Source organism: Pygocentrus nattereri, chromosome 29 (genome assembly GCF_015220715.1).
Source record: "Pygocentrus nattereri isolate fPygNat1 chromosome 29, fPygNat1.pri, whole genome shotgun sequence".
Lineage (NCBI taxonomy): Eukaryota > Metazoa > Chordata > Actinopteri > Characiformes > Serrasalmidae > Pygocentrus > Pygocentrus nattereri.
This window is the reverse complement of record NC_051239.1, coordinates 5978136-6049260: the sequence shown is the minus strand read 5'-3', so window position 1 is coordinate 6049260 and position 71125 is coordinate 5978136. Positions and strand designations below refer to the sequence as shown.

Below are 71125 nucleotides of genomic sequence, written 5' to 3'. Positions count from 1 at the left end.
GATTTCTTTCCATGTAAACACTTACTCTGATTTCTTTCCATATAAACTCTTATCCTGATTTCTTTCCATGTAAATTCTTACTCTTATTTCTTTCCATGTAAACTCTTACTCTGATTTCTTTCCGTGTAAACTCTTACTCTGATTTCTTTCCATATAAACTCTTACTCTGATTTCTTTCCATGTAAACTCTTACTCTGATTTCTTTCCATGTAAACACTTACTCTGATTTCTTTCCATATAAACTCTTATCCTGATTTCTTTCCATGTAAATTCTTACTCTTATTTCTTTCCATGTAAACTCTTACTCTGATTTCTTTCCGTGTAAACTCTTACTCTGATTTCTTTCCATATAAACTCTTACTCTGATTTCTTTCCATATAAACTCTTACTCTGATTTCTTTCCATGTAAACTCTTACTCTGATTTCTTTCCATATAATCTCTTATCCTGATTTCTTTCCATGTAAATTATTACTCTTATTTCTTTCCATGTAAACTCTTACTCTGATTTCTTTCCGTGTAAACTCTTACTCTGATTTCTTTCCATATAAACTCTTACTCTGATTTCTTTCCATATAAACTCTTACTCTGATTTCTTTCAATGTAAACTCTCACTCTGATTTCTTTTCATGTAAACTCTTCTCTGATTTCTTTCCATGTAAATTCTTACCTGGATTTCTTTCCACATAAACTCTTACTCTGATTTCTTTCCACATAAACTCTTACTCTGATTTCTTTCCACATAAACTCTTACTCTGATTTCTTTCCATGTAAACTCTTACTCTGGTTTCTTTCCATGTAAACTCTTACTCTGATTTCTTTCCACGTAAACTCTTGCTCTGATTTCTTTCCATGTAAATTCTTACTCTGATTTCTTTCTGTGTAAACTTACTGTGATTTCTTTCCATGTAAACTCTTACTCTGATTTCTTTCCCCGTAAACTCTTGCTCTGATTTCTTTCCCCATAAACTCTTACTCTGATTTCTTTCCATATAAACTTTTACTCTGATTTCTTTCCATGTAAACTCGTACTCTGATTTCTTTCCATGTAAACTCTTACTCTGATTTCTTTCTGTGTAAACTTACTGTGATTTCTTTCCATGTAAACTCTTACTCTGCTTTCTTTCCATGTAAACTCTTACTCTGATTTCTTTCTGTGTAAACTTACTCTGATTTCTTTCCATGTAAACACTTACTCTGGTTTCTCTCCATGTAAATTCTTACCCTGATTTCTTTCCATGTAAACTCTTACTCTGGTTTCTTTCCATGTAAACTCTTACTCTGATTTCTTTCCCTGTAAACTCTTACTCTGATTTCTTTCCATGTAAATTCTTACTCTGATTTCTTTCCATGTAAACTCTTACTCTGGTTTCTTTCCATGTAAACTCTTACTCTGATTTCTTTCTGTGTAAACTTACTGTGATTTCTTTCCATGTAAACTCTTACTCTGATTTCTTTCCATGTAAATTCTTACTCTGATTTCTTTCCATGTAAACTCTTACTCTGATTTCTTTCCATGTAAAGTCTTACTCTGATTTCTTTCCATGTAAAGTCTTACTCTGATTTCTTGCCACGTAAACTCTTACTTTGATTTCTTTCAATGTAAACTCTTACTCTGATTTCTTTCCATGTAAACTCTTACTCTGATTTCTTTCCATGTAAACTCTTAGTCTGATTTCTTTCCTTATAAACTCTTACTCTGATTTCTTTCTATGTAAATTTACTCTGATTTATTTCCCTGTAAATTCTTACTCTGATTTCTTTCCATGTAAATTCTTACTCTGATTTCTTTCCATATAACCTCTTACTCTGATTTCTTTCCCCGTAAACTCTTACTCTGATTTCTTTCCCCATAAACTTTTACTCTGATTTCTTTCCATGTAAACTCTTACTCTGATTTCTTTCTATGTAAATTCTTACTCTGATTTCTTTCCACGTAAAGTCTTACTCTGGTTTCTTTCCATGTAAACTCTTACTCTGATTTCTTTCCACATAAACTCTTACTCTGATTTCTTTCCACGTAAACTCTTGCTCTGATTTCTTTCTGTGTAAACTTACTGTGATTTCTTTCGATGTAAACTCTTACTCTGATTTCTTTCCATGTAAACTCTTTGTGATGGTGCAGTGTATGCCCATCACTGAGATTAATAGGAATGTTGTATGTACCTACCTTGATGTCCTGTGTAGAAGGGGATGAGGGCAAATGGGAGGTAAAGTGGACCGAGGCTTCTTGTCCCTGTTGGGCGGATCCACCTTCAGGGAGGGAAAGGGGCCTCAGTGTTCTAAAGGGGGAAGACCTGCAAAGGAATTAATTAGTTAATTAATGAATACTTACCGGTAATATGTATATAGTAGTCACGACTAGTCAGTAGCTGTTTAGATGGGTATGTATATATGTTTGTGTGTGTATGTAAATTAGTTATTAGTTTAGTCGGGGCGGGGCTTCGACGATAAGAACGCTCGGTGTTGTTTCAGCCAGGTCTTCTCAGCTACCTGTGGGAGGAGTGGTTTAATCCCGGTGTGATGCTATTAGCTGCTTGTAACAGCTAGGGAATAACCTGTGTGGTGAGGATTAGCCTTGCAGCGAAGCCTCAAGTTTATCTTTCGTTTTATTTCTGTTTGATTCAGTTTTTCTTTTGTTTTTGTGTGTAATAAAATAAGCACGTGTGCACTTGAACTTGGAGTCTCGCCTCCTCGTATCCACACCCCACGCCCATAGTGCCAACTTGGCCGTGCGTAAATCCCGGTGTCTCTTCTTTTGGAGGTTGCACCGTTACACTCTTACTTTGATTTCTTTCCATGTAAATTCTTACACTGATTTCTTTCCCTGTAAACTCTTACTCTGATTTCTTTCCCTGTAAACTCTTACTCTGATTTCTTTCCACATAAACTCTTACTCTGATTTCTTTCCATGTAAACTTTTACTCTGATTTCTTTCCCTGTAAACTCTTACTCTGATTTCTTTCCATGTAAACTTTTACTCTGATTTCTTTCCACATAAACTCTTACTCTGATTTCTTTCCACATAAACTCTTACTCTGATTTCTTTCCATATAATCTCTTACTCTGATTTCTTTCCATGTAAACTTTTACTCTGATTTCTTTCCATATAAATTCTTACTCTGATTTCCTTCCACGTAAACTCTTACTCTGATTTCTGTACATGTGCAGAACAGAACGGACAATACGCGAGCAGCGTTACTGTGAGAGGCAGCAAAACACTTTTGGAGCGACACTGAAACCAAATACCTTCTTGATGAAATTAAGGATTTAAATATCCTTCATCTTCTAGATGATGTATGTTCATGTTTTCAGATAAAGAGGTACGATGTTTTTTTTAAAAAAAAGCTGCAGCTTTTTTACGTTATGTATACATCACGTCTTCTGTGAGTTTATTGGCTGATTGTAAAGCATACATCCAATTACTGTCTGATTCATGTAGATCTGAAGATTTCCCATTCTCATCTGATTACGCATTGATGGGATTACTGACTTACAGTTATCGGATTATTAAGTGAATGAAAACGCACAGTGTCTGCAATGCAAACATTTTATTTCGTTTTCTTTGGGTATTTTGACTATTTTGACTGCCCTGCTTGTAATGAATGAACAACAGCTCAGCCTTCAGATTCGTAGGCGTTTTGTTTTGCTGTAGCCTGCAGGGGCATTAAACCCTTTAAACGTCTGGTCCCTATCACCCCCGATGTGAGCAATTCGGAAACAGTTTGGCCACAAGAGCAGGGCACATCACATTAAACCACTCAGAATTACTTGGTTTTCTTCTTAACCCTTTCATTATGCAGATGAATGAGTGGAATTGCCCTTCTTATAAATGTATATAGGATTGGAAAAGGCTGCACTCCTACAGCCCCCAGCTTAATCCCACACAATCATTCCCAGTTTGTATTGGTCAAGGTTTTTATGGAAGGGAGTCCCAGGCTCCTTGCTGAATTTTGAAAATATCTTGTAAGTTGTTTCTTACAGTGCATATTCGGTGACCTTGGTTTCGCCTTGGACCGTGACAGGGCTGGGGAGAGGGGAGGAAGGCTGAATAGCAATCACAGCCACCCAACCGCTGTCTCCACGCGTCCACGGTGTATTACTGGACCAGCTCAGCATTGCAAATGGCCTACACCAGTTGCAACAGCTGCAACAGTCATCTATGCAGAAAAAAAGGATGCATTGAATTTACTTGAGCCGGTCATTTTCTCATATTACATTTGCTTTTCGGTTCAATTACATCGTAACGAAGGGGCTGACGCATTCATTTTCATTCATTTGGAAAGATGAACATGTTTAAATTAAGTAAATTCAATGCAGCACTTTTTCAGTGTTTCTAGTCTGGCTCAGTGCGGTCTGATAGCACTGGACCCACAGAATAACTCATCTGATAAAATCTTAATGGCTAAGAGTGCTGCTGAACAGATGGATTTTCAAGCTGTCATTGACATGAAGTATTGAACAGGAAGTTATCAGCAGTTTGAGGAATGAAGGTCATTCATTCTTTGTAGCATCCAGGCTACAGAGCTTAGTGCACTGGGACGCGTTATTAATAGAGTTTTTAATGCTTTCTCTTCTGTTACTGACACACAGAGGTCAAGCAGATTAACTCAGATGACAGCCAGTGACTGACCCCTCAGTAGACAGTGAAAATGTCACTTAGGACTGCATGTGTGACCATCTAGTCGGGTGAGTGTCAACATCTCACCTGTATCGTAAAGTCGCTCAGCAGCCTTCTTTTGTGTCAGTTTAGTTTTTCAGTTATCCACATTTTAAAATTCATCCTAAATGAAATAAAAGCGCAATTTTTTGAAAAAGATGGATGTGCATTTTTTTATATCTGCATGAATCTGTTCTACATATTGATGTTGGTTTTTTAGCTGTAATAATTGTATAAATTAATGATTAAGATCGTCACTTCGCTTGACTTTGGAGGCACATGTAAAATGGTGTGCAGAAAGTTTACAGCTGCTGAAGTTGCTATAGCGGGTTTGCAAAGTAGCGACAAAGATAACGGAGCATTTTATTATGAAACATATGGACATCATGTCATATCGCTGTCGACGGAAGAAAACCCATCCATCCATCCATCCATTATCTTCCACTTGTCCGGGGTTCGGGTCGCGGGGGCAGCATCCTAAGCAATGAAGCCCAGACCTCCCTTTCCCCAGCCACTTCCGCCAGCTCTCCAAGGGGGATTCCGAGGCGCTCCCAGGCCAGCTGGGCGATATAGTCGCGCCAGCGTGTCCTGGGTCTTCCCCGGGGTCTCCTCCCAGGTGGACTCGCCTGTGACACCTCCCGAGGGAGGCGTCCAGGAGGCATCCTAACCAGATGCCCGAACCACCTCAGCTGGCTCCTCTCGACGTGAAGAAGCAGCGGCTCTACTCCGAGTCCCTCCCGGATGACTGAACTTCTCACCCTATCTCTAAGGGAGAGTCCAGCCACCCTGCGGAGGAAACTCATTTCAGCCGCTTGTATTCGCGATCTTATTCTTTCGGTCATTACCCAAAGCTCATGACCATAGGTGAGGGTGGGAACGTAGATCGACCGGTAAATCGAGAGCCTTGCCTTATGGCTCAGCTCTTTCTTTACCACAACAGACCGGTAAAGAGCCCGCATCACTGCTGACCCAGCACCAATCCGCCTGTCAATCTCCCGCTCCCTTGTACCATCACTCGTGAACAAGACCCCGAGATACTTAAACTCCTCCACTTGAGGCAAGAGCCTATCCCCGACCCAGAGAGGGCTCTCCACCCTTTTCCGCCTGAGAACCATGGTCTCGGATTTAGAGGTACTGATTCTCATCCCAGCCGCTTCACACTCGGCTGCAAACCGATCCAGCGAAAGCTGAAGTTCGCAGCCTGATGTCCCCAATGGGACCACATCATCTGCAAACAGCAGCGATGTGACCCTGAGGTCACCAAACCGGACACCCTCCATCCCTTGACTGCGCCTAGAAATTCTATCCATAAAAATTATGAATAGAATCGGTGACAAAGGGCAGCCCTGACGGAGTCCAACTCTCACTGGGAACGAGTCTGACTTACTGCCGGCTATGCGAACCAAACTCCAGCTTTGTTTGTACAGGGCCTGAATGGCTCGTAGCAAAGAGCCATGTACCCCGTACGCCCGAAGCACCTCCCACAGAATACCCCGGGGAACACAGTCGAATGCCTTCTCCAGATCCACAAAGCACATGTGGACTGGTTGGGCAAACTCCCATGAACCCTCCAGAATCCTGGAGAGGGTGAAGAGTTGGTCCAGTGTTCCACGACCAGGGCGGAACCCGCACTGTTCCTCCTGGATCCGAGGTTCGACTATAAGCCGGACTCTCTTCTCCAGTACCCCTGCATAGACCTTGCCAGGGAGGCTGAGGAGTGTGATTCCCCTGTAGTTGGAACACACCCTCCGGTCCCCTTTTTTAAAAAGAGGCACCACCACCCCAGTCTGCCAATCCAGTGGCACCGCCCCCGATGTCCACGCAATGTTGAAAAGGCGTGTCAGCCAAGACAGCCCCACAACATCCAGAGCCTTGAGGAACTCAGGGCGGATCTCATCCACCCCTGGAGCCTTGCCACCAAGGAGCTTCTTAACTACCTTAGCGACTTCGGCCTCAGTAATGGACAAGCCTATTCCCATGTCCCCAGACTCAGCCTCCTCACTGGAGAACGTGTTGGTGGGATTGAGAAGGTCCTCAAAGTATTCCTTCCACCGCCCAATGACGTCTTCTGTCGAAGTCAGCAGCACACCATCTCCACTATATACAGTGCTAGTGGCACACTGCTTTCCCCTTCTGAGTCGCCTGACGGTTTGCCAGAATCTTTTCGGAGCCGACTTAAAGTCAGTTTCCAAGGCCTCACCAAACTCCTCCCATACACGGGTTTTTGCCTTGGCGACAACTGAAGCCGCAGATCGCTTGGCCTGTCGATACCTGCCAGCTGCCTCTGGTGTCCCACAGGCCAACCATGCCCGGTAGGACTCCTTCTTCAGCTTGACGGCATCTCTCACCTGGGGTGTCCACCACCGGGTTCGAGGATTACCGCCCCGACAGGCACCAACTACCTTACGGCCACAGCTACAGTCAGCCACTTCAGCAATGGAGGAACGGAACATGGCCCATTCTGAGTCAATGTCCCCCACCTCCCCCGATATCTGGTCAAAGTTCTGACGGAGGTGTGAGTTGAAGATCACTCTGACAGGTTCTTCTGCTAGACGTTCCCAGCAAACCCTCACTATGCGTTTGGGCTTGCCTGGTCTGACCGGCATCTTCCCCCACCACCTGATCCAACTCACCACCAGGTGGTGATCAGTTGACAGCTCAGCTCCTCTCTTTACACGAGTGTCCAAAACACATGGCCGCAAGTCCGACGACACGACTACAAAGTCAATCATTGAACTGCGGCCTAGTGTGTCCTGGTGCCATGTGCACTTATGGACATCCTTGTGTTCAAACATGGTGTTCGTGATGGACAAACTGTGGTTTGCGCAGAAGTCCAAAAACTGAACACCACTCGGGTTCAGATCAGAGAGGCCATTCCTCCCAATCACACCCCTCCAGGTCTCACTGTCATTGACCACGTGAGCGTTGAAGTCCCCCAGTAGGACAATAGAGTCTCCAGGAGGAGCACTTTCAAGCACCCTTCCCATGGACTCTAAGAAGGCTGGGTACTCTGAACTGCTGTTCGGTGCATAAGCACAGACAACAGTCAGGACCCGTTCCCCAACCCGAAGGCGTAGGGAAGCTACCCTCTCGTCCACCGGAGAAAACCCCAACATACAGGCACCGAGTCGAGGGGCTATGAGAAAGCCCACACCTGCCCGCCGCCTCTCACCATGGGCAACTCCAGAAAAGAATAAAGTCCAGCCCCTCTCAAGGAGATTGGACCCAGAGCCCAAGCTGTGTGTTGAGGTGAGCCCGACTATATCTAGCCGGTATCTCTCAACCTCGCGCACCAACTCAGGCTCCTTCCCCGCCAGTGAGGTAACGTTCCAAGTTCCAAAAGCCAGTTTCAGCAACCGAGGATCAGAACACCAAGGCCCACGCCTTCGGGCACTGCCCGATCCACAACGCACCAAACCCCTACTACTGCCCCTCCCATTGGTGGTGGGTCGATGGGAGGGGGGACTCATGTAACTCCTTCGGGCTGGGCCCGGCCGGGCACCATGAGTAAATGCCCAGCCACCAGACGCTCGCTGGCGAGCCCCTCCCCCAGGCCTGGCTCCAGGGTGGGGCCCCGGTAACCCTGTTCCGGGCAGGGTACACAAGTCCTGTTTTTGTGTCTTCATAGGGGTTATTATGGATCACACTTTGTCTGACCTGTCACCTAGGACCAGTTTGCCATGGGAGACCCTACCAGGAGCTTTTGCTCCAGACAACATAGCTCCTAAGATCATTCAAGCACGCAAACCCCTCCACCATGATAAGGTGGTGATCCAAGGAGAGGACGGAAGAAAACCTTCTCCAAAATAGTAACTTTACAGGAGAAGGAAAAAACATACGTTACCTTTAATGTAAGTCAATGGAACCAGACATTTTCCCAAGTCATTTTGGTCCGTTTCTGTTGGTCCATTCATCATGAAATTTACACACAACATAAAGGACAACAGGCTTTTTCAAAAGGTTATGTCAAAAACAGAAAAACGACAAAAATTGACATTCAAGGTTTTCTTCTGATAGCAGTGATATGCAAGTGCCTCTAAAGGCCAGATTAAAGACATATGCAATCCTGAGAAAATGATATTTGTTTTGTATGTTTCGAAAGATCACACTTATTACAATTACAGTGACAGTTATTAAAGTTATTACAGTTCATAACAATTCGGACTCTAGAACGAAGCACATGACATTAAACCACTTGGAATTACTTGTTTTTTTCTTACCATTTCGTTATTCAGACAAAGTGGAATTCCCTCTTAAATAGATGTATATAGGATCGGAAAAGACTACACTCCTACAGCACCCTGCTTAATTAAAAATGATATTTATTTTGTATTTGCATTAAAGATTTTTATTGAATTTGTATGTGTGTGAAAGGTAGTTTGGTATGTGTGTGAAAGGTAGTTTAGTATGTGTGTGAAAGGTAGTTTGGTATGTGTGTGAAAGGTAGTTTAGTATGTGTGTGAAAGGTAGTTTGGTGTGTGTGTGTGAAAGGTAGTTTGGTATGTGTGTGAAAGGTAGTTTGGTGTGTGTGTGAAAGGTAGTTTGGTGTCTGTGTGAAAGGTAGTTTGGTATGTGTGTGTGAAAGGTAGTTTGGTATGTGTGTGAAAGGTAGTTTTGGTGTGTGTGAAAGGTAGTTTGGTGTGTGTGTGAAAGGTAGTTTGGTGTGTGTGAAAGGTAGTTTGGTGTGTGTGTGTGTGTGAAAGGTAGTTTGGTGTGTGTGTGTGTGAAAGGTAGTTTGGTATGTGTGTGAAAGGTAGTTTGGTATGTGTGTGAAAGGTAGTTTGGTGTGTGTGTGAAAGGTAGTTTGGTGTGTGTGTGAAAGGTAGTTTGGTATGTGTGTGAAAGGTAGTTTGGTGTGTGTGTGTGAAAGGTAGTTTGGTATGTGTGTGAAAGGTAGTTTGGTATGTGTGTGAAAGGTAGTTTGGTATGTGTGTGAAAGGTAGTTTGGTATGTGTGTGAAAGGTAGTTTAGTATGTGTGTGAAAGGTAGTTTGGTGTGTGTGTGAAAGGTAGTTTGGTATGTGTGTGAAAGGTAGTTGATATGTGTGTGTGAAATGTAGTTTGATGTGTGTGTGTGAACGGTAGTTTGGTATGTGTGTGAAAGCTAGTTTGGTATGTGTGTGAAAGCTAGTTTGGTGTGTGTGTGTGAAAGCTAGTTTGGTGTGTGTGTGATCGGTAGTTTGGTATGTGTGTGAAAGGTAGTTTGGTATGTGTGTGAAAGGTAGTATGGTGTGTGTGTGAAAGGTAGTTTTGATGTGTGTGTGAAAGGTAGTTTGGTGTGTGTGTGAAAGGTAGTTTGGTGTGTGTGTGTGAAAGGTAGTTTGGTATGTGTGTGAAAGGTAGTTTAGTATGTGTGTGAAAGGTAGTTTGATGTGTGTGTGTGAAAGGTAGTTTGGGGTGTGTGTGAAAGGTAGTTTGGTGTGTGTGTGAAAGGTAGTTTGGTATGTGTGTGAAAGGTAGTTTGGTGTGTGTGTGTGAAAGGTAGTTTGGTGTGTGTGTGTGAAAGGTAGTTTGGTGTGTGTGAAAGGTAGTTTGGTATGTGTGTGAAAGGTAGTTTGGTGTGTGTGTGAAAGGTAGTTTGGTGTGTGTGTGTGAAAGGTAGTTTGGTGTGTGTGTGAAAGGTAGTTTGGTGTGTGTGTGAAAGGTAGTTTGGTGTGTGTGTGTGAATGGTAGTTTGGTATGTGTGTGAAAGGTAGTTTGGTATGTGTGTGAAAGGTAGTTTGGTGTGTGTGTGAAAGGTAGTTTGGTATGTGTGTGAAAGGTAGTTTGGTGTGTGTGTGTGAAAGGTAGTTTGGTGTGTGTGTGTGAACGGTAGTTTGATATGTGTGTGAAAGGTAGTTTGGTATGTCTGTGAAAGGTAGTTTGGTGTGTGTGTGTGAAAGGTAGTTTTGTATGTGTGTGAAAGGTAGTTTGGTGTGTGTGTGAAAGGTAGTTTGGTATGTGTGTGAAAGGTAGTTTGGTGTGTGTGTGAAAGGTAGTTTGGTATGTGTGTGAAAGGTAGTTTGGTGTGTGTGTGAAAGGTAGTTTGGTATGTGTGTGAAAGGTCGTTTGGTGTGTGTGTGTGAAAGGTAGTTTGGTGTGTGTGTGTGTGAAAGGTAGTTTGGTGTGTGTGTGTGAAAGGTAGTTTGGTATGTGTGAAAGGTAGTTTGGTATGTGTGTGTGAAAGGTAGTTTGATGTGTGTGTGTGAACGGTAGTTTGGTATGTGTGTGAAAGGTAGTTTGGTATGTGTGTGAAAGCTAGTTTGGTGTGTGTGTGTGAAAGCTAGTTTGGTGTGTGTGTGATCGGTAGTTTGGTATGTGTGTGAAAGGTAGTTTGGTATGTGTGTGAAAGGTAGTTTGGTGTGTGTGTGAAAGGTAGTTTTGATGTGTGTGTGAAAGGTAGTTTGGTGTGTGTTTGAAAGGTAGTTTGGTGTGTGTGTGTGAAAGGTAGTTTGGTATGTGTGTGAAAGGTAGTTTAGTATGTGTGTGAAAGGTAGTTTGATGTGTGTGTGTGAAAGGTAGTTTGGGGTGTGTGTGAAAGGTAGTTTGGTGTGTGTGTGAAAGGTAGTTTGGTATGTGTGTGAAAGGTAGTTTGGTGTGTGTGTGTGAAAGGTAGTTTGGTGTGTGTGTGTGAAAGGTAGTTTGGTGTGTGTGAAAGGTAGTTTGGTATGTGTGTGAAAGGTAGTTTGGTGTGTGTGTGAAAGGTAGTTTGGTGTGTGTGTGTGAAAGGTAGTTTGGTGTGTGTGTGAAAGGTAGTTTGGTATGTGTGTGAAAGGTAGTTTGGTGTGTGTGTGAAAGGTAGTTTGGTATGTGTGTGAAAGGTAGTTTGGTGTGTGTGTGTGAAAGGTAGTTTGGTGTGTGTGTGTGAACGGTAGTTTGATATGTGTGTGAAAGGTAGTTTGGTATGTCTGTGAAAGGTAGTTTGGTGTGTGTGTGTGAAAGGTAGTTTAGTGTGTGTGTGAAAGGTAGTTTGGTATGTGTGTGAAAGGTAGTTTGGTGTGTGTGTGTGTGAAAGGTAGTTTGGTATGTGTTTGAAAGGTAGTTTGGGGTGTGTGTGAAAGGTAGTTTGGTGTGTGTGTGAAAGGTAGTTTGGTATGTGTGTGAAAGGTCGTTTGGTGTGTGTGTGTGAAAGGTAGTTTGGTGTGTGTGTGTGAAAGGTAGTCTGGTGTGTGTGTGTGAATGGTAGTTTGGGGTGTGTGTGAAAGGTAGTTTGGTGTGTGTGTGAAAGGTAGTTTGGTATGTGTGTGAAAGGTAGTTTAGTATGTGTGTGAAAGGTAGTTTGGTGTGTGTGTGTGAAAGGTAGTTTGGTATGTGTGTGAAAGGTAGTTTGGTATGTGTGTGAAAGGTAGTTTGGTATGTGTGTGAAAGGTAGTTTGGTGTCTGTGTGAAAGGTAGTTTGGTATGTGTGTGTGAAAGGTAGTTTGGTATGTGTGTGAAAGGTAGTTTTGGTGTGTGTGAAAGGTAGTTTGGTGTGTGTGTGTGAAAGGTAGTTTGGTGTGTGTGAAAGGTAGTTTGGTGTGTGTGTGTGTGTGTGAAAGGTAGTTTGGTGTGTGTGTGTGAAAGGTAGTTTGGTATGTGTGTGAAAGGTAGTTTGGTATGTGTGTGTGAAAGGTAGTTTGATGTGTGTGTGTGAACGGTAGTTTGGTATGTGTGTGAAAGGTAGTTTGGTATGTGTGTGAAAGCTAGTTTGGTGTGTGTGTGTGAAAGCTAGTTTGGTGTGTGTGTGATCGGTAGTTTGGTATGTGTGTGAAAGGTAGTTTGGTATGTGTGTGAAAGGTAGTTTGGTGTGTGTGTGAAAGGTAGTTTTGATGTGTGTGTGAAAGGTAGTTTGGTGTGTGTGTGAAAGGTAGTTTGGTGTGTGTGTGTGAAAGGTAGTTTGGTATGTGTGTGAAAGGTAGTTTAGTATGTGTGTGAAAGGTAGTTTGATGTGTGTGTGTGAAAGGTAGTTTGGGGTGTGTGTGAAAGGTAGTTTGGTGTGTGTGTGAAAGGTAGTTTGGTATGTGTGTGAAAGGTAGTTTGGTGTGTGTGTGTGAAAGGTAGTTTGGTGTGTGTGTGTGAAAGGTAGTTTGGTGTGTGTGAAAGGTAGTTTGGTGTGTGTGTGTGAAAGGTAGTTTGGTGTGTGTGTGTGAAAGGTAGTTTGGTGTGTGTGTGAAAGGTAGTTTGGTGTGTGTGTGTGTGTGTGAAAGGTAGTTTGGTGTGTGTGTGAAAGGTAGTTTGGTGTGTGTGTGTGAAAGGTAGTTTGGTATGTGTGTGTGTGAAAGGTAGTTTGGTGTGTGTGTGAAAGGTAGTTTGGTGTGTGTGTGTGAAAGGTAGTTTGGTATGTGTGTGTGTGAAAGGTAGTTTGGTGTGTGTGTGTGAAAGGTAGTTTGGTGTGTGTGTGTGAAAGGTAGTTTGGTATGTGTGTGTGTGAAAGGTAGTTTGGTGTGTGTGTGAAAGGTAGTTTGGTATGTGTGTGTGTGAAAGGTAGTTTGGTATGTGTGTGAAAGGTAGTTTGGTATGTGTGTGTGTGAAAGGTAGTTTGGTGTGTGTGTGTGAAAGGTAGTTTGGTATGTGTGTGTGTGAAAGGTAGTTTGGTATGTGTGTGTGTGAAAGGTAGTTTGGTGTGTGTGTGTGAAAGGTAGTTTGGTGTGTGTGTGTGAAAGGTAGTTTGGTGTGTGTGTGTGAAAGGTAGTTTGGTATGTGTGTGTGTGAAAGGTAGTTTGGTATGTGTGTGAAAGGTAGTTTTCCATGTAATTAAGGTAAAATTTCAAATTCATTGTTTCTGTAATGGCATGAGAACCAACTCATTTACATAAATATGCCTATTCAGCCTCAAGCATATTAGCCCCGCCCACTCACACTGAACATAAGGAGCGTTATGAGGAGCGTTTCAATAGAAGACAGCCAATCAGAATCTTAAAGGCGCTGTAACAACAGCAGTTTATTTTAAGGGAAAATAGAGGTTGGAAAATGTTCATGTAAAAATGAATTAGGACTGATTGACTAGGTGGGCAGCACAGTGGTGCAGTGGGTAGTGCTGTCACCTCACAACAAGAAGGGCCTGTCCTCAATTCCCCAGCCTGGGGTGACCAGGGGCCTTTCTGTGTGGAGTTGGCATAAGGTGTAAATGTATATTTCTGCGTGTCTGACCTGCGACTGACTGGCGTAATGTTACTTACCTTCTGCCCAATGACCGCTGGATAGGCACCAGCTTAGAAGATGATTGCATGATTAATTAGGTCCACAGAGGGAAAAAATAAGGTAAAAATAAAATTCAAGTAGAATATGGGCCTTTACATATAATGATTCTGTCATTTTCTTGTCGCAGAGCAAAGAACTATTAGATGGTCTTACATTCCCTTTGTGTCCTAATCAAAACCATCAGAATGGACAACCTATTAGAAAGCAGAGATCCTCACACCTCCATCCGAACGGCTGTCTGGGGTCAGTTTGGTTACAGTTACTCAAACTCTTCGCACCGTGAGGGAGAGAGCACAGCAAACCACCAGATCTTGATGTCTGCATCGTCTGATGGGACTTCTGCGCTTGCATTATTCATCCGTGTTCGACATGTTTTCTCCGCATGAGAGCCCCAGCTAAGTGAATTAAGGTAAACACAAAACCAATATTGCTTTAAAAGATTTACTCTACTACATCAACAACAATAATGCAAATAATATAAGGAGGAAGTATTTTAGCCAGCACCTCATACGCACAGAAACGCAGCTCGAGGGGCTTTACAGAAGATCTACAAATACCTCGAAACATACATGCAGTACATAAGAGGGGCTCTAAAGCGGGTTGTCAGTAGAAGATGGTTTCTGAAGGGTTCTTCAATAAAGGGAATGGTTCTTAATTTGCTCTTTGCTGATGGCAAGTTGACTTTCACCAGCAAAAATGACTGTAGTAATGTGATAATGCATTTATCGTCACAGCCTTAGTGCAGACAAGTCTCAGATCTTTGGAGCATATAACAGACAGCTGCTTCGTCACTCTTCTTATGTTTCCCTCTACAGGATTTAATTTGATGACACTAGATTTAAAAGTAATAGAATTATTTATTTATAAGATCAGTCATGTAGAACGGCCAAATTATCAGAGAGACTCCTGTTCAAGAAAAAAAGCAAATATTCAACCTTCTGAATGTACTAGGCTGCTGTGTTGACCATATGTGGAAAATGAGACGTTATAGAAAAGTTAGTTCGACTTTCACCAGCAAGCTGATTGGCTGAGAAGTGTTCTAACCGTGCTGATATTTCGCCATAACGTCTGAGACTCTGTTGCTAAACAACGACTTTGACAGCTGTAGGAGACGCTTAAGCCATTTGAACGTTTTTACTTCTGACTTTGACACAAACAGAAAACGGACACTTTTAAGACCACATTTGACCGACAGCCGATTTGGTCCGGCTCTGAAGACGAGACGACACTAAATTCCCAAACTGTCGTCACCACTGAGCAGCTTTTCAGTCGGCAGCTGTGACAGAAGAGCAACTAAACAACTTGGAATCAGCCAGAAATGAACCCGACACCATTCGCCAAACTAAACAGGCTGTAAGAAGCTTTACAGACCGGCTGGAACAAAACAACATTAATACTGATCTGGAAAAACTGACCGAACTGAGCTGAACCTGATATTGCGGCAGTCTTATGGCTCAGTCTGATTTGGTCAGACTCTGAAGATCGGCGAATGGTATTGGGTTCATTTCTGGCTGATTCTAGGTTATTCAGCTGTACTTTTGTCACAGCTGCCGACTGAAAAGCTGCTCAGTGGTGACGACAGTTTGGGAATTTAGTGTAAGGAGCTGGAGAGCGAACTGCCGGCTGAGCAGCGAGTGGGCGGAGCTTGCTATTCTGACGTAGCAGCAAGCTGCTTGGTAAGGAACTGAACATTAAAACACATTATACGCCGCGTTCACGGCCCAGTTTATTCATTTCTTACTGTATTTATTTAACTGTTGTATAAAAGCAGCACAACACTGGAGGTCGCGTGTTATCGCCTTCATCTCGTGCCTGCGATCAAATCACAGCCGTGATGTTATTTTGTGATAGCACGCTCCGTCTGGTGTTCTATTGCTTAAGTAGAACCCTCTTTGTACTGGTGCCTTGCTATTGTGCAGTTGTGCATTGTATCATCAAGCTATCAGATTTAGTTGTAAGCATCATCACATAAATGATGTCAGTAACCTGCATTCCCAGCTGATCTAACAGAGGCGGCCAAGAGCGAGACACAATCCCATTATACTGCTTCCAACACAAGTGCACTACAGGCACTACAGGCACTACAGGCCACCCTGTGCTTAAAACAGGATAGAACACTCATCATTGCCTTCCACTATGATTAATAGCTAAGAGGAGCGGGACTCTTCTGTCGTCCCACATGTTCTTAACCACACTGACCATGTAGACCGAACACAATGCCTTTTCCTATTTTCTGAGTGGCCTTTAATTCAGTGATTTTCATATTGAAACTGTCCCCACCTTCTAATAATGTGACCACCTTCTGGTTTCTGCACTAATTATCCATTTTATCAGCTCCACTTACTATATAGGTGCAGTTAAATCACCTCTCCACCACTCATATTATGGACTGTTAGGGGTAAAGACGAATGTACCTCTGTGTAACTGTAGCGCGTGACTGGTCTGGGTATGTATAGACATAATGCACGTTGACGACTGCAGTCCAGCTGGATACGGCATGTCCTCTCCCACGCCATCCCACTTTATTTCTGCTTTAATGAGTAGACCGCATTGATCGACCAAATGTTCTCTCTCTCTCTCTCTCCCCTCAGCTGAATGTGCTTCACCAATTAAACTTTTCTCAGGAACTCCAGGAGACCTTGCTGCCTCCAGCACTCCGAACACAAACCTCATGGCGAATCTGTAAAAAAAAAAGAATACAGAATCTCTAAAAATAACATCGCGCACCTACGTGCCGAAGCGTAATCCTGTCTGTACCTGTTCTCCTCTCATACGCGGAGGGCTTTCTGAGCCGCCGGGCTCCGGGGGCTGCGCTCAGCTTTAGAGGGGCTGTGTTTGCTTTCTGCATAATTAAATGGACAGCCTGGTCTGTAGGCTTCTCATTAAAGCACAGTAAATAGGGAAGAGGGCTCATTGTTTGACTGGAAATATTCAAAAGAGACCATATTTACAGTTAAATCGCCTCAGCTGCTATTATTTCCCTCATTTTAACGCTTAGCGCTTGGCTTCTGTCTTCTCATTAAGTAGAGAATTGGAATTAATGAAGGGATTTCTAACAGGCTCTCGCTCTGTTTCTCTCCCTCTTTCTGTCTTTCTCTCTCTCTCTCTCTCTCTCTCGCTCCTTCTCCTCACTCTATATCCCTCTCTCCCACTTTGGATATATCGTTCCCTCACTTTTCTTCCTTTATCTCTCTGTTTCTCTTTCCAACACACTTTCTCTCTCTTTTTATCTCTCTCTTTCTAACCCAACCTTTCTTTATCTTATATTACCCAAGCTTTCTCTCTCTCTCTCTTTTTCTTTGGTGTCTTTCTTGCTTTCCTCTCATTTCTCTATCTGTCTCACTCTCTTCTCTGTATCTGTCTTGCTTTCTGTCCTTCCTTCTCTCTCTCTCTCTCTCTCTCTCTCTCTGTCTGTCTCTCTCTCCTTTTCTCTTTCTCATTCTCACTCTTTCTCTTTCGTTTTCTTCTCTTTCTCTCTATCTCTCTCTCAATCTCTCTCTGTCTTTCTCTCTCCAACACACTTTCTCTCTCTCTCTTTATGTCTCTCTTTCTAACCCAACCTCTCTTTATCTCTCTCTTTTTTGGTCTCTGTCTTGCTTTCCTTCCATCATTCTCTCTCTGTCTGTCTCACTCTCTTCTCTATATCTGTCTTTCTTTCTGTCCTTCCCCCAATCTCACTCATTCCTTTTCTCTTTCTCATTCTCTCTCTTTCGTTCCCCCCTCTCTCTCTCTCTCTCTCTCTCTCTCTCTCTGTCTCTATCTTTCTCTCTCTGTATCTTTGTCTTTCACACTCCCTTGAGCAGTTTTCCTCTCTCTCTCTCTCTCTCTCTCTCTCTCTCTCTCTCTCGCTTTCTCTCTGTATTTCTATCTGTCTTTCTCTCTCCCTTTAACAGTCTCTCTCTCTCTCTCTCTCTCTCTCTCTCTCTCGCTTTCTCTCTGTATTTCTATCTGTCTTTCCCTCTCCCTTTAACAGTCTCTCTCTCTCTCTCTCTCTCTCTCTCGCTTTCTCTCTGTATTTCTATCTGTCTTTCCCTCTCCCTTTAACAGTCTCTCTCTCTCTCTCTCTCGCTCTCTCTCTCTCTTTCTCTCACTTTCTCTCTGTATTTCTATCTGTCTCTCTCTCTCTCTCGTTGCTCTAATTTGGCTGTTCTGGTTGGGTCAATAATCATTAGAGTGAAAGATCCACTTACCAATAAAATGGGACTGTGGTCACAAATCAAGCTGCTGAATTGGGCGGTCAGTGTGCTGGAATGGAAATTTTACCCAGCAGCGCTCACCACAGCTCTGGTTCACATTCATGGCAGTGAGATATAAGCTAGCACTAGTTAATCATAGATATTTTCTCACCTGCCTCACAGTATTTACATTCATACCAACAGATCGTCCTGACAGGCTTCTCTCTGTCGTCACTGATGTTCATGAGTTTAACTCAATTTCGCTCATTTTCACTGTAATATCAGCAGTCACTCGTATTCACTACTAACAGTGACTGATTCTCATAGATCTGTTTCTCACTGTTACCCTGACAGGCCTCTGACTGTCACTGTCCATGTTTACACGCAGAGATTTTTGCCAATCCGATAGAAAACATTCCGATTATATATTAAGACTGAGGTGTTTATATTCTCATTCTACTCAACAATCTGATGGAAAATCTTCATTTACATGCTCACTGCAAGTAATCAGATCCAAAATTACACACATATATAGAGAACCACTTAGTGTGGAGTTGCTATGACAACAAGCATCACGTGAGTCCAGTCAGAGTGAGATGAGCAGCAGTGAGCAGTGCTTGTGTTTTTAATTCCTTTAAAATGACTCAGACTCAGGAAAACGTCCTTAACATGTCACCTTATTAAAGACGGCCGAGAGGAAGACGTCGTGTTCTGAAGACACATAAGTTGGACGTCCGTCCCACCGCCGTCTTTTAAAGATCAGAGCGTAAACTTTGTCTCCTCTACAGACCAGTTTCTGCTCCGCCATGCTGAACGGCTTAAACTTTCCGAAGTGGAATGTAATCGGATACAGGAGTTTACACGATTATTATCCTTCTATTTAACATTATTCTTCTATTTAGTTATTTATAGGATCATCCACCTCGTTCAATCGGATAGAAGCTGTATTCCAAATGGCCTCAATCGGACTAGACTGTTTCGTTTTAGGTGTTTACATGGATGTATTCTATTCCGATTGAGCTATTAGTCGGATTATTAACGGATCAGGCTGCATGTTAACATGGCTATTGGTTAGCATTGGTTTAATCTAAATATGTCTGTCCGGTCACAGGCTGGTTTCTTTTTTCTTTTCTTTTTTAGAGAGTTTTTTTTTGTTGCTGTTGCCCTTGGCGATGCTCAAAGGGAACTGGACCCAGACTTTCTGTAAAGCTGCTTTGTGACAATGCCTGTTGTAAATAGCACTATATAAACCAATTTTGACTTGACTTGATGCTGCCACAGCTTTAATAAGCCACTTATAATTTATGAGGGAGAGAACATGGTGCCAGCATTGATCCGTTAATGTTACAAACCATGCTAAATCCTGCAAACTCTCATTGTCTTCCACTTTTACTTCATTTGCCTATTTAGGAGGGAGAGTACATACTGATTGGCATCATTATTTTATTACATTAATGTGCCAGATTTGGACAAATGGCTAATTTTCATGTGCTGTTTCTGTGCAGGCTGATGGTTTAAAAGCTTCAAAACGGCTCCCGAGTGGCGCGACCGTCTAAGCGTTGGCCGCATCATCAGGAGATCGTGAGTTCAATCCCTGGTGATGCTACAGCCGTCCGTAGCCGGGAGTCCAAGAGAGCACAGCTGGCCTCGCTCTCTCTGGGTGGGTAGGATGGCCCCCCTTCTCCCCTCATCACTCATTGCGATGCTAGTCAGCGCAGGCGTCTGATGTAACAGATCTGGCGGTTGGCGCTTTCCTCCGAGTGCGTCCAGCTGTCCAGTGACGTTGCGTGAGCGGCAGTTTCACAGGACTCGGAGGAAGCCTGTGTTAGCCTTCACCCTCCTAGCACTGGTAGTATCGTGTGACTGGGGGAGTCCTAAGTAGGGGGTGGAATTGGAGACGACTAAATTGGGGAGAAAATCGAGTTTAAAGACCACAAAAAACCAAAGTAAACAATAATAGGTATATCATACACTATACAGTCTTATGAGTCTACAGAACATGTAATATACATAAATGTTATTTTTAAAAATGGAATTTGACCAAAGGTGCTGCAAAATACTGCATATGCACACTCTTATAACTGGCTCACAGCAACTAAATTCTGAATTAATGTGCTGTTGTGTTGGACCACTTGCATGGGTCACTGAGCACATTGATAGGTGGGCCTTGTCATCAAGTTTATATGAAGTAAATGGCTTAAAACTCTTCTTTTCATACTAGGCTGATCAACTCAGCAGACACCTAACAGGCTAGCAAGCTCCTGTGTTAATATTCAGTGTTACAATTGAAGCATTTACAGTATTCAGCATCCCTTACCCGTGGCCTCTCATGACGTTTTCCTTCAGTTTTGCAAATGGATGAAATTTACTTTCAACATTCTGAAAGGTTATCATATGTAGCTTTTTTAGATGTAAAGAGACATTCCCACATTTTCTCAACATTTTTGCATGACTCATTGGTTGAAATGTAAACGAAGTAGTTCAGAGTGGTTTTATGTGAAATGTTTAATTGTAGAGACTCACCTTCCTTTACAGTGGTGGTGATAGGAGGTTTAAAGAATCCGAGCACATGAGCCGAAGAAGTGACTGCGCCCTTTTTACGGCGAGCTGAACACATTCTGGGCGATGAGCCCAGCTGTCAGTGAAGCTTCATGATGACTCCTGTGATGCTGGCGAAGATGAAGCTGATCCTCTAGGAGCGACTGGCGTTCGTTGGCAGTTGTGATTGTTTACCTCTGGAGGAGCCACGTGAAGCACTGATCTTTTGCACATGCAGGCCAGTTTAGGAGCTGATCTGTTCAGACTGATGTTGAATATAGATCACATTTAAAAGCCGTCAAGTCAAAGTTTATTTATACAGCACTTTTTACAACAGTTGTGTCAAAGCAGCTTTACAGAAAAATCCTGGCCGAGCCCCTATAAGTGTCGCCAATGGTGACAGTGTTAAGGAAAAGCTTGAGATTATGCAGCAGGTTGAGTTAGCTTGAGTTGATGCAGCAGGAGGGCCAGTTCATGCAGGTGAGGTTTGCACAGCGTTGTACAGCTATATTTTTAAAATACTGTGAACAGCCAAACAAAGAAATCGCATTCGGTGAGAAAAATAGATTTGGGCCACTTTCACCTGCTGTGTGAATAGAGCCAACGTGTCAGGCATCAGGCATCGTATTTCCTAGCTTGTAGAGACATTAAATGCCTCAGGTCTCTGGTTCCTGTGAACATTTCAGACTCAGTAATTTGTCTGAATGACTTTGTTTAACATCTCAACCATTCATTTTTGCACATATGAAAAATCTGTGGAATTGCCCTGTAAACCCATGTACCCCCTGTAGCACAGATGTTTAATACTTCAAATGAGATTTAGCAAGAGCACATGCAATACAATAACTGCTAATACAATAGCATTACATTATGTGTTTTCATATCCATTAGCCTGTGAATTACACTAACTGTACCGTGATACGACGCATTTTTCATCAGCCAAATGGAGTGATTATGTTACTTTCAAACTCCTTTCTGATGTCAGTGATGTTAATGTTGCCTACATAAAGCATAATCTAGCAAACCCATCCAATCGCAGCGAATAAATACATGTGAAAACATACGTATGGAGCCGCATTGTTTCCAGGGAGAGCAGCAGGCCTAATTTTAGAGGCGGTTAAAAATAGCTCGTATAGTGCCATTTGCATTCTTTGCAAACTCCTGCTGGCTACATTTTCTCTCTTTGAATGTAATTCAGAAAGAATAACACATGGTTCGGTGAACCAGCGCATCTTTCGAGCCCTTTCCACGTCATTCTGATTGCCTATATGGGCTTCAAAAGGTCTTATCAGTGTGTCTGATGAGTTTTGCCAGGGATTTATAGTTGGTGGGGATGTCCTTGGGCCGCTATTGGCAGATAATTCATGATGTGATATGCGTCTCCGTACAAGGACCGCGCTCGGGGCCCAGCGGGCGGTGGGGGTAGGGGTGGCAGGGGGGAGTAGATTGATAAACAGACGCTATTTTCAGTGCAAGTGTAATTTATTGTGAGCTGTAAAAGAAAATGTGTGAATGTAAAGACAGCAAAGTAGAGACAAAACAGAAGCTAAGAGGTTGTAAAGTGAAAGAGTTTTGTCGTGATGTTCATAGATAGGGGATAATGACTAAATTCAATGTTTCAGTATTGATTGTCTCCACTCTTTGTTGCAGCTTCGATGCTTTTCAGGAGACTCACTTTCAGTTTCTCATAGGAATCTGTAGCCATACCTCCTAAGTTCAGTCTTAGATGTTGGTTGCATTTTCTGCTTCTCACCATCCAAATAATGAACCCATTCAGTGGTGTTGAGGTCTGGACTCTGGGGTGGTCAGTCCATTGTACAGCTTCTTTGTTTGCCGTGTCCGTCTCCTTTTCTCAGTGATGTTCTTCTTGAACAGCTACACATCCTTTCAGACCCACGGCGCTGAGTGGTCTTCTCACAGTGGAAGGATGGACAGAAACGCCTGTGGATGTTTTCAGATCTGAAGCAGCTTGATTTTCTCCTCTCTCTCAGAGAGGAGAGCTTTAAGTGCTTTTATCTCATGGAAACGGTATTGTTGGTCTACCCGGTGTTCCAGGTGGTTGTTAGGCATCCCATATTCTCTTTAACCTTTTATATTTTGGGGGGAACTGGTTTTTTCCTTTGGCTTTCTTCTTACTTATGCAAGTTGGTTATTTTACATCTGTTCTCCTGAGAAACATCTCCAACAACTAAATATAATATCAATATTTAGTGTACGCACACTTCACCTTCATTACAGCTACCCTTCTTTTCCAGTGCTGAGTTTTAGAAGTTGTTTTTGCTTTTTCTGCTTCTCACCATTCAAATAATCCCAAACACTTGCAGTGATGTTGAGGTCTGGACTCTGAGGTGGCCGGTTCACTGCTTTGAGAACATAAGCAGCTGTTTCTTTTTGTTTTTTCACATATTTTCCTTTGACTTTCTCTTTGCACAAGTTTCATATAAAAAGTGACTGTCATATCTAATTTCCACAGACTGTCACAACTTCCTTTGGCTCAGAACTTTCTTTGGAATCCCCTGGGAGATCACGTGACTCCAGCCTCAATCTCACGCTCCAACCAGCGTTCTAGTTCCCCAGAGTACTGATCAGCAACACCTGTTCTTCTTTGATTAGTTTAGTTTAAAGCCCAGGCTTGTAGATTGTTTTTTGACCTGCCTCTGTTCGCCTGGTTATGTTAGTATTTTTGTGTATTTTGCCTTTTTCTGGATTTGACCATTGCCTGTGACTGGACTGCTATTGTGGATTCTGTTTTCACAGTAAAGCTTCTCATTCACTTTTTACCTGCGAGGGTCTGCGTCATTCTGTCGCGTTACACAGACAAGCAAAAAACATATTCAGAAAAATGAATAACTTTATATTTAACGGCTGTTTTGGCTGGAAATGGTATTATTTATTATTAAAATACACTATATTGCCAAAAGTATTCGCTCGTCTGCCTTCACAACGCATATGAACTTGAGTGACTTCCCATTCTTAATCCATAGGGTTTAATATGATGTCGGCCCACCCTTTGCAGCTATAATAGCTTCAACTCTTCTGGGAAGGCTTTCCACAAGGGTTAGGAGTGTGTTTCATTGGGTTGAGGTCAGGACTCTGTGGAGGCCAGTCAAGTTCTTCCACACCAAACTCGCTCATCCATGTCTTTATGGACCTGCTTTGTGCACTGGTGCGCAGTCATGTTGGAACAGGAAGGGGCCCTCCCCAAACTGTTCCCTCAAAGTTGGGAGCATGGAATTGTCCAAAAGCTTGGATGCAGCTGCTCGGCTATGGAAACCCATTATATGAAGCTCTCTACAATGTTCTTGAGTTTATCTGAAGGCCACATGAAGTTTGGAGGTCTGTAGTGATTGACTGTGCAGAAAGTTGGTGACCTCTGTGCACTATGCCCCTCAGCATCCGCTGACCCCGCTCTGTCATTTTACGTGGCCGACCACTTCGTGGCTGAGTTGCTGTCGTTCCCAATCACTTCCACTTTGTTATAATCCCACTGACAGTGGACTGTGGAATATTTAGTAGTGAGGAAATTTCACGACTGGACTTGCTGCACAGGTGGTGTCCGATCACGGTACCACGCTGGAATTCACTGAGCTCCTGAGAGCGACCCATTCTTTCACTAATGTCTGTAGAAGCCGTCTGCAGGCCTTTTGAAAATATAGTGTAGGTACCGTTTCATTTCTAGTCAGCTCATTTAAATCGCTGCTGTCAGATCAAACCTTTTCCATTTTTGTTGTTTTTCAGTTTTTGACATAATTTGAAAATGCCTACTGTCCTTTACATTGTGTATAAATTTCATAACCCATAAATCCATTGACTTGCATTACTAGCAAAGTAGGTTTTTTTCCTTCGCCTGTAAAATTACCATTTTGGAGATCCAAGGTTTTGTTCCAGCGGCATTGATCTGTGGGCCATGAATTTGAAAGCCTTTAATTGAGTGAATGTGATAGTAAAGATGTAGCAGCTCAAGCCGAGTTAAACAGGCTGTAAAAGCTGAATTTATTGTTTGTCTAAAGCGTAAAAGAGGGTAAAGTATTCACTGTCAGTACTGCAGGCTGTGAGTTTGACTTTGGGCTTTGGGTTTGACACAGTCAAATGTTCCGCTCCCAAGAGGCCGATTATGTGGAATGAGACTGGAACGTTTGTATGAGTGTGTACAGCAGAACCACAGAATATAATGAGTGCGGGTAAAATCCCAAAAGCTGCATGCTAATCTTTCACAGAAAACGCCTTCTCTAAAGCCTCAGCATCAGGATTTGGTCATGGCAGAGGGATTCCACACAGCTTATCTTCGGTGAGGGAGAGAGAGATAGAGAAAGAGAGAGAGAGAGAGAGAAACTTTCACCTTTTGCCTTCCATACAAAGTGAAGCGTTGAATCTGAGTGACAGAGAAAGAAGGAAAGACTGCAGAAAGACACAGGCGAATGAGAAGAAGAAGAACGGAGGAGATTGTTGTAGCCCTGGTGACTGTTGCTAAGTAGCGATGTCAGGGGTGTGTTGTAGCCAAGCAAAGACAGAGAACGAGGGAGGAAGACGAGGGTAAAAAAAAAGCAAATACCGGGGTGTGCGCAGGAATTCAGAAGGAGATCAGGAAAGCAATTAACACGAAGAAGGTGGGCCGGGGTTCAGTCCAGACGCAACTGGAGTGACCAGCGGCTATTTTTAGCTCTCTGGGTGCAGAGAGGAACCCCTGGTAGACGAGAGGCATTCTGAGGTTTAATTATATGAGAGAGACAGAGAGAGAGAGAGAGAGAGAGAGAGAGAGAGGGATAGAGAGAGAGAGAGACTGACTGGCTGACTATGCCAGACACTTTAATTAAGCTTTAAGCAGATTTGAAGTCTGTGACGGAGCTCAGGAGCACATTATGGAGAGATGTTGAACATGTGTGTTTAATAACCAACATGAATTTTGAACTGATTTCTCTGAAGAATATTTCCTGAGAAGAGATTATAAAGCGTGCATTATTATGAAACATGGACAGCAGCGCTTTAGAGACGTGTAGTAGCCGCATGTCTCTGACATGTGAAGGGATCCTTTTAATCTCCTCAATTATTCAGAGGGCACCTCGGCGCGGAGGGCGAGCGAGCAGCGCCAACAAACAGAGCAGCGCTGCACAGACAGAACGCTGTTCCCTCCGGGCCCTGAGGCCGAAGTAAAGCCACAAACAACTCTGCCAACTAATGGGATGATTTAATGTTGTTTTGGACTTAAATCCTTCAAACTGAAAGGTTTTATTGGAAATGAACTGACCTCAGTGCTCTGTCTGATGTAACCCCCGGTTTGAGGCCTGAAACACTTTTACACAGCTGAAGCTGTCAGGGTCTTTCAAGAAATGCAATGCTTTCAAAGGTGAATGTATCATTTCAAATTATTTAGTCTCTTCAGCATCTGCCTATCAGATCCTGCCTCAGTCTAAGTCGTTCCTGCAGTGAAAAAATGCTGTAACTTTGCAGTAAATTTACAGTATAGCTTATCATCACTTACTTTTTTTCTTGAATCACAGTAGGTTGTTGTGTTTTGCTGTGAATCCTGGTAGCGGATGCTGATGCGTAACAGTATAAATGACAGGTAAAGACTGTCCCGTTTCAATTCCCTGAAATACAGACCCAAAACTCAGGGGGAAAGAAGAAACATCTTCAAGATGTTCTAATTTCTTGCGTCTCTATGGGAATTCTAATAGTATGGTAGCGCTAATGCTGGTACATGTGAACATGTTTGGCCATCATTTGAAATTTGAAAAAGACATTTTATGTGTTTTATTCCAAGCTTGTAACAGACATTAACAAATATTCAAACTTTTTGAAGGGACTCCTGGCATAGAGCTGCCGCTGCTGTTTTCCACTCCTAACAACCAACTGAAACCTGGTTATACTACGGCTCTTATTCATAGTCAATGATGTATCTAGACCTTCCAGAGACCTAGATATACTCTATACACCTATCAAGCATAACATTATGACCTTTATTAGAGCGTCCTGTGACCACTGATGAAAGACTAGAGGATGACCATCACAAACTGCAGCAGCAGAAGAGCTGTCATCTCTGACTTTACATCTACAAGGTGGACCAACAAGGTAGGAGTGTCTAATAGAGTGGACAGTGAGTGGACACAGTGTTCAAAAACTCCAGCAGCACTGCTGTGTCTGATCCACTCAGACCAGCGCAACACACAGTAACACACCACCACCACGTCAGTGTTACTGCAGTGCTGAGAATGATCCACCACCTAAATAGCACCTGCTCTGTGAGGGTCCATGGGGGTCCTGACCACTGAAGAACAGGGTAACAGAGTATCAGAGAAACAGATGGACTACAGTCTGTAACTGTAGAACTACAGAGAGCAGCTATACAGTAAGTGGAGCTGATAAGATGGACAGTGAGCGTAGAAACAATGAGGTGGTCATGATGTGATGCCTGATCAGTGTGTATATATATTATAGGTCGGGGTGCTGTTTGTGTTAGCCATCCTTTGATCCTTCATGAATTGTGAGTTGGTCAAGACTGTGAATGTTTTTGTGGTGGAGGAATGATGGTGGGTGGAAGTGTAAGGAAGGGGTTTCTAATAAAGTGGACAGAGAGTGGAAGTGCAAGGTAGGTGTTTCTAATAAAGTGGACAGAGAGTGGAAGTGCAAGGTAGGTGTTTCTAATAAAGTGGCCAGTGAGTGGAAGTGCAAGGTAGGTGTTTCTAATAAAGTGGACAGAGAGTGGAAGTACAAGGTAGGTGTTTCTAATAAAGTGGCCATAGAGTGGAAGTACAAGGTAGGGGTTTCTAATAAAGTGGCCAGTGAGTGGAAGTACAAGGTAGGTGTTTCTAATAAAGTGGCCATAGAGTGGAAGTACAAGGTAGGGGTTTCTAATAAAGTGGCCAGTGAGTGGAAGTACAAGGTAGGTGTTTCTAATAAAGTGGCCATAGAGTGGAAATACAAGGTAGCTGTTTCTAATAAAGTGGCCAGTGAGTGGAAGTGTAAGGCAGGTGTTTCTAATAAAGTGGCCATAGAGTAGAAGTGCAAGGCAGGTGTTTCTAATAAAGTGGCCAGTGAGTGGAAGTGTAAGGCAGGTGTTTCTAATAAAGTGGCCATAGAGTAGAAGTGCAAGGCAGGTGTTTCTAATAAAGTGGACAGTGAGTGGAAGTGTAAGGCAGGTGTTTCTAATAAAGTGGACAGTGAGTGGAAGTGTAAGGCAGGTGTTTCTAATAAAGTGGACAGTGAGTGGAAGTGTAAGGCAGGTGTTTCTAATAAAGTGGACAGTGAGTAGAAGTGTAAGGCAGGTGTTTCTAATAAAGTGGACAGTGAGTGGAAGTGGAAGGCAGGTGTTTCTAATAAAGTGGACAGTGAGTGGAAGTGTAAGGCAGGTGTTTCTATTAAAGTGGACAGTGAGTGGAAGTGTAAGGCAGGTGTTTCTAATAAAGTGGACAGTGAGTGGAAGTGTAAGGCAGCTGTTTCTAATAAAGTGGACAGTGAGTGGAAGTGTAAGGCAGCTGTTTCTAATAAAGTGGACAGTGAGTGGAAGTGTAAGGCAGGTGTTTCTAATAAAGTGGACAGTGAGTGGAAGTGTAAGGCAGGTGTTTCTAATAAAGTGGACAGTGAGTGGAAGCACAAGGCAGGTGTTTCTAATAAAGTGGACAGTGAGTGGAAGCACAAGGCAGGTGTTTCTAATAAAGTGGACAGTGAGTGGAAGCACAAGGCAGGTGTTTCTAATAAAGTGGACAGAGAGTGGAAGTGCAAGGCAGGTGTTTCTAATAAAGTGGACAGTGAGTGGAAGTGTAAGGCAGGTGTTTCTAATAAAGTGGACAGTGAGTGGAAGTGTAAGGCAGATGTTTCTAATAAAGTGGACAGTGAGTGGAAGTGTAAGGCAGGTGTTTCTAATAAAGTGGACAGTGAGTGGATGTGTAAGGCAGGTGTTTCTAATAAAGTGGACAGTGAGTGGACGTGTAAGGCAGGTGTTTCTAATAAAGTGGACAGTGACTCCTGGTTTAATCAGTCACATTGATCATGGAATGCAAATTCCAAATACAACAGCGCCCTCTGCTGATCCACACTAGTTTTAGTGGGGCCTGAAGAGCATAAAGAGCAGCTCACTGCAGATCCGTTTAAAGGTTAAACGAATGTTAGCACATTTATGAGTCCCGGTTTGAGCTTTTCAGTTAAGTTGGATTTAGCCACGTATGCAAAACATGAGAGTTTTAGGCACAGGCCTTACAGACTGCAGCATGCTCACTATAATCACGAATAATATTAACCACACAACCGTTCACACCTTTGTGTGTGCAGACTCTGTTCTTCCCTAAGAGCAAATCCCAAATAAGAAAACACTGATGAATGTCAGAGTCAAGTGGCTCTTAAGACGAGATGTCTTCTTAAGAACGGTTGGTGAACGAGGCCCAGTGACTGCAAAGGTGAGGTGAACTTGGAGAAACTGTGATGCCTGTTCTCACACCCTGCACGAGACAGGATATCTTTGCCTGTATTTATTTCAGGGTTGGTTTTTAAATAGTTCCTGCAGACACTAAGCAAGGAAACATTTGCTTAGCAGTTACGCATGTTCAGCAGTTTGTTGACGATGTTTCCTTTATTTACAGATTTTTGTCTGTCTCTTGTCCTCAGCAGGCAAAGTGTTCCTTGCAGGGTCTTACCTTGAACCTTCGTGTAGGTCCATATCAGGATCATAAGCCTAATTCCTTTAGGGCCGAGTTCCCAGACAGATTAGGGGGCATTACACCGGCAGCAGGCTGTCTGCTCTAAATAAACTCTATACTCCACTTTATTTCTACTTTAATTTGTTTATTTAACAGGGACACTGTAAACCGATCTTCATCATCATTATTTCATGAGGTCAATGTTTCATCTGCTGCTTCTGGGTCAGGTTGATGTTGATATTAAATATGTAAACATTGCTTCACACATAGGCAGAAAAAAACAAAGAACAACTTCAGAAACAATATATATTGTCCATCTTATCAGCTCCACTTACTGTAGAGCTGCACTCTGTAGTTCTACAGTTACAGACTGTAGTCCATCTGTTTCTCTGATACTCTGTTACCCTGTTCTTCAGTGGTCAGGACCCCCATGGACCCTCACAGAGCAGGTACTGTTTGGGTGGTGGGTCATTCTCAGCACTGCAGTAACACTGACGTGGTGGTGGTGGTGTGTTAGTGTGTGTTGTGCTGGTACGAGTGGATCAGACACAGCAGTGCTGCTGGAGTTTTTAAACTGTGTCCACTCACTGTCCACTCTATTAGACACTCCTACCTCGTTGGTCCACCTTGTAGATGTAAAGTCAGAGACGACAGCTCATCTGCTGCTGCAGTTTGTGTTGGTCATCCTCTAGTCCTTCATCAGTGGACACAGGACGCTGTTGGCTGGATATTTTTGACTCTTTACAGGGGTCCCGACGTCTGCAATACAAATTTTATTTACTGTCCAAAACCACCAATGAACCTACATGTGCCTTCTGAGTTTTTATATATAATGCTGATGATACTTAAGAGTCATAAATCTGAAATAAATAATGAAAAAAAAACATTTCTTTGGGGACTATTTTGCTTTACAGTGCCCTGCATCCGCCTCTCTGTCATAAATAGATAAAAAAACGTTTCTAAATACATTTTATACCAGAACTTTCTCACAAAACTATCATTGAACAGTGTGTCAAATATAACGCAGCACACCTTTAACTATTTCATGTAATAATGCTCAGTGAGGGAGCTGTCAGAGGAATTAAACTCCTCAGACGTCTGGTTCCTATCACCACCACTGTAAATAATTCCACACCAAACCCAGAGGTGTAAAATCCAGGTCCAGAAACTAAAAATCCTGCCCGGGATTTTGTTCCAACTGCCTGGCTTCTCTGGTTAGATCAAACCAGCAGCAGAGCAGTCCAGGCAGTTGGAACAAAACCCCGGGCAGGATTTTTAGTTTCTGGACCTGGATTTTACACCTCTGACCAAACCACTCTGAATGACTTTGTTTACGTCTCAACCATTTAAACTATGCAGATTTTTTTTCTGAAAAATCGGCCGAGCTCCCCTGTAACGTTAGACAAGCTCCTTCTCCGAGGGCCGCCAGGCGTCGCCGTAGAGCAGCTAAAGGCTAAAGCTAAAAAGCGAACCTGGGTGTCCAAACTAACCGGCTAAGCTAAGCTAACGTTGGAATTGAAAACGTGTAAATCATCGAGTTATGATGACTAGAAACCTGCAGGAGAGCAGAGCATGGACGTTTTAAACAAACTGACGACTCTCTTCCAGCAGGCACTGGAGACAGTGAGTAAAACTGTAACTTTGCTGCGAGTTTCTGGGCCGGGTTGACGCTAAATTAGCGGCTTCTGTATAGAAAACAACTGGATTTGGGTCAGTCAGCTGTTAGCGTTAGCATTAGCAAACTCAGTAAACAACGCTTAACGAGCCAAACTAGCTTCGTATGTTCTCTACACACCCTGGAAAAGCTAGAAAACCAACAATAATGCACTGTCATTTCGGTCAATACTTTATAAAGGCTTAAAATGATGTCCATTAGCTTGGTAGCTTACTAGCTTCTGGCTAAGAAATGCCAAACTTTCCTCCTGTTGCTTTCAGGATGTTTCTATTAGACCTCCTGACATGTTTTACGCTTTATTTGACCGAGTTAAATGCTGGCACAGCACTGTTTTTCCTTACAAGGTGGGTTATGAGCGTAAAAATACACTCCAAACGTGTTGGTTTCTTACTTTAGTGAAAAACTAACTTGATTCCTCGACTTTTTAGTCAGTTTTTCCGGTCCACCTTAAAATGTACCGTTTAAATGATACCTTTTAAGGTGGAACTGGTCCAGAGCCTGATACGCCAGGTTCAGCGTCGTGACACAAAGCGAAATAGCTAACTAAACTACCCAAATCCAGCTTGAGTGGAAGGGGATCAGGTCCAAACACAGGTACTGAGTACAAGGTGGACCTGCAGTGGAGCCTCTTAGTACATCCAGCATCTATCAGAACGAGAACTGAACTGTTCTGCTTTATTAGTCTCTTGTTTTCGGGATCCTTTCAGTCTTTCTGTCTTCAGTATCAAAAACCATCCATATGAAGTTCATGCTAATAAACTACAGTGAACTTGATCCATTACTACCCATCTGTGTTGATAATTCTGAGCTTTAATCTCTGTGGGGATCTGTTGCTGTGCTGGCTTTCCCCCCAGGCCGGAAAAAAGCACAGCATTCCTGCAGGGTTAATCAAGTCCTGCAGGTCTGAACAGGACAGCGGATCGAGCTTTCGATTACATTGTCATTTTGAAATGCTTAAAATGAAGTGCTGGTTATTGCACCGGTCAGTCAGCTGTATTGGGGTGTTTATAAATCAAGTTCGAATCACTGCTGTCATGTGCAGGTTATAAACATACTGTGTCAGGTTTAGACTTGGATTTTTATCTGCAGCATCCGTGATCTTTGCCTGTTTTGTGTGTGTTTCAGAGAGAGCCGTCCATCAACCTGCTAGATTCTTTTGTCGATCACTGGAAAGGAATTACCAACTATTACATAGAAACTACAGGTAAACACTTTGTGATGACATGACTGTTATTTTAGGGCTGTATTCGCATTGCCAGGTTAAAGAAATCAAAATTTTTTTTGCCCTGATGTCACTCAGATCTGATGCTGTGTCGACACACACATCTGATCTTTTTTAATCCAACCTGAGACACATAAGCTACGTTCACATTACAAGCCTTTTTGCTCAAATCCGATCTCTCTGACTGGATAGTTCACACTCTTTAAGTAAGTGATTCAAATCTGTCATTAAAGGCTGTGTTCACATTACCAGGCTGAAGTGGCACAAATCAGATTTTTTGCTCTAATGTGACTCAGATCTGATGTTTTCAGGACTGTGTGGACACAAATCTGATCTTTTCAAATCCGACCTGAGCCACATCCATATGTGGTCCTAGATCGGCTACGTATCCGATTCATGGTCATGTGACCTTAATGTGACGCTCAGATCGGAATTCATGCGCTTATTTTCCACTGCATGTGCGCCGTCATTCGGCGTTACCATGGCAACAGCGCCGAACAGGCGTTAAAGCCTGTAAACGGTGGAAAAGCAGCTCATCTCATCTTTTTCTCCTTCGTCTGGCTCTAATAATGAAGCTGAGAGCTGATCAGAGTTGATGATCTTCTCAGCGAAGCTCGTTCTGCTCGTTAGTTGGTTCGCTGTTCGTGACATACGCCAATCATTCATGTCATGATATTAAATATGATGTGCGCATGCGGGTCACTTCAGGACGCCGGTTCGTTCACAATAATCACAGATTTGAGTCGCTTACGTAAACAAGTGTGAACCGTCGAGTCTGAGAGATCAGATCTGAGCAAAATGTCTGGTTTGAGCTCTGAGGGTTGTGATGTGAATGTAGCCTAGGATGTCTACGAAATTTGAATACAAGCTGTGTTTAAATATGTGTTTATTAGCAACATTTTAAGCAGGTTTTTTTTATTTCAGTTTTAGATATACATGCTCTTTTGGAAGTGCCTGCTATTTCCTTTTAAAGGCTACTGAATTTTTTTATTTTGTTTTGTTTTATTGTTTATTCTATTCAACAAATTTGTGAACCCAAAGAGCTCCTATAGAAATAATGTATCATTATCATTATTATTATTACTGGTATTAGTACTATATACAGAAGAGAAAATGTTTATTTTCTTTTGTTTGCCTGTAAATTATCTAAATTTTGTTTAAAGCCAGTGTGAATAGGAAATCCGAACACATTTTCCTCCGTGCCATGTTGTACTTCCGATTGAAACATCACATCAGGGAGAGTCTCTGAGCTAGCTGAGCATTTTCTCTTGATAATAGGTGGGAAGGCGGGGAAACACGATATTATTAGTTGATATTATTTGTTCCTGCCCGCTGGTGCATAGTGATGTAATCAGAATACAAAAGCTGTTTTAGAGGCGGGGCTAAAATCACAGCTTTTTAATGGAAAACAAGAATTTAGTATTTTTAAATGATAGGATGATGTCAGCTCTGATTTTTTGGTTAACTTTAAAATCTGTATGTTGAGCGTGTTTGAGAGCAGAGCTGTCCGAACTGTCTTCTTCTGCACTGTGTAGATGAGACTCGGCCTGTGAAGCAGACAGACATCCCATGGAGGCTGAAACAGATGCTGGATATCCTGGTGTACGAGGAGAAGCAGCAGGAGGTGGAGGAGACTGGAGCCTGCATGGAGTACCTGCTCCAACATAAAATACTGGAGACGCTCTGCACGCTGGGAAAGGCACAGGTAACTCGCACTCTGTTACAAGGCAGCCAGGGTGTAGATCTACAACCTCAAACCATTCGATTTGATTAAGATCATTTCTGAAATGATTTAGCCCAACATGAAATATCAGATTTTAGGACAAAAACATCATCATCATACACGGATTACATCATCATACACTTATTATTCCACCTCCACATACAACACCACATACACACTAGTGAAGACACACACCAGGGCGCCCTTAGCACACTTGCCCAGAGCCGTATCCGCAGCACATGGGGAGCAGTTGGGGGGTTAGGTGCTTTGCTCAAGGACACCTCAGTCACGTACCGTCGACTCTGAGGATCAAGCCAACAACCTTCTGGTCGCAGGGCCGGTTCCTTAACCTCCAGCCCACGACTGCCCCCTTTTTCCACCCCACTGGGAGCTTAAAAGGCTTCTTTAGACTCTGAAGAGCTGAAAACTCACCTGCATGTTCTCTTTTTCGTGCAGTATCCTCCTGGAATGAGCCAGCAGGTCTTGCTCTTCTTCTCGAAGGTCCTGACCCAGATCCAGAAGCCTGTGCTCCACATAATCAATGTGTATCGACCTGTACAGGTGAGAGAGACAATTTAGCTCATCCGCAGTGCTGGTACTAACAGTGCTAATGTTATTGAATAGTAGCACAGTGTGTAGACACAACAAACTGTTAGACAGCACTACATTTTAATGTCTGCCAAAAAACACATTGCTGGATTGTTATGGAAAACATAAAAGCTCATTCTTTTTCAAGCAAGATCAGCTTATTTGGTCGCTTTAGCTTGTACTGTAATTTAAAAATGTATACTGCAATAAAAAAGTGACTTGGGTGTGTTGGGTGGAGGCTTATAAATGTAAATGAAGGAAAGCAGTTAAGACATTGCCTGAGATTTTATGGGCTTATGAGAGCAAAACACGTCTAAGTTTGTGCTCTAACATGTTTAGAGAGCCTCACTGTGTCATGTCTGTTTATTTGTTAGCTATATGGCAAATTCAAGCTTCAGTCTTTTAAAGAACTTGTAGCTTTGCGTAACTCTGCGTATAGTTTTGTGTAACTGTTGACATTTGTGCGAGTGTGTGTGCTCATATTGATTCGACAGCACAGCCAACGTTGGTGTCTAAGTAAACACAACTGTCAAGTAAGGTGGCTATTTAGCCAGTTTGGCCACTTTCAAGCTTGTACTTTAATAGTTACTACAGTGAATGAGAGAGAGGACAGTTAAAGGTCTCACAAAAACAATGAAAGCCTGCTACTATAACTCTGATCTAGGCCTGCACTTTAACCTCTTATTCTCCAAGGTATATTTTGGTTTGTCCATCTGAATTTACGTGACCAAATCATAGGGCAAATTATTCACTAAATGCATGAAATAAATGTATATTTTTATTTTATTTTATTTATTTATTTTAAAAGCTCCCCTCAGATTAACAGAACGTGTGTTTTATGATCTACACATATCACTATACGCTTACAATTTACTGCTGAAAGCCCAAAATCTCCGCCGCTCTTTGTGTTATTTTATAAAAGTCATGTTTCCAGAGCAGATCACTGAAGAGACGCCGTCTGTTTATAGTTTAGAGCCCAGATTTGGGGGAAAAACGGGTCGACTTTCAGTAGAAAAACAAAGTTCAGCTTCTTTTATTATAAGGGTTTAAAATGACGTCACCGTCTATTAGACTGGAGAGAAGAGCTACAGCCTCACACGACGCCCAGCTTCTGAACGGAGCTTATGGAATATGAACGTTATGAAGAATATGATGAAGTACATTTGGGAACCACCGGTGGTCCTAAGGAATTGAAGAGGTTTAATAGACTTACATACAGCGAGCAAAAGAAAGACAATTAAATTTCTAGTTGCAATTATTGGCAGCTAATAGTCATCTTACGTTTCTGGAGAATTGGGGGGAATTTCTGTAAGCCGTTCTGTGTATCAGCCTTTTTAATTTTTTTTCCTTTCTTATTTTGGTCCGTTTTCACACTGCAGAAGCTGATTCGTCTGTGTGGACTCCCCAACTCCCAGACAGAGAAAGAAGAGGCCCAGTTTTTGTTTGCTGTTTGTTCTCGAGTGAAGAAAGATCCATATGTTCTTAATTACATCTTAGAGGTGTGTGATCTCATTGTGCTGTATAACAGCAAAACTCTCACTTTGTCCATGCCCTTGGAGGCATTTGAGCTTCTTTTGTCCCATTTGTATTGTCCTTTTGTGTTTTGTTTTTATGCTGATCTTTTTTTTTGTATTTTAGAATCATATAATTATAGGGTTTCCATGATTTACTTAGCAGTTCTGTTTCAAAAAGGGTGCTCTACAAATAAAAGGTTGATGAATTTTAACTCGCCCATATCACAGACTACCAAAGAAGGTCAGCCGCAAAGATCCAGCTCTGTCTCCGAGGACAGTATAGAAGAAGGTTCCAGCGGTGCTTCCAGCCCGGAGAGTCCTAACCCCCCAAACAGCTCCTCCCAGCCAGGCATCATCCAAGTCCTCGCTCATCTGGGCAAGAACCAGGTAAACCCCTGCTGTTTGTTCTAAGGGGTGTTTCAGCTTTTCTAATTAGAATGATTTTGGACATCATTTCAGCTAGACTGAAGATTTAAAACAACCGAGCCACAAGCAGCTACATAATTTACAGACATACGGTTCGTTCGTATAGGTGGACATGCAGTGTATTGCAGAGGTCACTAATAGGTGGACCACGTAGGACGCTGTCCAATGTGGACCTGGACCTACAACTGATAAACTATGAAGAATGAATTAATTTCGAGAGGATGGTTCTTTTTTTAAATGGCCTGTCATTTCTAGTCAGTACTGTACCGGTTTAGCGGCCCGGGAGACTCGCAGACAAATCACATGCTTTGAAAATGGCACACGTGGCGCTACTCAGCCAATCAGATCTGTGCATTATGACGAGCACTGAGACTCATATGAGTGTCGCACACAGGGGAGGGAAGAGGCGAGAAGCAAATGTTGAAATATGACTGAATTGTACTTCAGTTGATTTGACGTTCAGTTGTTGACTATATAAGATGTTGATATTCCTACTAGGCATCTTCATTTTACAGTATATGGCACTGAATCATAATGCAAGTTAGACAAGATGATGTTCTAGAAATGTTCTTTAACTGGACCTTACAGAATTTTACTTAAAGACCCTGGTGTATTGTTACATTTGCACAAAGCCATATCTTAATTTCCACGCTCAATCAACCGAAACCAAAGCTATGCTAGCCACTTTTCAGTGTCTGCCTCTAGCTCCTCAGCTCTTCAGTCTCTTTTTGCTGCTGCTCGTCCCTCTATCGCTCTGTTCCCTCTCAGCTCTTTTTAAAGGCGCTCACGCTGCCCGCCACCGTGAGCACCGGAGCCAAGAGGGAACGAGAGCTCGCCGCTCCGCCTCCTCATTGTCTCCCCCAGCTGGCAGCTCAGCCGTCTGGGTCAAACGCTGCATGACAGGGGGCAGGGCCCGGGCGGCGGAGCATGGGACTCGCTCCTTCCTCTGGTGCCTCTCGTAGCCGGCACCAGCGTCGTCCTCCTCCTCCTGCCATTGCTCCCGCATGTTGGGAGAGCTCGGGCTTGGCGCTCCGCCCTTTCCACACTCGCGGCTCTCTCCCCAGCGTCCTCACCGAGGTTCGTCGCTGCTGAGTGTTCGGGCCCCACCTTTCTGCCGGCTCTCTGGCCATCATCGTCGCGGCCCGGGGGGGCAGGTGCATAAAACACCAAATAATGGCGCAGTGGTCCAACGGCTGCTTGCTACTTTGAAGTTTGTGCAGTTACTTTACATGGGTTGTTGTTGTTGTTGTTGTTGTTGTTGTTGTTGTTGTTGTTGTTGTTGTTGTTGTTGTTGTTGTTGTTGTTGTTGTTGTTTACATGCTCTCTATAATTGTTCTTGTATGATCTGTGCAGTGTTCTAGCAGTATTGACTACCTGTGATACACTGATGTGCCAAAAGTCATGGGACAGCAGTGTGTAAATAGATTGTGAGTTGCCGTTACCTCAGGGGACGGCTTGGGAATGCCCACACCTGTATAAGTTGTGAGGTGTTGATGAATGAGGTTGAACACTGGCCAGCGTGTTCATGGCAAGGTGACGTGACCTATCAGAGTTCGAATGAGGCATGATACTGGGTGCCAGACGGATGGGATGTTCCATTCCCAAAGTTAAGTGGGCATTTACCATTCCTCGATCCACAGTGTCACGTCATAGGAGGCATTACCACCCACATTGGACAATGGAGTGGCTGCCCACGGGTGCTTCATGATTGTAAGCGGCAGCTTCGGCCTAGAATTGTCCATGTGAGGAGACAAACGAGTCTACAGATCACATCTAAATTCAATGCAGGAGTCCCCATACGCATATCCCACAGGTCCGTGCTGTGTTCTTTAGCTTTCATGGGATATAGGAGCAGAAGACCCCCCAGAGTGCCTCTGTTAACACCACAGCACCGGACACAGCACCTCACCTGAACTTGTGAGGTTGCGAACTGGATCCTAGAGGACTGGCGACATGTGGACTTGAGTCTCGGTACCAGTTGTATCAGCTGATGGTGGGGTTTGTGTGTGGCGCAGACCCTATGAAGCCATGGACCCTGGTTGTCAACAAGGCACTGTACAGGCTGTTGATAGTTCCATACTAGTGCAGGGTGTGTTCTCATGGAATGGGTTGGGTTCACTGGTCCGCCTGAACATGTCATTGAGCGGTCACAGCTGTGTTTCACTGCTTGGTGATCATTTGCAGCCCTTCATGGACTTAATGTACTGCCACATTGATGGGATATTACAGCAGGATAATGCGCCATGCCATTGGGCCCAAGTTGTCTAGAGCGTTCTGGAGAGTTCAGAGGAATGTGGCCTGCACCTTTGCCTGACGTGAGCCCAATCAGGCATTTATGGGATGGGGTGGAGAGGTCCATTCACACCTGAGATCCTGCATCTACAAATACCACAGAGCGGTGGGTGGCTATCCGGACAGCATGGCTGAACATCCCTCCAGACGTCTTGTCCCATGACCTTTGGCATATCAGCGTGTACTCAGAAAAACACGATACAGTTTTTATAAGCATAATAAAACACTAAAAATATTGCCCACACCTAGTTAATCATCACGTCGTTTCTTATTGGTAAGCTTTCTTGTTGTAAATTTTAAAAAAGGCAAAGGTTTGACAAAGTTTTTACTTCTTTCAAAGACCGATTACAGCTCTTCTGTATGATAAAGTATTTATGTTGTCTGCAGTCCAAAGAGTTGAGCAGTGTGTTCTTTTTGTGATGTCTGTGTTTCAGATGAGCCGTGTTGCCCTGCGGGCGATGGAGAGCATGCTGCTCCTGACGAGTATCCCTGAGGAGGAGACTGCCAACCTGCTTGCAGAAGAAACTCCGCTGTGTGCCCTGCTGGCACAGAGACTGTGTGAACTGTACAGCACCATCCCCACCACTCTTCACCCTGCAGACCTGCACAGCTACCCGCTCAAACAGTGGAGGTATACGTGGGGTGACTGTGGCATAGCTGGGGACACCAAGGCCCAGAGAAACATGTAAACCCAACTTGACTGTTTGTGCAGGAGGAACCGTTGAACTGATCAGTGTATCAAATTCTTTGGTGGTACCTTAGCTAAGCTGTGTCGGTTTCTGAAGCCTGCTTACTGACAGGCATAGTACTTGTCTTTGGCAATTGCAAGTTGCCATAATCTTTACCCGTTTGCCCTAAACTTAGTCCTAGAAGTGTCTTCGACGTTGGCCAGTTGGTGGGTGTCCTCCTCATTATAGAAATGTCTCAGGAATATAATGCTTGACAGCTATTCCTGCCTTTCCTGAAACCAAGCCCCTCCTGAAAAAAATGACGTTTGTTCATTTCCTTGTTTGGACAGTTCTCCAGACTGTTTGGAGGAGAGCCCTTCGTTCCCAGCTCAGGAACATGTAGACAAGTTCTTCTCTTGGCTAGACTACTGTGACCAGCTCATTAAAGAAGCAACAAAGGTAATTGATATAGGGAACTTGGGATTTTTGTGGACTGAGGTGCCTTTTTTTCTATTGCATTCAATAATAGAGAAGAATTTTACATGCTTTTTGGTTCATCTTGCGAAGCTGTCTTTTGTGTGGAGGTCTCCAGAGGCCCCGTGTTGAAAAATTTCAACTCAAAGCAATTGTAGTTTTTGTCGAGCATTTTTCTGTGCTGACCAGTCACATGAATATGAAGGTGACCTTTTTAATCAGTGACTACCCCTCAGCAAAATTAGCACAGCATAAATAATAAACATAAAATTTTTATGTTTTGCTTGTTTTACTAGCAGCTCCAGTCTTGCTTGTTAATAGTAGATCAGGACTGAAAGTGCACCAGTGGTTATTGATGTGTTACAGGATGCTTGCTGTTGTCTTCTTTTTATGAAGTATTCCCAAGTAAACAGTAGGTACAGAGTGTAACATAGAGCTTGGCATGTTCCTACGTCTGACACACATTCTCTCTCTGTCTCTGCATGTCTCTCCGTGTTTTGGGCAGGTTCTTGCTGTCAAACTTGCCAAATCTATTCACCAGCAGTGGCTTATAGGATTCCTTCAACCTCAGCTGCTACAGATGTGAGTTAGCAGTCTAAAGTTGCACTTTGTCAGATTTTTTGTTAAAAACTAAAGTAGCAAAACACGCAAATCTCTAAGACCTGAAATAGTCATTTAAAAGTCAGAGGTGATGGGTTGGATATGACAGGAGTTTTTTGGACCACGTCATACATCTTTATTTATTTAAGTCACACACACAGGCTGAAAAAGAAAGACAGACTGTTTAAGCCTTAAATGCAAAATCTACATTATACCACATGTTGTTGTGTAATTACCCATTTCCAGTATTTTTTTGTTTTTGTTGTTTTTTTGGAGGGTTGGGAGTCGAAAAGGTTATAATTTTAGGGATGTCACCATTGATTGCATTAGTAATCAAGTAATTACTGATGTATTTTGACCTTTTAAAAAGGCTCTGTTTCCTGCTGTAAGAGGAAACAATAGGAATTATGCCGTATTTTGCAAATTGCCACAAATGAGTACATCGAGAAGTTCAATTTAAATCCCAGATTTTTGTACATATACAAATTCGCAGTAAGTTGTCGAATTATTTAACTTGACAATGAACACCTACCATAGCAACTCCAGCAATTCTAGAAAGCCATAACTGTAGCTTTGAATTATGACTTGCAGTAACTTTTGTTTTTTTTGTGTGCGGTGGTACAGGTCGGAGGTTGGGGTCCTGGTCCACACTGCTCTGCTGTCGTGCTCCGTGCGTCACATTCGCTCCCCGGCTCTGCTGCAAGAGCTCGTGCACTTTCTACTGGGCAGCGAAACGCACCACGAGCAGCGGGCAGAGATACCCCCCCACAAACATACTCTGCGCTACAGTCTCATTGAGCACTGTGACCACATCTCAGACGAGGTGTCTGTTCACACTCGGTCATGTCAGAGTTGGATTTATAACATTTAATATTTCAGACCCACCATCACTGTGATTGCTAGGGGTTTAAAGACGCATCAGTCTGAAGACAGGGATTCAAACTTCATTCGTTTTAAAGAGAGAGTGTTTTCTATAGTGATCAAAAATATGCACGAGGCTTCCTTTTATTGTTGGATGCACTGGAATGATTATATATATATATATATATATATATATATATATATATAAAATTGCAGAGTGAATGTGCAAGCTAATTCAGGGTAATAAGGACTTGCCGCTTTGGTTTGTTTAACCAAAGTGACCATGCATGACTGAAGTGTGACATTCTTTTCATGTGATCTGCCTTCAAAAATATGTCTTTATTGGGAAAAAAGTAGACGAATGGGAGAAATAGCCACTTTTCTGCATCAGCATTACTGTTGTGTTCAAGCAGTCACATTTTTCTGTTCAGTTTATTTTTAAATAATAATTATGAATCATACCAAAATAATCAAACCATGATAAAACGTGAGATTTGATGATGCGCTGATCTTTTACTAAAGATTTGTAATCCAGTGAAATGTGAGGTCAGAGATTTTCACACTTGGTGGATACTCTTGTGTATTTTGCAATAATATTGATCATTTCTTTATTCATTATTTTAAATTGTAGATTAGTGTCACTACCTTAAGATTGTTTGAGGAGCTCCTGAAGAAGCCAGACAGAAACATCCTGACCAATCTGGTGCTGCGGAACCTGGAGAGCCGCTGCTATAGGCTGCCGGGTTCTGGGGAGGAAAGACCTGGAGCAGACCTTGATCTGGAAGAGTCTGAGTGTGTAGAAAAGCTATTAAAACGTTAATAATTAATACGGCAAGTCAGGTCGTTATGGCATTAAATGTTTTCTCTTACTCGTGTGTGTGCGTGTGTGTGCGCGTGTGCGCGTGTGTGTGTGTGTGTCTCTTTCTCTCACTCAGGGAGCTGGAGGAGGATCCTTTCTTCACAGACAATGAGTTCAGTGGCTCTGAGCCTCTGCTGTCTCTGTCCAGTCATCGGGACGAGAGGAAGTCTAGTTCACGAACACAGATAGCCGAAACTGTTAACAGGTAAAGCAAGTACTGATTTTGCTTTTATGTGTGTTGAACCCTCTAGTACAGTTTTACAATTCAGAACAGATATTTTGATTGTCAGATCCGTAGTATAATTTTTCACTATATATATATATAATTTTTTTTTTTTTTTTTTTTTTTTTTTTTTTTAGAGAAAATAAATACAACTGCCCTATATTGTGCCAGCATCTAAAAACAAAAGCTGGCACATTTTTCATGGCTAAAATGTGCATTAATTATAAAGTTTAGATAGAAATCTTCAGAGATGTCCGAAAAAGTAAGTCCAACCACTTCTGTCATCAAATCAAACCACGATTACTGTCACATCACATTTACACATTTGTGAAGGTGAGTGAACATCCTAGGTCAGGGCTCTTTAATTAAAATTCAATAAGTTCCAGTTAGAGAAAATTTCCTCATCACATCATAATGTCTAACTTGCATCAGGATTCAGTCCCATATACTCTGTATTGAAGTAGCCTAGTAGGAATATCAACATCTTATACAGTCAACAACTGAATATCAAATCAAATAAAGTACAATTCAGTGATATTCCAACAACATCTATCATCAATTTTCTCTTTTAAGATCACACCATGTGAAATAACTTCCCTCTGACTCACTTTCTTCTCTGACTGCTGTTTCTCGCCTCGGACCTCCCCTGCGTGGCGTCACTCACTCGAATCTCTGCTCATCGTAATACACAGATCTGATTGGCTGAGTAGCATCACATGTGATATTTACAATGCATGTGATTGGTCTGTGAGTCTCCAGCTGCTAAAGCAGCCGTAAAGGCTAGACAAGTTATGTTGATTAAAATAGGACAACCCTGTCGAAATGAAATCATTCTCCAAAGTTTATCATTTATAGGTTCAGGTCCGCATAGGACAGTGTCTGGGTCCGGACTCGGACAATGGTCTGCCTATTAGTGACCTTTGCCCTAGGTGCATAGCCCCCTTATAGTACTTACATACAAAAATAAACAGTATATTTTATATAGAACAGTATATAGAAGTATATTTTAAAAATGCACGTTAAAGAGTCTAAACATGCACATTAATATACACCAGTATTGCACTGCATTTGATATAATGTGTATGTGAATATGTGCTGGTATAGATTTGCTACTATCTACTATCTACTATCTGCTAAATCTACTGTCACAGTCTTTTTTTTGTGATCTGCTCTTTTACAGTTTTCTCTGTTTGGTACCTCAAGAAGCAAAAACAACTCAACATGTGCAGGGAGCAGGATATGACACGTATGTCCATGATGCTCTTAAATCGGTAAGTAACGTCTCAGTCTCACTTCTAAACAACAATGACACCAGCTGTTCCTAAACATACGTATGGACTTCCAGGACCATGGCTGGAACTAGCTATGAGGACACCAAGGTCCAGACCTCGGTAGTTTAGAATGGTTTTTCGCTTTCCTCCATTCATGAGATTAAACGTAGAAACGCTATTCCGATGAAACGGTCTACTCAGGGCTGCAGCCACAGTTTCCAGGCCACCCAATCAAATGGGCCCAGAATATTGTTTATGCCGTATTTCTGGGATGCTGAAATTTGATTTGTGTTCTGCGAGTGCCATCACCGTATTGTGGCCAATCAAAATCTGACGTTATTTTCTAAACCTTCCGATCACTGCTTAGCAACCGTTAATATCCGCGTTTGCTTCAGTAATTAGCCAGCGTTCGTAACTAGCGTTAGGACACTGAGGTCCTCAGAACTTTCTGTAGGGTTTTGCTTCAGTGTAGAAGAAGCGATGAAAGTACACAGTGAACAGTGAGGGGTTCTGAGCTGACCTTAGAACAGCTGTGGTTTGGCCTCAGACTGGCCTGAGTACCACAGTAACTTTGACTTCTTCAGATTCAGGTATCTTCAGGAATGCAGCCCACATGCTGTACGCAAACATACAACATCGCCATGGTAAAAATGTAAGAGTTCATGAGCATAATTTACATATTAACCTAAATGTTTCCATATTAATGTAACATGCAAGCTCCATTATTCATTTCTCCATTATTCAGCAAGATCAACATGCTTTAGTCTAGTTCCAGTAACTGCTCGGTTTAGTCCACAGGCTCCGTTGTAAGGCTATATTAGTGATTAGATGAGAAATGAAAGCTGTATTTTGTTACCTACACATTGCAAATGGCATGAGGACATTCACTGTTAACCAGCATATTGATGGTATAGTATCACTACCTTTTCTCATTAGCTGGAGTAACCACCACTCATCAGCTTTATCTCTCTCTCCCTCTCTCTCTCCCTCTCTCTCTCCCTCTCCCTCTCCCTCTCCCTCTCCCTCTCCCTCTCCCTCCCTCCAGCTGAAAGAGTGTTCAGCCATGTCTTCGGACTGGGGCTGGCCGGACACCCCTAAACCACTTGATGTCCACTTCATCTCTGCAGACTTCTATGAAGGCCACTTCCTCAAAGTGCTGTTTGACAGGGTAGCACGCATACTGGAGCAGGTAACCATTTCACTGTTACTTACTCTGAAGAGATCGCATCACATTTATCAAAATCACGTAAAATCCAGTCCGTATCTGGAAAACTTTATCTCTATTCCTCTGCGTCCGCGTCAGCCGTACGAGCTGAACCTGCAGGTGACGTCTGTGCTGTCTCGGCTGGCTGTGTTCCCTCACCCTCATCTCCATGAGTACCTGCTGGACCCTTACATCAACCTGAGTCCTGGAGCCCGTTCACTCTTCTCCATGCTCGTCAGGGTGAGCAGCAACAATAGGGTTGCAATGGTTACTGACTAATCAGTCACGGGCTAGTCAGTAGGTCATGCATGATGTTGACTATGCAAGCTGACTTGGGCTACGTTCACATTACAAGCCTCGTTGCTTAAATCAGATCTTTTGCTCAAATCCGATCTCTTTGACACGATGGTTTATATTCGTTGACTGTCAACAATGTGAACGAACCAGCCTCCTGAAATAACCGCATGGGCTCATCCCACGTCACGTGAATGAATCACTGCATCATCAGCACAAACTAACAAGCAGAACGAGCTTCGCTGAGAAGATCATTGACTCTGATCACCTCTCAGCTTCATTATTGGAGCGAGACAAAGGCGAAAAAGGTGAGGTGTCGTTTTCCCACCGTTTACAGGCTTTAACTTCTGGTGGGCGCTGCTGCCATGGTAACGGAAAAAGCACACGCATTCCGATCTAAGCATCACATTAAGGTCGCACAGCCACAAATTGGATACGTATCCAATCTAGGACCACATATGAAAGTGGCCCAGATTGGAGATTCGTGTCCACACGGCCCTGGAAAAACCAGATTTCAGCCACATTATAGCAGGAAATCGGATTTGTGCCACTTCAACCTGGTAATGTGAACACACTGCGACTCTGTTAATAAGAATACATTCAGTCGTCCAAACAAACCGCAGTACGCTATACCCAGTATTGGTATCAGGCACACGTTTTCATAGTGGCCAGAAGGCGAGGGTGTGCACGAGCGAAGGCATGCATGAATGAGTGAGGGCCTGCGAATGTGGAGGGAGTAAACGAGGATGTGCATGACTGTGAAATACTCATTTTCCCTCTAACTGTAGGTGATAGGGGAGCTGATGCAGAGGATCCAGCACTTCCCCAACTTCACACAGAGACTCATCATGGTCAGGAGGCAGCTGATGGGCCTCGAGGCGGAGACCATGTAAGAGAAATCATCAATACGTTCTTCCTCCAGTCATGTTCTCAGGTTAAAGGAATAGTCTGGCATTTTTCAACTTAATCTCTGCCTCAATTACTGAATTACTGATCGCAGAACATTTCGACAAGTTTCTGAGACTTTAGTGAAAGGACAGAAAACCTGTCAACTCTGGGGGGGGTGAAGAATGTGTCCATCACTACAGCTAGTGTAAACATACATGCATCCTGCAGCGGTGAGACTGTAGTGTCTAGAGTGAGCTTTGCTGGTTTAAAGTCTGAGAAGACCCTCATTTGATGATGTACTAACTGCATCTGCTTCTGGGTGGATTCTTGGGGACAGGCTGTTCTGAAATGTGTTTTTAACTGTTAACTAGATGAATCCAAAAGTAAGTCCGATAGCTAATGTTACTTCTAGGAATTTTAAGATAACAGCCAAGTATCTACAGAAAATGTCTACATGTTACGTTACATTACATTAGTCAGTGCATCAGTCAAGTGACTCATCAAGCTCAGTTAGGAAGGGAGAGAACTTTACCTCAATTTGGCTTTTGGCCTCCGTTCTCTGTCTTAAATAACTTGTATCTAGTGTACATTTTGTGTTGAATAGAGGAAGAACCACTGCTTTCTTTACAGTTCTGTCCGAAGACCGAGGTAATAGTTGCATTGATGCTAGCTTGGTCGTCTTTATCAGCCAGTACATCTTTGGCTGACTTGGGGTCCCAGACACGAGGGATTATAATGAAATTCCAAAGTGCATGCTGGGTGTAGTGAGATGAACATTGATGGGCGAAAACATGAAAACAATATTACATTGTGGATTCTATCAAACCAAAGAGGCTGAGGGATACAGTACCATTGTACTGAGTATTAGATAACAACATATTAAACTGGAGTTTGACCCAGTGAAGTGGGATTTAAGTCAGCAGGTTTTCAGTACAGGCAAACGCTTAGAGTTGTTGTCAACCATCTGCTGCAGAAGAAGCCGATAGAAATGAGGCTGAAAAATGCCGGAGTATTTCTTATACATATAAGTTGTTTCCTTTGCTTTCCTTTCCGTTTGACACAGTGTGAAAGCTCATTTATACTCTCTTTACGTACGAAAAGGAACACGTCCGTTTCAAACGATGTAACCGTCACTGCCCGCATGACACCCTGCATCCTTTATGTTGGCATGGGTGTTAAGCAGTACATCCACTAGAGGACAGTCTAGAGAGAGAACTTTCTGACAGCAGCAAGCATGGCGATGGTGGAGGTTCAAAAGTAGCAACTACGAAAGAGTTGAGGGAGACCAGTGTATACGGCGGTGGTCTGTGAGGCCGTTTAAATGAAGAGAAACTGGCATCGTGTCTTGCATGAACTGTTGGCTACACTGCCCAGACGGCTTCCGGTGGTCCGGCTTCATTTCTTCTATAAAGGGAGTACAAATGAGCCTTTACTTTGTGACCTATGTGAGAGAATGTGCATAAATACGGACGAAATGAAGGCAGAGTACGGTCAGAAGGCTCCGTCCAAATCCAGATTGAACGTTGCGCGTAAATGAGCCTTAACCTCTTATGCTCCAAGTTTGTCCATCTGAATTTACATGACCGAATCTTGAGGCACATTATTCAGTAAGTGCATAAAATAAATGCAGATTTTTATTTTATTTATTTTAAATTGAATTCAAATGAACAGAACGTGTGTTTTATGATCACACATATTGCTCTGCTTACAATTTACTGCTGAAAGCCCAAATATTTTTTACAGAGCAGATCACTGAAGAGGTCTGTTTATAGTTTAGAGCCCAGATTTGGGGAAAAACGGGTCGACTTTCAGTAGAAAAACAAAGTTCAGCTTCTTTTATTATAAGGGTTTAAAATGACGTCACCGTCTATTAGACTGGAGAGAAGAGCTACAGCCTCACACGACGCCCAGCTTCTGAATGGAGCTTATGAAATATGAAAGTTATGAAGAATATGATGAAGTGTGTTTTGGAACCAACGGTGGTCTCACGGAGTTTAAGAGGTTGAGAACACTGATGGATTTTTGACACAAAAGTCGCACCGTAACACCTAAATAAGATTTTTTTCCTCTTTTTTCTTTCCCAGGATGGATCACGCCACCCTATTAAAAGGAGTGATCGTGCTCGAGGAGTTCTGTAAGGAGCTCGCAGCTATAGCCTTCGTCAAACTCCCTGTGGGTGACCACGAACATCTTACTGCCTTCAGCCCTTAAATAAGGACAGTACCGAGTCTTCAGTGTCTAAAGGACGACATCAGTTAAGCAGTTGCCTCAGTTCACGTCTGTTTGCACAGAGTAACGTGGGGCTGGCGCTGTTTTGCAGGGTGCAGTACACTGGTGTTTGGAAAATGTCATTGGTACACTCAGTATATTGCACATACACACAGTTGGTCAGGTGTTGGGTGTAGGGGTTCATTTCAGCTTCGACCTTGACATTTATTAACAATGAAAACTATGAGACATACACTACTGCTATTAGGCAAATCAGACTTACCGTAGTACCTTTGAATCTTCCACTGTTTTTTATGAAGAATATTCTTCAGCGCCTGCAAAAGAGGGTCTTGCAGGAAAAGTTCAGTCAAACAAGCGACATTATTTAATAATGGTCAGCTGTTAGGTACGTTCGCATGTTTGGTTTATCGATTCCTTTTAAACTTATAAAGTAATACAGCTTTGAATCTGCCATGTGCAGTATGTTGGGGACAGAGGTCACCGTCCCCTGACCTGCAGGTGTCTTTACAAAGCTGCTTATTTTACAGGCCTGTCCTGGTTAGTAAGCTGGTAGTCTTATTAAATGATGATTTACTAGCTTATTTATTGCGACTGGAATAGCGACTAGAAACAGCTCTATGTCCTTGGCACCAGGTACAAAATTATGTAGTTTGACATAAGAAGACTTAAGTCTTTCACTCCGGATCTGACGCAGGGTGCTTAGAGGGGGCTGCAGCACTGCACAGGTTGTTTTCTAGGGCTGCACGATATGACTTTAAACATGATGCTCGATAAAGCTGTTTGAGATCACCATGATGATGTGCGAAGCAATAACTGATTATTAACATAGTGCGCCTCTGAGTGCATGTGCCACAAATACCTTTTTTGCTGCGAAAACAAAAATCTAACAAACCGCTCATCTTTAATCTGGGGTTACAGCAAACATGGCACTGCACTGCTCTTACTAACCATCAAAAGCCGTTTGCTAATGGTGCCCCCTTGTGGAGAATTTGGAGCCTGCGAAATGTGCGAGTTCTTTCATGAGGTACTTTAAGTCTGAAAAAAGTCTGGATTTTTTGTTCTGTTCCTGTTTGTGGTCTGTGTGTACTTTTATTTTCTATAATGGCATCCACAAAGGAAAAAAATATATATTTAATTGGTTTAAGGGCTCCTTATGATGATGCAGGTTTGTTGTAACAGGAGCCACTACTGCTTTGTATCGCTGTTGTCAGAACAAAACCTTGTATCTCCGAAATGGTAGCTTTACAGTAGAAGGAAAAAAACGTGCCTTACTTTCATTGTAGGTCAGTGGAACCAGATTTTGGGTCATTTCTTTGGGTCCATTCATTGTGAAACGTGCACATAACATACAAACAAAAGGCATTATCAGATTATGCCAAAAGCTGAAAAAGAGGTTTTGTTCCGGCAGCAGCGGCATGTCTTACCATACAGTCGGCGCACCGTACGCTCGGAGTGAGAATAGGCATGACCGTGTAAACGTGTTTACAGGTTAGTAGTTCAGGATGGAGCTGTTTTTGAGCTTGTGTGTATTTTGGAATCATCTGTTTAGCTGGATGGTGAAGTAAATCGATCTCCACGAGAGAACGGGGTTCAAACCCAGCGCAGTGAAAAACTCGTCCCGTGTCCAGTGCTACGTTTCCGCTCATCTATTTACATCACTTTGGTCACACGCGGAATTTGTTCCATCCTTGCAGTCCTTACCGATGTGTTGAATACATAAACTGGTATAGACTGATAACTGATAAAAACATGATTCATCATGCAGCCCTACTAAAAACAATAATGCAGTTTTCACCCGAAAACGATATCAAGTACATTTCAATGCAATTTTATCTATTTTAGTGCATCAGTGGCTTGAATCGACTGTTTCGGTCATTGAACTGTACAGTGCTCCGGCCCTCTGGGACTGTAGGACTCTCATCTGAAGGCTCTGAAAAGGCCCTGAGCGTTTCTCACTGCACGGTCAAATGCTCCTGTTCAGCTGAGCGTGTTTGGTGAAGCCCTATACTGACCCAAGAGGGTCAGTATAGGGCACGTCTCTCGTTTTACCTTTTTTACATGCTGATTAATTAGCCTTTGTGAGTTTCCCCAAAACGTTATAGCACAGTGGTCACTGTTTAGACGAATGGGGCAATTATCTTTCTCCTGATTTTAAAATGATCATGATGATGTTTGTGGGGAAACTGAAACCTTTTCTGTGCTTGTATTATTATTATTATTATTTTTTATTGTTGTTATTACAGAGTTTAAAATATGTTAGCAAAAAGAGCTTTTAAAAATGTTCTCTTTATCTTTCTGATGTGGTAATTTAAGTATGGATATTAATCATCGTGTCTATTTTAATTTCAATGTCACAGAGCTGAACCAAAAGTTGAGGGGTGTGCAATTATGTTTTTTTGAGTGTTGAAGTCTGTGTTGCTACTTTTCTCAATGAAGATCACTTTCTATGGAGAAGCGAGATCAGCAGGAGCGTGGTGTCTTAATTCTACATTCAATTACCAGTGATGTCATTGAGTGTGTATTCAGGTAGGCTTAGGCCCAGTCCCATTTCTCCCCTCGTCCCTACCGCTTAACACCTGGCTCTCCGTTTGGCGTGTTCACGTCGAGGAGTAGGGTGTCCTGACTTCTGTTGAGTTAGAGGGGTAGGTAAGATTTCTGCGCAAGTGACCAAAGAAACCCACAAATGTGAGAATTTTCTCTGTTAAAAATCATCATATTATATTAGTTTCATGTCATTTCAATGTATTATGGTCCTTTTCTTCATAACAAGCTTAAAAAATCAATAGTTTGCTGATTTCTCGGTAGCTGGCTAATTTTCCCATTCCACCTTAAATGATGCAGCAGTTACATTCTGGCACCTCGGGCATCACAACTGCAGCTCCATTTAAGGTGGAACGGGAAAATTCTAACAAGAATCTGGAGAATATCTGACTTCAGCTTCATATCACTGAAGAATTAGTGGTGGGTGATAATAAATAATTGCCCCCCTCTTTGAAGGCACATGATGCCCTAAATGTAACTAAAGCCCAGCAGTGAGGAGCTGAACTTTCCCCTCCTCTGCTGTCCCTGCAGACGGGCAGGGTCGCCTACAGAGCGGCGCTCTATAACTCAGTTCCAAGGAGAATGAAGACACTCGAAAACAAGGGGTAAGGGTAAAAATAAGAAATGGGACTGGGCCTTCTACTCAGCCTAATCTGTGTGCTGCGTCTCTAGTTTGCAGTAAATTACCACAGAAAATGTCAGCGTGTTTCTCTGCAGTGAAAGGACAGAAAACCTGTTGACACATAATAGAAGCCAATGGACAAATGACTAAACAACACTGGCCTCCTGTGTTTCTGTTCAATCAAAACTGCTGTCTGGAAATCATTCATACTCCGCAGATGCAACAGATATTCCTTCGCCATTAAGGAAATCGGTCAGCTTATCTCAGATGTAGCTGACCAGCGAGATGTTTGGTGTCCAGATTTTGCTTCTGTAGTTTAGCAACTACTGGAGCAACAAGGCTAATCTTGCACTTAAGTCAATAGTCACTCAGATCTTTTCCATAAATGCGTCCCCCAAACTTCTTTCAACCCGCTCAAGAGGTGTTGTGCCAAATTCTGACTTCCCTGCCGAACCAGCTCTTCGAGTGCACGTGCGCCACGTGTACATGTGGACTTTAGATCACGTGCATGATTTCTGTTTCTATGTTTAAACGTATTACTTTATAAATGGAAACAGAAACTGCAACTGTACTATGATGAATGGAAGATTTGGTTGACTATTGACGGTTTGTTAGCAAACCGGGTTTTTTTTTTTTTAAACTGTTACAATAAAAATAACATTGACATTAATCTTGAATCAAACTGGCACTGGCATCAGTACAGTAGGTGATGCTTTCTATATGGCATATCTCTGAGGAACCAAGCATTCAAGAATGCATTCAATCTGAATCTGCTGTTGTGCAGTAAAGCAATAAATACCGTTTTTATTCCTGAACATTTAGAGCTTTTCTACCATGAACACATGAACCGCTTTGCTCAGTAGTGGCTAAATTAATATTGCTGGTCCCTTTAAATTCATTTAGTGTGTTGTAAGTTCTGTATATTCAGTATAAACTAACTAACTTGGATTCAAATGTCCTCCGGTCACTGTTCCTTTAGTGCAGTCCTTTAAGACCTAATTATGGACAGTCAGCAGAGGCTGTGCACAGGCAGGACTGACGCATCTTTTATCCTCTGCAGTATGTTCATCCTAAGGCTCTGATTGGTCACTTCATGCCATCTGTAACCCTCGCTCTCCAAAGGCGGTGGGCTGTGAAGTTCTGCCACACCCTCGTCTAAATATTCCAGCGTCACTAGCGTGTTGAAACAGAGCCCGTCCGTTTTGCCGTGAATTCTCCCGTTATGCTGCACGCCCAGGATCCCGCAGACTTTCACGTTCAGAGCGGAATAGGACGAGGCCATGCACTGTTTGACCAGCCGCTGTCCTGCCCACGTGACCGAGTGCGTCACCACCACCACAGGAAGGTGAGGCGGCATCTCCACATCAGTGTCAACAGTGTGGTTGCCTAGCAACAGCCATACACTCTCCTCGTCACCGTTTTTAGGGTTGGCGAAGGCCAGCAGCAGTCTCTGACAGACCACTTCGCAGGGCAGGTCAACAGGCTGGCACACGGGGAACCACGGCTTCCGGCGATATTTGAGGCCGGCGTCAATAAGGGGCAAGATGTCCTGGCAACGGAGAGGAAGAGGAGTCTCTCGATCCCACCACTGAGCCTGCAGAGACTCTGAGTCAGCCTCAGCTGTCGTCTTCAGATTCCCGTCTGACAGACACAAGAAGGTGAGACTGGTGAATGGACATCCACGCATAGACAGAGTCACAATAATGGTAATCATTGCATCACCAAAAGTCATATTTTCACAGTTTCCCCTTATTTCGCTTCAGCAGCCAAGACGGGTTTAGTGTCTACAGTTTTCTGTAGTTTACAGTGGAGCTTCAAAGCTAATGAAGCAAAGCTTATATATCCCACCAATCAGCATCACTAATTAGCTGGGTCAGGTTCCACTGACTTACATTAAAAGTAGCTTAGGTTATCCGTAGCAAATGTAGCCTAAATACATCACATTTACACATCGCTGTTATCAGAAGAAAACCTTGTATCTCCAAAACAGTAACTTTACTGGAGTCTCTTTCAACGTCCCCGGGACCAGGATGTAGGTATGATTAACCTACCTGGTCTTGACACCTGGCAGCTTCATTAATTCTTGGGATGGGTTTCTGAGCTGCTGAGTGTTTTATAGTGTTTATGTTGGCTGACCTGTGTGTTTGGTGATACGACGTGCAATGGGGTACAGAACTGCTGTCCCATAGATTGTTGTTGGGAGTGGAGATGCTCTGATTGTAGTGCTGCTGGTTGTGAAACAGGCTAATATTAATTGAAAATCTAAATCGCTTCGGGGGCCGGACTGGATTGTGCCACGGGCCTGATTCACGAGCCTCATGTTTGATAGATGGCCTGTAGAGGATGCGTTCAAATCAACCCAACATATTAATTGACTGGGGGTGTTCAAACTTCTCCATATGGCTGTATGTTGTTTCTGACACTGTATGAGAGTGTGGAGAAATATGTTTATAATTATGAATTAATTACATCACAGTACTGTTTTTTCTAGGCTTTTAGGTATTGGAAGTATTTCTAAACACCTGCTTGTGTGTGTGTATATATATATATATATATATATATATATATATATATATATATATATATATATATATACATAACATTTTATATAAATATAAATAAAAAGGACCAGTGTATTAATTTCGCCCACTGGCCTGTAAACGGCAACAACCAGCGTATAATCACTGTATAAACTGTCGCTGATTCGATTCCATTCTTTATTTTATTCGTTTATTTTTACAGGTATGTTTCTTTTTTTCTCCTGTTCCGTCTTAAAATCACTGTACTTGGTGTTTATATAGGCTTTTTTATATACTGTCAAGCTTAGGCGCCCCTGGTAAAATGACGTTTTGTGTAAACAAGTTACATGTATCCTATACAGAGAACACACTTCTGGACATTTTAACGCACAGTTACTGTTTATTTGCTGGATTTTACACATTGGGGGGAAAATAAAACAGAAAATGTGGCCTGTGCAAAAGCATTTTTATTTATTTCTTTTCCTCAATATGTTTACGCCAGCAAATAAACAGGAATTCTGCACTAAAGTGTGCCATAACTCCATATTTAAGTGTGTTATCGGTAAAGGATGTTGTGCCGACACCTGTTTGGCACTGCTGTTGGTGCAGGTGCGTTTGGTCCAGTGTGTTCACAACCGTCAGACAAATGAAACGGTGTGATGCGAGCCGTGCGCTGTGAAAACTTCAGTGTTTTGATGTTATATCTTTGCCACATCACCTAATCTTGGTGTTACAGTAAAATGGATTAAATACACTGTACAGCTATGAAAACAGCATCAACGGTGGTCTGACATTTGACAACCTCGTATCTCCAAAGTAGCAACTTTGCAAGAGAAGGGGAAAAAAAACATACTGTACTTGGAACTTTTTCCCAAGTCGTTTTGGGCCGTTTCTTTAAGTCTATTCATCATTAAATTTACAGACGGTGTAAAGAGCAACAGGCAAATTAGGTCAAAAATGGAGATGGGAGGTTTTCTTCCGACTAAGGGGAGCTTTGTGACTCATCTTTACGACCAAAACAGCTCTGCGTTACTCGTATGTGGAGCACTAGTCCTCACCGCTGCTTACTCCAGCTGAAGAAGGCCAGGAGACAAAGGATTGCTCAAATCAAACTATCCCGTAACAAGCTAATAACAGATGAATAACGCAGTAATAGCTCACTTTGTGGCCGACTCATGAGGAATAAAAGTGCTCACGTCCAGCTGATTGATGAATGTTAACGTTCTGACCTGTAACCTCAGCGAGGAAGGTGAAGCGGATCCACCGCAGCCCCTGTTCCTGCACCAGCAGCAGGGTGACCAGCTCACAGTCCACCCCGGCCTCTTCTCTGACCTCCCTCTGCACAGCCTCCTGAATGCTCTCCCCCTGCTCCATACGGCCTGCGGGGAGGTACCAGTGCCCGTAGCACTCCCTCTTCGCCTCCTGCACCATCAGCACCTCCTCCTAGAACAGACACGGGGCTAAGATGCAGTTCCAAGGAAAAGGATCCAAACACTTTGGAATTGGCTGGATTCCGGCATTGATGTAAGACTGTATTTATTATTATGACACTTATTACCAAAGTCACATTTTAGGAGTCGTGCTTGGAGAAATCGAAATAATTCCAAGATCTTCCAACAAGACGATAAAGGTATAAACAGGACGGAATGAGATGTGAGTCGCGTAGACATGAGCGGCATTCAAACCTCATCTGTCAGAAGTAATACAACGATGCAGTGGGCCTTGTGTAGACGAGGGCACGTAAGAATGAAAAGGGCCATTATGCGCTAATAGGGTGGTCACATTTACATAGTATAGACATTTTTATTTACTATCCAAAATGATCCGTAAACGTCTTCGGAATTTTTACATATAATGTGGATTATAATAAAATAGTGGTAAATCTGGGTGGGGGGGGGTGTTTGGGTACAATTTTACCCTGTGTGCATCTGCACTATTAATGATGTTTATAGAAAATTAAATGAATAAATAAATAAATAGGGTAGAAATCTTGTTTAAAAAAAAAAACAACTGTAGAAAACGTCTCTGGTGTCTCTGGTAAAGGCATCATGTTTTAGACAAAGCTAATTCCCTCTCCCGCCTTTTTCCAAGTAAACGACTGCTCATCTGTCCGGCTGGACACTGATGGGTGACGCTGTCGAGCTCTCCTGCTACCCACTTCAGACCAGCTGCCCACGCCCCAGCTACCGCCACCTGCCTTGGACTAGCTGCCCACCATACACTGAAGTTGTCATGGACTCCTATTATTACTACTACTACTACTACTATTATTATTAATAATAATATCAATCATCATTGCTTGCATTATATACACTATGACTATATCAGCACACATGAGCATAGCAGCAGACCTGTGTGATGTTTAAGCTCCTTTTTTTGTCAATCATTTTTAAGTGATACTTTTTTGATCCCACAAATGGGGAAATTCCACCTCCGCATTTAACCCATCCGTGAAGTGAAACACCACATACACACTAGTGAACACACACACTAGGGGGCAGTGAGCACACTTGCCCGGAGCGGTAGGCAGCCCTAACCACGGCGCCTGGGGAGCAGTTGGGGGTTAGGTGTCTTGCTCAAGGATGCCTCAGTCATGGACTGTCGGTGCTGGGGACCGGCAACCTTCCGGTCACAGGGCCAGATCCCTAACCTCCAGCCCACGACTGCCCCAGGTAGGTACTTTGGTTGTTTGTAGGTAGTCTGACCAGAGGAGGATGGGTCCCCCCTTGTGAGCCTTGGTTCCTCCCAAGGTTTCTTCCTCAGTTCTGAGGGAGGTTCTCCTTGCCACTGTCGCCCCTGGCTTGCTCACCTGGGGGTTTTACATTGATGTTAAAACTTTGCGTTATCTGGAATTCTGTGAAGCTGCTTTGTGACATCCGTTGTAAAAAGCGCTACAAATAAATCTGATTTGATTTTAGACGTCTGGTTCCCATCACCGCCACTGTGAACACGTTTCTCTAGAGCAGAGCGTTTCACACCAAGCCACCCTGACCGATTTTGTTTACATCTTAACCATTTAAGGGTGCAGAACGTCTGAAAAACAGGCGAAATTCCTCCTTAAGGGGTTTCTGATCTGCTGCTTTGGTTCTTCTCGAGTTTGTCTTTTTGCCACTTTCCCTTTATTACTTTTAGTTGTTCGTTTATAGCAGTAACAATACTTGAGTATTGCTTTATGCTACTCTCACGCTTAAAAAAGACGGTTAAAGGTGGTTCTTTAAGGTTTCTTTAGTAAAGACAACGGTTCTAACACTCAAAGAACCATTTTGCATGCTTAAACGGTTCTTTGCACGGTAAAACATTTACATGGGGTTGTCTATGGTTCCATACAGAACCTTTTTGAAAATGGTTCTATATAGTACCTTTGTCAAGCTTGGTGTGATCTAGAACCATTTTCATAAAAGTTCTATCCAGAGCCATCGAAGAATCATCATTTATTGTGTACCCACCTCTGACTGTAAATCAGAATACCTGAATACCCCTTGACCCCCCCAGTAAAGCCCCCCACACTGCTGTTCCTTCAATGGCTCTTCCGACTGATGGAGAACCTTCTTGAAAAAGGTCTATACAGAACCACTGAAGAATCATCATTTCCAAATGTGGACCCACCTCTGATTATAAATCAGAACAATGAGGGATGCCTGAATACCCCTTGACCCCCTTAGTGAAGCCCCCCACACTCTGCTGTTCCAATGTCATTACCTTTGCATTAAAGATCACCGCGCCTACTATATAGCACACGGTCTTCCTCAGGGCGACGGGCCTCAGCTGCTCGGGCACCGAATCGAAACTTGTGACCTCCAGTCCGTCTCCGTTCAGGACCTTCTCCAGGGCTTCGTCCAGATCTTCAGAGCCCATATTGCTGGCCAGGACACCAGCTTACAAACACCTATAACAACATGCAGTTTCATTAACAACGAGGCTAAAGTCAGCTTCATATCCGCCAGCTTCGTTTTCAAACTATTCCGTTCCACCTTAAATGGCGCAGCAGTTGCATTATGCAGGCGAGTCGGCTGAGACGAGCTGCTTCACTGTTTAAGGTGGAACGGGGGAGTTCGAACACGAAGCTGACGGACGGCGACCAGGTTTCGGCCTCGTATCTATACTAAGATAATGTCACCGCTAAAGCAGTTATATGTGTGAATGACCTACGAAATGACCACCATAAACAAAAACAAACAAGATATTTACTCACTAAACCAGCAGACGAGTGACCCAGCCGTGCGGAACACGCTAGCTGCGCAGCTATTGGCTGACAGAGTTAGGGACTGGGGCAAAACTACGCACTGCTGTCAAACAACGTTCATCACTTCTAGTTTTTTCTCACTAGATAGTTCAAATTAAGTACGTGGTTGAAAGTCTCACGGTATGGACAACTAGGGATAGTATTTTTTTTTATTCTAAATGGAAAAACGCTTAGTTGGACCTACACGTATGCGCAAAAGTTTTTGTTGATATGTATGGTTGTTGACTACCCCCTAGCCTTCCCGAACAAACTTAGAGGAAGCGGCCTTACTAGCCCGAAAGAGTCGTTTTTAACTTCTCGCAGAACTGCTGTAGTTCTTGTGGAAGTTCGTATAAATGTTTTTAAACAGATTACGGTGGGTAACACAACCAAAAGTGCCGGCCTAAAGCTGCGTTAGAGAAGGAAGAGTTTGGCTTATCGCCAAGGGGTGCGTCTCAAATCGGCTTGAGGTTCCCTATTTACTGTCTGATCGGGCCTTAAGGGACACTAGACGAACAGGAACACTAGAGCCGCGTCCAAAACCACATACTACTATACTAAACATAGTACACTAATGAATGGACCTATGCTGGTGGCGTACTATTTTTGCCATACCACGATAGCAAGCAGTTTTGGATGTCCAAAACGATACACTACTATAAGATACTCTAATGTTAATTTTAGGTTGTGTGTTTTTCTGCAGTATTCACAGCGAAGGACTCTTAGGAGGTAGGGAGTGTATGCGTGAGGAAGTAGAATGGGAGATGTGAGCTTGGTAGTGAACATGCTGTCAGAGAAAAGAGTTTTATGTATGGTGCAGCTGGTGAAAAAAAGCACCATGACTTGTGAGGAAGCTGTGTCTCTTTTAAAGCGGTGAAAGCTAAAACTGGTGTCAGAAGTGGGATTTGAACCCGTGCCTCCACGAGACACAGCTTCCACGCAAGTCGTCCTAAAACTAACGTGTAAACATTTAATGAAGATGCTACACTGTACTATACCATACTATACTGTACTATACTATACGATACTATACGTTTTTGTACTAATAAATGCTACTAATGGTGGTGTATATTTAGCATGGTGGTAAGTTGTTTTGGATGCAGCCTTGGACATTTTACACTTGTGAAACAACTGGGTGACATTTGGTATTTGCCCAAAAATTCTTATTTGCACAATTTTAATCTTCCCTCAGCCAAGACGTGTCTGATGACAGAGGTAACACAGTAATTTTAGTTGTGTTAGTAAAGCAGTAATAAACACTAAACTCACACAATGCATGACACAAAAAACAAAGCCAACACATTTTAAGCTAACAGTCGAAGAAAAAAAACAACGACGACGACAAACCTTAAAACTGCTGAAACTCAAGCGCTACAAGATGTTAAAACATTCAACGTGATTGATTAGAAAAGCATGTGCAGTGGCTTTCGTGCCACAGTGTATTAGCACTGTAACAGAGTAATGAGTGTGCGAGATTACCTGGGGTGCTTTTCAGCTACTGTTTGATCAATACTGTGGATTTGGATGCACTGAGCCACAGGTTGCTAATAAGTAGCCCGAGGTCCAGGCCCAGAACCAGACACCGTCCTGTCCGGACCTGGACCTATGACCAATAAACGATTGAGAATTATTTAATTATTTAAAAAACAAAGAGTTTCCGTTTGAATCGGCATAACTTTTCTAGCCTTAGCAGCCCAAGAACTCGCAGACCAGTCGCATGCATGATGAATATCACAAGTGATGCTACTCAGCCAATCAGATCTCAGTTTTAAGAGCTTTTGAACTCCACCTATAGGAGTTTAAAGCGGCGCCTCGTGTTCGTTCATGACGTCAGTGAGTGTGAACAGCCAATGAGCTGCTCTGCGATCGGCACTCAGTAGCAGTAATGCTAGCATCCTGCTGCCTAAAACCCGTTTTCTGTAGAAAAACAGAAACATACAGGTGAGCTTTCTTTTCTTTTTTTAGTGAAATACATCTTTCTACTTTCTAAAATTAAAGGAAAGTTCTGGGCGAGTGATTAGAAGCTATTTTAACTTTTCGTTTTTAGCCGTTTAGCTTCATTCACCTCCGTTCATCCAGGACTTGCTCGCCGGCGGCCTCTGGAGTCATGTTTTTGATATAATGGGGAGATGGAGGCTCCCCTTAAACAAGCTCACAGGGGAGGGGCGAGGCGAGAAGAAAGTGAGCAGCTGGAGAAGAAAATGAGTCAGAGGGAAGCTATTTCACATCGTCACACGTCGTCCTCTGAAAAGAGAAAACTGGCGATAAATATTATCAAAATATTGAATTGTACTTCAGGGGGCAGTCTTGGGCTGGAGGTTAGGGAACCAGCCCTGTGACCAGAAGGTCGCCGGTTCGATCCCCACAACCGACAGCACGTGACTGAGGTATCCTTAAGCAAGACACCCAACCCCCAACTGCTCCCTGGGTGCTGTGGATAGGGCTGCCCACCGCTCCGGGCAAGTGTGCTTACTGCCCCCAAGTGTGTATATGTGCTCACTGGTGTTTCACTTCATGGATGGGTTAAATGCGGAGGTGAAATTTCCCCATTGTGGGGCTAATAAGGCTCACTTAATGTCAATACAACTATTAGGCTGCTTCAATATACCGTATATGGCACTGAATCATAATACAAGTCACACATTATGATGATCTGGACCTTTGTTTTGATTACATTTTCTCCAGCTGGACCTTATTGATCTTAATTCGTTAACAGTCGTGCACTAACCGTCCTGGAACACTTATTTTGGCGCTCTATCTAGGGAGTAGGGCGTAGGGGGTAGGGAGCCAGTTTAAGGTTGTGGAATGAGACGCGACCCGTGTCGCCCTCTGTAGTCAGACTGGGCTTGATAGGGAATTCACGTCCGACTCTCCCGAGTCTCGAAGCTTTCAGCGGGATAAGCCTACAAGCAGCACCATTTCTGAGAGGATTACCTTGAAAATATTCGTCTTGTGGGGCGAACGTGCCTCCGTGGCCGAGCTCTTGTGCGGGGAGGCAGAGCTGAGGGAGCGGTGAGCAGGTAGCCGGAGCTCCGCGCTTATTCCGTAAGAGCGTTATGTGGAGGGCAGCGGGCTCTGTGCCATTGCTCGGAAGGCAACGCCTGGATAAAGAGAAGGAAACAGAAATTTGACTTATTACGCGTCCTCGGCGGATTTTTCGGCAGCAGTGATGTCTGTTACAGGACCTTCTCGTCGCTTTCAAGCTGTCTGTGTCCTGTTTCTGCTCTCCCAGCTCTCGGACTGCGGCGGAGGTCAGTAAACAATAATAATAATAAACCTCTACGCAAAAACACCACGGCCACTTTTACGGTAACCCTTAGTGGCAAAACACGGCCAGAAATCGCTCTAAAATCTCCGAAAACACACCATTTGTACTTTTATTAGCCGGGACTGTCCGCGAGGAGCCACTTTTAATACTATAAAATAAGCTTTAAAGGGGAATTCCACCGCTTTTTCAGAATTTCTGGCTCAGGCACACTCATTCAGGGTGGGTCGGTGTGAGAGTGTTCATTTGTAGAGAAGCTTGCAGGCTTAAATGTCTTTAAAGTGGTGGTGATGGGACCCAGGAGTCATTTTATTTACCCTCCAGAGCCACCAGTGAACCTACACGTGTCTTCTGAGCTTTCATATGTGGTGGTGTTGATGGTAAAAGAGTGGAGAATCTGACCTAGTAGGTTTTCTATGGGGACCATTTTGCCTCTTGACACCCTTCCTGCATCCTTGGGCCATGACTGGATTCAAATAAACTCATTAGAAGACGTTTTAGGCTAAAACCTGAGACAACTTCTGTAGAACAGCGTCTCGGATGCCAGGCGGTGAATTCACAACCGTTTCAGTTTATTAGGTGCTGTGAGGAGCTTTTAGAGGTGGACGTCTGGTTCCTATCACCGCCACTGTGAGCAGTCCTGACTTGATAAGTGTCTCTGGAGCTGAGGATTGCACCCCAAACCACCCCAAACCACCCTGAGTGACTTTGTTGGCATCTCAACCGTTTAATTAGGCAGAAAATTCCAAAGTAGCTGGAGTTTCTCTTTCAGACTGCAGTGATGGCCTCAATAAACACTTCCTTTTTCTGAAAAAAGGGGATTTTCACAAGGATGAAGTTTGTAGGGTTACGGGGTGAATAACACTCATTTTCTCAGCTTAATTTGAATTTCGATTTTGCATTGTCTACAGTATAGTAGACGTCTGCCTGTGAACCTTCACGTGGTCTGGCTGTTGGAATAGTACATGTTTAAGAAGCTTAAGGTGCTCTGTGAAAGCGTATTTGGGATAATGCCAAGTGTCTGCATGGTTAGATGGCACTTCAGGCTGAGGAAACGCGTCCTTTGGATTGATCAGTGTGACTGTCGGAAGATCAGCCTCCAGCATTAGTGGACTAATTGAAAAATCACTTCGTTTCTGGTGTTTTCTGTACGAGTTCTAATGTCCGGCAGCGTTAATAAGGGTCTTTCTCCCCCCAGAAGACAGCACTTGTCCTTGGGGGAGCGCTTGTGTGAGCCTGGTGGTGATCATAGATCAGTGTTTTCATTCGTAGACATCGCAGACCATACGTACAAGGCTGAGCAGAGCAGCCCGACAGTGGTTCCAGCAAAAGTGCTGGTGAATTGATGGATTGACTCAAGTAACAGTGAGAGTAGCTGTCTTAGTACATCCTGCATCTCTCAGCATAGAAACTGGGGTTTGTTAGGCTCGGTTTTAATCTTGTTGGATCTTTTCGGTCTAAAACACAGGGTGATCCAAAAAGATTCATCCGACTTCAAAGCCCCATGTTTTAAAACCGTGAGGCGTTTAGGAACCAATCACAATCCAATTGTAAGAGGAGGTCATAGAGTTTCTGACCGTCACTGGAAGACGGCTCCCTTCAGTCTGAGAGGAGATGAGACCCCTGAGCAGAAAGCGTTCTGCGGTCTCCACTTCAGTAAGAGTGAATCCGTCATAACTGTGCATCGTGATTTTCGTGGTCAGTGAAGCTCCAGCAGCTCAAAGTGTTCATCGTTGGTTCCACAGCACTGGACGATCTCCGAAATCCCACTGAAAGAGCCGTGAGTGCAGCGTCACCCGACACGCTCGATCCGGTATGGGATGAGTTTGACTGTGGTGTTGATGTCGTCCGTACAGCTGGAGGAGGTTCAGACTGAGACCTTGTATTACATAATAAACTTTACGCTCATTTAAACCGTTTACAGTTCACTGCACTGATCTGTGATGATTTACAGGTGAAATAAATCACTTTGAAATCGATGAATCTTTTTGGATCTTCCTGCATTAAATCCATTTTAACATCCAATTTGGCCCCTTTTGAACAAATTCCAGAGAAAATATTTGATATTTTTATTAATATACAATGCCGACGCAGCGCGTCATTTTTCCTTGTCATTTTCATGACCTAAATCATCACATTAGCCAAATCCTAGAATAGTAAACAGGTGGTGGTTGGTTGGTGTAGTGGTTAACACCTCTGCCTTCTACGCTGTAGACTGGGGTTCAATCCCCAACTGGGCAGACACCCTACACTATACCAAGAGTCCTTGGGCAAGACTCCTAACACCACCTTGGCCTGCCTATGTAAAATGATCAAACTGTAAGTCGCTCTGGATAAGAGTGTCTACCAAATGCCACAAATGTAATGTAAATGTAGTAAACAAGTACAAATAAACAAAATACGCAAAAGTAAACAAAAGCTATGATGTTAAATTACAATATATTCAAATAACACCCCCCCAACCTGGGACTCACGGAGCTTTATAACTCTCGTATGTTGCGGCGAGTGCGTGAGGTGGGCCGACCGAGCAGAGACAGAGAACAATGATGAAAGGGGTGTTTGTAGCTAAACTGATAACACGGCTAAAGAGAACTCGTTTCCAGCGCCTCAATCAAACAGAGGAAGCGCAGACATCTGGACCCGAGAGATTCCGGCAGCACGAGAGAAAGAGGAACAATTTCTGTATTAAAGAACTGGCCTTAACCTTCAATCTTGGGTGGTCTCACTCTATTTGGACATCCCGCCAACAGATTGTGTGTAAATGCTAAAGTTAACAACAAACCACCTGTGAATGACCCACCACCCAAATAGCACCTGCTCTGTGAGGGTCCATGGGGGTCCTGACCACTGAAGAACAGGGTAACAGAGTATCAGAGAAACAGATGGACTACAGTCTGTAACTGTAGAACTACAGAGTGCAGCTATACAGTAAGTGGAGCTGATAAAGTGGACAATGAGTGTAGAAACGAGGAGGTGGTCAGAATGTGATGCCTGATCAGTGTAAAACTTTCAGTCTTGTTTGAAGAAGAAAATAGCAAAACAGTGCATCTACAGTGATACAGCCAGAACATCACATCATCTCCAACAGTTATGTGTGTGTGTGTGTGTGTGTGTGGGCTCAGTAGCACAGATACATTTCTGTTCGTGGAGGTGAAAAGTTCCAGTTACTCAGTCACATGTTTGAGTGTTTTGAACTGATGATTTTACTCCTGGACTTTATTTGTGATGACAGGAATCTAGTTTTCACTCCATTTCAGAATGGTATCAGCTGGGGGTGGGCAATATATCGATGTTTTGTCACTATCGCGATAAATTAGGTCACGGTGCGCCTTTCCGAGCCCATCGTGAACATGATCAGTACTTCACCTCTTATTGACCAGGGTATATTATCTGAAGCTACGTGACCAAATCGTAAGGCAAATTATTCAGTAACTGCATTAAATGAATGTAATTATTTATTTATTTATTTATTTTGTAAAAACTCCCCTCAAATGAACAGAACATGTGTTTTATGATCTCCACATATCACTACATGCTTACAATTCACTGCTGAAAGCCAAAAATCTCGGACACTCTTTGTGTTATTTTGTAAAAGTGATGTTTCCACTAATTTTGACCAATATTTGACTACGCACACAATCAACTGCACAAAAAAGTGCATTTTATTCACTTTCCCGCTTTTGTGAGGCTACAGAAACAAATCTTACTCTCTTCCGTAAAGCTAATGTTTATGCATTGGCGTCTGCAGTTACGTACATGAAGCATCTCGACATTTTAGTCATTGGCTTTTCCTTTTTCTGGGTTTAATTTCCTTCCGTTGTGTTGATTCAGCTCCTGAACGGTCATTTCCACGAGCCTGGTGGTCATCATAGATCAATGATTTCATTCGTATAATCTATGGGCCACACTGACGAAAGCTGGGCAGAGCAGCCCAACAGCAGGTCCAGCAGACTACTGCTCTCAGTTTCAAGCTTTGGCATCATACAGGATGATTCAAAAAGATTCATCCGATTTCACCTGTAAATCATCACAGATCAGTGCAGTGAACTGTAAACGGTTTAAATGAGCGTAAAGTTTATTATGTAATACAAGGTCTCAGTCTGAACCTCCTCCAGCTGTACGGACGACATCAACACCACAGTCAAACTCATCCCATACCGGATCGAGCGTGTCGGGTGACGCTGCACTCACGGCTCTTTCAGTGGGATTTCGGAGATCGTCCAGTGCTGTGGAACCAACGATGAACACTTTGAGCTGCTGGAGCTTCACTGACCACGAATATCACGATGCACAGTTATGACGGATTCACTCTTACTGAAGTGGAGACCGCAGAACGCTTTCTGCTCAGGGGTCTCATCTCCTCTCAGACTGAAGGGAGCCGTCTTCCAGTGACGGTCAGAAACTCTATGACCTCCTCTTACAATTGGATTGTGATTGGTTCCTAAACGCCTCATGGTTTAAAAATATGGGGCTTTGAAGTCGGATGAATCTTTTTGGATCACTCTGTATATCTGGAGGCCCATCAATATACTTCTATAAAAGAGCACGTTGTCTTAATGACTTGTCTGGTTAAATTAAAGGGTAAACAAACAAATAAAACGTGAAAATGTGGTACTAAGCATATTTCAGTATTAAAGCTGTAAAGTTAACTTGCCGTCAGCTGCAGTTGCCAGAGACTGCGTCGTCCTCATGCTTGGAGGACAAATCCTGATTGTAATTGCAGGATTAATGTGTAATATCACAGACTGTGGCCACGTCTCTGAGGGAAAGCATGTGCAACAAGCCACAGAAGGAATATTCCTGTTACACCGTGGGGATAAAAGCTTGTATTGTTTTCTTGTCCTTACATCAGCACATAGGCTGAGGGATTAGAGTGAGAGCGTTAATGCCACTGATGCATTTCCATAACATCCGGCTCCCTCTCAGTACAGTGAATTATGTCGTGATGTTGCAAGCAGGGCACTTTTCCCCTCTTTGCTGCTTTCTTTATCCGTTTTCTCAGGACGTTGCTGCTCTGTCGCTCGTATTTAGCCTTAAAATGGTCATGCACGGTGGTCCTTTACACAAACTGACCTCCCCTAAAGAGAAATTCCACATAATTCTCCCAATGTTGGCGTTATTTAGTAGTTCAGATGAAAACAGCAGTAAGATTTCGGAGGGATTTGACGTGAAAAGGTTCATTGTAGATAAAATGACTGATTTCTGTGCAGTGGTGGTGGTGAGGGGAACCAGGGGTCATGCAAACGAAGCCATTTCATTTAAAATAAAAAATGAAATGCTGATAGTGGGGAAGTAATGGTGCATGTTGGCAAAATAAGTTTTCCCGGTTTGCCCTGCGCGTACCTCTCCAGCATGAATGGATGTTAAAAATGCACATATTTTAAGCCATAAACTTCGCAAAACTGACATCAGACAATCTGGCACAGTGCATTTGTAACCATTTCAGGGAATAACTTTCTGTGAGGGATGCTTTAGAGGTGGACGTCTGGTTCCTACATTTATCTAGGACAGAGCATTTGACACCGAGTGAATTACAGCACGGAAAGACTCCCATAAGACGCTTAAGCTACGTTCACATTACCGGGTTGAAGTGGCGCAGATCAGATTTTTTCGCCCTAATGTGACTCAGACCTGATGTTTTTAGGACTGTGTGGACACATCGGATTTTTTTCAAATCCGACTTGAGCCACTTTCATATGTGGTTCTAGATCGGATGCGTATCCGATTCGTGGTCATGTGACGCTCAGATCGGAATTCATGAGCTTCTTCTCCACTGTGCCTGTGCTGTCATTCAGCGTTACCATGGCAACAGCGCCGAACAGATGTTAAAGCCTGTAAACGGTGGAGAAGCAGCTCATCTCACCTTTTTCTCCTTCATCTTGCTCTAATAACGAAGCTGAGAGCTGATCAGAGTCAATGATCTTCTCAGCGAAGCTCGTCCTGCTCGTTAATGATTCAGGCACGTGACGTTACTGAGTAGGAGGAGCTCATGAGGTCATTTCAGGACGCCGGTTCATCACATTGATGATGGATTTGAATCACTGACCTAAACGAGGGTGAACCATCGAGTCGGAGAGATCGGATTTGAGCAGTGAGGCTTGTGATGTGAACGCAGCTGTTTGGGCAGAACGTTTATCCAGCAGTAGAGTCTTCTGTTTATGGTAATGATAGCCTTTCCCATCATGGACCTCCGTGCACTACGTCAGGAGCTCTACAGAGTAAAACAAAGAGAAAGAAAGATGATCGTCAGAAGACGTTATGGGCAAATCCAGGCAGAGCGGTCTTCTCTATGGGTGCGTTCAGACTCGGCAGGTTTGGTTTGATTAAAACGAGCCCTGGTGCGATTGGTCTGTTAGTGCGGTTCAATAGAGCAGGTGAAGACGCTGCCATCTGAACTTTGGTGCACCAAATAAGCAGATGAGACCCCCTGAGCAGGTCGGTCTCAATTCGCTTTACAACAAACTCTGAACATAATACAGACCAAAGACAGTATGAAGGGTCCTCTGATCTCACCATGAGTGTTAACACCTGCATGTGCTTTTCTCTTCATAAGCTCTGAAGCGGTAATTACAGAACAGGTAGTTTGGGTTTTAAAACGAGGCTGAGGTTATTATAAAATACTAGATATGTGCATTTGACCAAACCCATCAGTTATGTTATGTATTATAGGTTTATTATAGGTTAATAGGTTTGTCCATTCTGTAAAAGCCCTGAGTCAGTCGAGTCTATTACAGGCGTTTCACTTTGCTTCGTGTTGAGCAAAAGCCACAGTGACGCAGGGAGCCTCGTGGCTTATTGCTCTGAGACAGATTAAAAGAAGACGTAGATAAAGCCGAGCAGCACAGAGAGCAGTATGATTCAGAAAGTTTAGTGGATATCATCACACGGTTGTTGTGCGTCATAAAATCAGCCCAGTCAGTTGGGACCTTTTCATTTATCAATCAATCAACCTTTATTTTGACTCGGAAGTACATTTGAGGGCAACCCTCATTTTTAATGTAGCCGAGCATTTACAAAAACAAGGGATTGACATGAGAAAGAAAAGAATATCTATATTTAATCAATGAAAAGAAATGTAAAAATAACAGTGAAAAAAAGATAAAAATAGATAAAAAATAAAACTTGAGGTTCAATTGATAAGAGATTAAGATCAGAAGACGATAAGAGATTAATAAAGAACTAAGAGAAGAACTAAAACAAGAAATAAAAGTTAAGAATAAATAGGATGAAATAAAACAGGTACAGGGTCGATATTTAAAGTTTAAAATGACACCAGTGAGTTTTTCCCAGTTCAGTAAAAAGATTTTCCCAGTTCAGTAAAAACTCCTGGTACCTGGCAGCTGATCCAATGACTAGAGCGAGTCTGATAATTACTGTTATTTGTATTCATCGATGAAGTGATCTATTCTGGCAAAGGACCGGAGAGTGTCATAAATAAAAATATGACTTTCATTTTAATCTTCTGCTTTGATGTCAAGTGTCAGCGCACCAGCACCAAACTGCAGGAATTTGTACCATTTTCTGGACCAAGAGAACCGAACTACGAGTACAAATGCGCCCTGAATCAGCTAGAATCAATGATTTGAGATGTTCCCTGATGAAAAAGATCAGCAAAACTCTGGGATCACTAAGTAGGAGTGAGTATTTTGATGATGTTTGATGAAGATAGCGTGATAAATGCCCTGTTCCAAGCGTATTGGGAGTATCGTCGGGACTTAAAGAACTGAATAACTACGTTTCATTACCAAACGAGCAGAATTGATCCTATTTAATTGGACTTAGTGCAGTGTTTGAGAGAAATCATTGTAGGTTTATAATTATTACTACTTCTATAGTATTTTATGTATGCGGCTCTACAGTCTGCCTTGCGTTTATTAAGTCTTTACTAAAGCGTGACCTTGTAATGCATATCGTTCAACGTCAGCGCAGCAGCGTAAAACTTTGGGAGAGTCTGTTCAACATAAATGATGAACTAACCTAACTTTGTGTAAATAGAGCTCAATATAGAAATATGTCCACATACGCAGTCGAGACTGACGCGGCTTTTTTCTGAATTTCTACAAACACCAGTTCATTTTATAGTAAATGAGTTTGGGCTGGTTTATGTTTATGAACAGACGCCTACAGATCAACATAGTAAAGGAGCTCATCTGTGATCCTGAGTTTAAAGCCAGTTTTTATTCAACTTAAACTTGGAACTAAGTTGTAAATAAATCTGAAACTGAAACTTTGCTTGTGTGTAAAAAGTGATTTCAGAGCCACTCGGTTCTCCCTGATGGAAACTGTTTACCTTCAGTGTTTTGTGCTTCTGATCATTTTAATAGACGTCAGCGTCACTAATTAATGACGTTCTATTAAAAGACTGGTTTACCAAGAGAGACGCTGGAGGACTTTCACCTGAAATGAGTTCATGAAGCCAGTCTGGTTATAAAAATGATAACAGGACATCAGAGCCAGAATTACTCTTTTAGTACTTTTACTTTATACTTAAGTACATTTGAAGGGAAATACTTTAGTACTTTTACTCAAGTGGAGGTCTAAAGGGAGGAACTTCTACTTTTACTGGAGGAATATTTTACCTTGGGTGTCTCTACTTTAACTCCAGTACATGGTTTGTGTTCTTCATCCACTGCTGTGTAAAATATATGGAGATGATTGCAGTGAGGTGGAATGTAAGCTTTGCAAGTGACACTTTACTTGAAGCCCAACTTCAGATATGATGCAGGTCTCTGTGATGCGCTTAAAGTGGAAGTGAAGTGCAGCTTGTCATGCTAAACTCTAACTAGTTGAGCTTAAGAACTGTAACAGAAACGTCCCGAATAACATGCGTAGCAAGATGAAAGCTTCTGCTTAATGGCATTTAAGAGTATCTGAGATCCAGGCGTGCCAGACTTGAGCTGGAAACTTTTGGAGCAAGGAAGCTCTTCAGGGAAAATTTGCTTTTGAAGTTTAGAAATCATTCTGTGGTGTTAGGAATCCCATTATAATGCGTTCTGTGTTGTTATTCTGGCAGAGATATGAAATCCATGTCCTGCGTTTTCGTGTATTTAATTTTTTCCCTTGAGGCCCACTTATAACAGTTGTGCCGTTTTATATACAAAAACCAGTTAGAATTCATTTTGTATGACCATTTATCCCACATCTCTATCCCTTAGAGGTGAACAGGCTGTCTTTGTTACTGTGCCCCTAAAACTGGTATATGTAAATGCCCTCTTTTAATCAACAAGCAGTCCAGGCTGAAACACTCCTTGTAACTTCAGTGTGACTGAAAGTGCTGAGGAGCATAACAAATTCAAAATCGGCTGTTTTGCAGCTTTGTTTTGAGTACATGGACTGAATTTAGGAATTTATTGATGTTTATGTACAACATAAAAGAGAGAGGGAGAGAGAGAAGGAGGGAGAGAGAGAGAAGGAGGAAGCGTGCGAGAGGGAGGGAGTGCGAGAGAGAGAGAAGGAGGGAGCGTGAGGGAGAGAGAGGAAGTGTGAGAGAGAGAGGGAGAGAGAGAAGGAGGGAGAGAGAGAGAAGGAGGAAGCGTGCAAGAGAAAGGGAGGGAGTGCGAGAGAGAGAGAAGGAGGGAGCGTGAGGGAGAGAGAGGAAGTGTGAGAGAGAGAAGGATGAAGAGAGCGAGAGAGAGAGAGAGAAGGAGGGAGCGAGAGAGAGAGAGAGAGAGAGAGAGAGAAGGATGGAGCGAGAGAGAAGGAGGAAGCGTGAGAGAGAGAAGGAGAAGGAGGAAGCATGAGGGAGAGAGAGAGAGAAGGAGGGATGGAGAGAGAAGGAGGAAGCGT

The 71125-nt window shown here is 43.0% G+C and overlaps 3 protein-coding genes across 5 annotated transcripts in view; 2 read left to right on the top strand and 1 right to left on the bottom strand.

Annotated features, from left to right (window-relative positions):
- The first annotated feature begins 30554 nt into the window (after window positions 1-30554).
- Window positions 30555-50633, top strand: fam160b2 (family with sequence similarity 160 member B2). Its single transcript, XM_017682605.2, has 17 exons — window positions 30555-30782; window positions 31960-32038; window positions 33592-33761; window positions 34236-34340; window positions 35747-35866; window positions 36110-36268; window positions 39034-39230; window positions 39618-39726; window positions 40247-40323; window positions 40966-41164; window positions 41834-41994; window positions 42138-42266; window positions 43465-43555; window positions 44601-44744; window positions 44859-44999; window positions 45842-45942; window positions 48026-50633. The coding sequence occupies exons 1-17, from the start codon at window positions 30732-30734 to the stop codon at window positions 48150-48152; spliced, it is 2160 nt and encodes a 719-aa protein (XP_017538094.2). The 5' UTR covers window positions 30555-30731; the 3' UTR covers window positions 48153-50633.
- A 1474-nt stretch (window positions 50634-52107) lies between these two features.
- nudt18 (nudix (nucleoside diphosphate linked moiety X)-type motif 18) lies at window positions 52108-58150 on the bottom strand. Of its 2 annotated transcripts, none has more exons than XM_017682610.2 (4): window positions 58045-58150; window positions 57552-57738; window positions 55082-55295; window positions 52108-52974 (listed from the first exon to the last, which is right to left on the bottom strand). In XM_017682610.2, exons 2-4 carry the CDS (start codon window positions 57705-57707, stop codon window positions 52343-52345), a joined length of 1002 nt encoding a protein of 333 aa, XP_017538099.1. In that variant the 5' UTR covers window positions 57708-57738; window positions 58045-58150; the 3' UTR covers window positions 52108-52342. The 2 variants fall into 2 exon arrangements, with proteins under 2 accessions (XP_017538099.1, XP_017538100.1); XM_017682611.2 differs by having other exon boundaries at window positions 58041-58075.
- A 2742-nt stretch (window positions 58151-60892) lies between these two features.
- adam9 (ADAM metallopeptidase domain 9) overlaps window positions 60893-71125 on the top strand; it is a 76389-nt gene continuing 66156 nt past the window's right edge. For both annotated transcript variants that reach the window (XM_037536142.1, XM_017682604.2), the window contains exon 1: window positions 60893-61325. In XM_037536142.1, coding sequence (XP_037392039.1) covers window positions 61244-61325 — 82 coding nt within the window. In that variant the 5' untranslated portion in view covers window positions 60893-61243. The remainder of the gene's footprint in view (window positions 61326-71125) is intronic.

Coding starts and splice junctions, on each gene's coding strand:
- fam160b2 (XM_017682605.2), top strand. CDS start 30,732: ATGGACGTTTTAAACAAACTGACGACTCTCTTCCAGCAGGCACTGGAG. Junction 42,267..43,464: donor ATAGCCGAAACTGTTAACAG/GTAAAGCAAGTA, acceptor GCTCTTTTACAG/TTTTCTCTGTTTGGTACCTC. Junction 45,000..45,841: donor TCTTCTCCATGCTCGTCAGG/GTGAGCAGCAAC, acceptor CTCTAACTGTAG/GTGATAGGGGAGCTGATGCA.
- nudt18 (XM_017682610.2), bottom strand. CDS start 57,707: ATGGGCTCTGAAGATCTGGACGAAGCCCTGGAGAAGGTCCTGAACGGA. Junction 55,296..57,551: donor CGGTGATCTTTAATGCAAAG/GTAATGACATTG, acceptor TGTCTGTTCTAG/GAGGAGGTGCTGATGGTGCA. Junction 52,975..55,081: donor CTTCCTCGCTGAGGTTACAG/GTCAGAACGTTA, acceptor TGTGTCTGTCAG/ACGGGAATCTGAAGACGACA.